The sequence below is a fragment of the Scleropages formosus genome, chromosome 23 (genome assembly GCF_900964775.1).
Source record: "Scleropages formosus chromosome 23, fSclFor1.1, whole genome shotgun sequence".
Classification (NCBI taxonomy): Eukaryota; Metazoa; Chordata; class Actinopteri; order Osteoglossiformes; family Osteoglossidae; genus Scleropages; species Scleropages formosus.
The window spans coordinates 3588850-3659802 of NC_041828.1; the positions used below are offsets into that span (position 1 = coordinate 3588850).

The 70953-nt window shown below is 47.3% G+C and overlaps 2 protein-coding genes and 1 long non-coding RNA gene across 8 annotated transcripts; 2 read left to right on the forward strand and 1 right to left on the reverse strand.

The window, feature by feature from the left end:
* Window positions 1–2487: 2487 nt before the first annotated feature.
* fam49al (family with sequence similarity 49 member A, like) lies at window positions 2488–32556 on the forward strand. 4 transcript variants are annotated; one of them, XM_018759918.2, is made up of 12 exons: window positions 2488–2695; window positions 14907–14997; window positions 20428–20508; window positions 24799–24920; window positions 25332–25437; window positions 27125–27261; window positions 28116–28193; window positions 28398–28514; window positions 29256–29335; window positions 29602–29728; window positions 30233–30303; window positions 30494–32556. In XM_018759918.2, exons 3-12 carry the CDS (start codon window positions 20439–20441, stop codon window positions 30555–30557), a joined length of 972 nt encoding a protein of 323 aa, XP_018615434.1. In that variant the 5' UTR covers window positions 2488–2695; window positions 14907–14997; window positions 20428–20438; the 3' UTR covers window positions 30558–32556. The 4 variants fall into 4 exon arrangements, with proteins under 4 accessions (XP_018615434.1, XP_029104154.1, XP_018615433.1 ...); XM_029248321.1 differs by lacking the exons at window positions 2488–2695; window positions 20428–20508 and adding an exon at window positions 21008–21087 and having other exon boundaries at window positions 14945–14997; XM_018759917.2 differs by lacking the exons at window positions 2488–2695; window positions 14907–14997 and adding an exon at window positions 21008–21087 and having other exon boundaries at window positions 20457–20508.
* A 10740-nt stretch (window positions 32557–43296) lies between these two features.
* Window positions 43297–67879, reverse strand: trit1 (tRNA isopentenyltransferase 1). Of its 3 annotated transcripts, none has more exons than XM_018759904.2 (11): window positions 67007–67089; window positions 57879–58016; window positions 55984–56082; window positions 55054–55196; window positions 53416–53558; window positions 52835–52946; window positions 50944–51056; window positions 50047–50124; window positions 45106–45215; window positions 44313–44430; window positions 43297–44176 (listed from the first exon to the last, which is right to left on the reverse strand). In XM_018759904.2, exons 1-11 carry the CDS (start codon window positions 67016–67018, stop codon window positions 43947–43949), a joined length of 1296 nt encoding a protein of 431 aa, XP_018615420.1. In that variant the 5' UTR covers window positions 67019–67089; the 3' UTR covers window positions 43297–43946. The 3 variants fall into 3 exon arrangements, with proteins under 3 accessions (XP_018615420.1, XP_018615419.2, XP_018615418.2); XM_018759902.2 differs by lacking the exon at window positions 67007–67089 and adding an exon at window positions 67630–67872 and having other exon boundaries at window positions 43298–44176; XM_018759903.2 differs by lacking the exons at window positions 50047–50124; window positions 67007–67089 and adding an exon at window positions 67630–67879.
* LOC114909386 (uncharacterized) lies at window positions 67524–68441 on the forward strand. The gene is made up of 2 exons (XR_003797273.1): window positions 67524–67886; window positions 68204–68441. It is a non-coding gene; the product is annotated as an uncharacterized LOC114909386 (long non-coding RNA).
* Window positions 68442–70953: the final 2512 nt, after the last annotated feature.

Below are 70953 nucleotides of genomic sequence, written 5' to 3' on the forward strand. Positions count from 1 at the left end.
GCAGTGCAACAGGGGCATGTCTTGGCGACACCGCTAGTGTTCTGTATCAGAAACACTGATGACCGCTTCTGATGACTGAGTCTTCTTGAAGGGCAAAAGACTGCAGAAGACCTTCACATCTTCACATCTTGAGAGATACCCTTCATTGAGAAAAACACTTGCCGTGGCTTTTAAGCCAACGTATAGGCGGCAGCGCGATCCAGCTGGGAGGACAGTAGTGATTTGATGTATCTGGATGACTCTGCTCTGTTTTTTCTATCCGTCCGCGATGTCAAGGATTCCCGAGAGGGTATCCAGGAGCCGAGAGTTGGCTTGTTTTTCACAGAGTGTTTCCCTGTGGTTGGCGCTGTTTACCAGGGTGTATCCATTCTGCTGATCACCCCCCACAAACACGAGACTCTATTGGATGTGAAAAACCCCCTGCGCTCTGAAGCTTCCATAGGCAATTTTACCCTGGAGGTTTTGAGGTCATGTTTTTTACCAGTTCTGTTGCCGTGCATCGAACAACAGAAATGCTTTTTTTTTAAAACTGCACCACCACTCTCTCAATGGGAGAACCATGTCCAATGGCTTGAGTTGCTAGGATTCACAAATGAAGGGAAGATTCTCTCGGCCTTTGCTGACCAAAGGCAATTTACTAGGGTTTCAGTAAAACTGCCTGCCCAGCAAGATCCCATGACGGCAGAGCGGTTACTGCGATTAGCATCTGCGGTGCTCCCAAATTCACCTTGAAAAGGAGCTTGCTGGGAGTAAACATGGATATCATCATATTTTCCCAATTACACAAAGTGCAGATAACTCCACAACATGATTTAGCAGTGGAGAGGTGCGCCATCCTTCTCGCTGTTCCCTGCCACCTGGTAACTAGCCACTCCACTGAGAACATTAGCAAAAGGCCACGCCATCCTCTTATCCCAAGCGACTGCTTCAGTCTGTCGCACTGAATGTTCCCGGTGCATCCTGGGATACGTAGTCCTTTGAGTCCCCAACAGCCTTCTTGCAACAATAAGATCTCAACAGCTCAAATTCACAGTTCAAAATGTTGATGAGAGATGCAATTCAGTTTCATTTCACTTGGTTTCTCTCAGCATCCCTGCTTTTGTCCAGTGTCAGCTGCACAAATATAAGACCGTGGCAGGGGAAAAACTGTGTTTTATTATGACCGAGAAAAACAGGCCACAACCCGGCTTACTGCGGTGCGCTCCAAGGCCAGGTTTTCGAACAGCATGCGAGTAGAGCCGCAAATAACTTCTAAAAACGAGCAAATTTAAAAAATATATATACGTGTGCAACTGATACAGAGCCCGCCGTTTTGGTGTGGCGTTGTGCGCATTGAAAGGAAGTGAAACTACTGGCAAACAGACACTTAACAAGAGGCATTTGTCTTGCAGCAGACAGGAAAGCTTTTATTAGAATGATACTCTTTTGCTCTCGAAACTGGTTCTGCTACAGCCGCCAGCGTCGCTCAGGAAGTCCATCTAGTCTAAAAAAGGTGTTGGTGGAAAGTGTAAAGGGCCCCGTGTTTATAAACGGATGGCTGCTGGTTTTGTTATCGCGCCGCGCGTCCGAGAGCAAAACCCTTCCCTCGAACCTGCCGGCTTCACAGAGCGGTGTTCTTCACCGGTCTCCTTTTTACTGCAAATGAAATCGTTTTGCCGCTGCGTGCGAGGTATTACGTGCACGGCTTCGAATGTTGGCGGAAATCCCACAGGCGTTTCCATTTAATACGACACAAAGCTGTGACATGAGCCTGTACAATTAGTGTAACCCGCGTGTACACATCCCAAACACAAGGGTCTTTCACAGCTTCCAGCACCTCGCACCCCTCCCAACACACACACACACACACAAGACAAAGATGCAGAGGGGCCCTCATCAGGATTATAGCCAAGCTTCGCTCCGGGAACAGCCCACATGGAGACGAAGGAGACCAGCCGCCTGGCAGCAGCTACATCGAACCCCAGCACCAACAGGGTCCGTGGGCAAACGTGGTACTTTTAACGGTACGTTAGGGAAGCATCATGAAACACCCACCCCAGCGTTCATCAGAGACACTGTCCATGACACAAGAAAGGCTAGTAGAAGCCCCCAACTTTTGCAGGCCCCCCCCAGCCCACCAGCACCCCCAGATCACTGAGCTCACTGGAGAAGTCAGATGTTAGTTCGGGGGAGGGGTGGCAAACGGGGGAGCTGGCGGGGGTCTTTATGGGGGCGAGAGAGAAGACGGCAGAAAGGAGAGAGAGTGAGACAGAGAGTGACTGAGAACGGGCGGGTGAGTGAGCAAGAGAAAGAGAGAGAGAGAGAGAGAGAGTCGGGGTTGTGTTTCACACAGAAGGACAGATGCTAGGCAGGCTCTGTCCCCAGCATACAGACACACACACGCACACACACGCAGTGGGAGAGAGGGCGCGCGAGCGAGGTGGCGAGCGTGCGGACGACGGCCACAGAAGGATCCGCGGGGCGGGACCGCAGCGTGCGGCAGTAGCAGGTGCCGGTGTGGGAGCAGTCCGCCGCCATCGGGGGTCACTTGGACAGACTGCTGCAGAAGCTCCTCCAGCAAGATCTCCTTCTGGGAAAGGAGGGAGGGGGTCTGCTTCTTCTCGTCTGCCAGCGCACTTCTCCTTGGGTTCCTCCCACTTCGCAGCGGCCGCAGGAGGAGCGGGACCCTGTCTCCTCGCCGTTGCTCGTTCACCCGGTAAGCGCACCGCCGGTGCCTCCTGCCTCCGCCTCGCTGCGAGATCTCCTTCCCGCATCCGCCTCCATCGCGTTCATTCCTCCGGCGCGGGCAGGCAGAGCGAGCGCTTGCACGCGGCGAGGTGACGGCTGACCCGCGCGGGCTGCCCGGGGCGGCGGTTGGCCGAGGGCTCAGGGAGACGGCGGTGCCGAGGGAGGGAGGGAGGAAGGGAGGGAGGGCAGAGGGCAGCCGGCAGCCCGGACAGCTGAGGCTCGTCGCTCCCTCTGCAGCGCATTCCAGCAGCACGCACGCAGAGGCGCGCGCTCACACACGTGCACACAGAGGCGCGTTACGGCGCTGTCCGCAGTGTGCTCGTGCTGTAGAGAGAATCTGCATGCCGCACATCCCTCGCAGCCCATAGACGGTCAGGGCTGGTGCAGGTACTGCCGCATGGATGCAAACTGTGCCATCGCCAGAGCAGAAACATGAATGGAGGAGGGTGAATTCATCCATGAACATGTGTCTTTTCCTATCTATATACACACACACGCGGGCAAAAATACACACCTTTTTATACAGCTTGTTCAATACCGAAACGCTCAGTCTGACACACAGTTTGGACGTTTTTTTCCACCCCTTATTTCTCGGGTTGTGTGCGCACACCTCTCCGACTTGTGAACGTCACGCACCCATCCGTGTCCCGAGGAATCGCTTGTTCCCTACCCCGCAGCCCCGGGTGTGATCCGACGGCCAGCGAGCATCTGCTGCGGAAATGTCATTTACCCCCCATTTGGTTACCTGGATCCTGTGTCCTGGGAGCTGATGCGCGTGTGTGTGTGTGTCACTCTGTGCGTGTGTGTCCGCTGGCAACCAGATGAAAAACAATAGCTTTAATATGCACGCGTAACCAGTAGGGAGGCTGGATGCAGGTCAAAGAGAAAGGGGGGGGGGGGGGGGGGGGGAATGCCATGGGGGCAGTGAAAGAATGAATGGAGGAATACAGCACTTTGGTGGCACCCCAAGCCTTTTATTCTCGTCCCACATGGAAGGGAAATGAGCGGCACATCCTCAAAGAGAGAGCTGGATTTCCCGTGTGTGTCTCATCATCTCATCGAGACGGACGGGATGCGTCCGCAGACAGCGAGCGCCGAACGTCGAACCCGCTTCGTTTCGACCGTCAGGTTTCCGCGCGGCCGTGCCATTCACGGGGTTTCGGAAAACGGGACGTTCACGTGTGGGCTGCCGTGACCCCCCAGTCCGGTTTCTGATCCTCAAGTCCTTCATCGCCGGATCGTTTCATCCCTGCTCATTAAACGTCTTCATTGCACAACTCTCTGAACGAAAGGCTGGGGTTGCATTCGTGGGCAGCGTTTTATGAATGTGTCATTTTACAAATGTTTGATGAATGCATTCGACCCGTGCTGGAAGAAAGGAGGACGTGTTATATTTTGACACCCATTTCCTACAGGAAAAGACTGGAACATGAAAACGGGCTTTGATGTCTTGCGATTTGCTTAAATTTGTGCTGGGAAAATTGACGGCGGGGGTGAAAATGTATGCGCCGCTCTGTTGCTAGGACACGCCCTTTGAACATTTTGAAGGAAGCCTCCCATTGGTCGTTCCGGATGATGCGGGTTTCTCACCCCAAATCTTTCCGTTGGCCCATGGAAACATCCCCCACCGCCAACCCCGGTCTGTCCGTCCCTCCGACGCTCGTTTTCCCATTGTCATCACCACCACCCCCCCAACCACGAAGGGCATCTTGTCACAACCCTGTCCTATTAAGGTGATCGTGCACTGAAGGGATCATCGCTCGCGCAAACAGGCTACCTGCTCTTTTTACAACAGTAGAGACAAGAGGTTCCTTTAAGTCCCACCATTTTTCTTTCTTTTTTTTTAAATTTCTCCTTTGCACTGATTTCTCCTTTAATCCAAGTCCAGAACAGCACATCCAAAGGGATTCATCAGTGCTGGGATACCCTGCAGGGGGTAATCAGGACACAGGTTCAAACACACACACACTCCGCAAAGACATTGCCATGGTGTGTGTACCATCACATCTACGGTTCTTTTCTCACTGAGGGTGTGTGTGTGTGTGTGTGTATGTTTGGGGTGGGTCTGGGTTCTGGAGCTTATAGACGTGTGTGTTTTTCTGTGTTGGGGTAGAAGATGTCTGACGATTTTCTGTGCTTCACCCCTTTTCAACCACCCCCCCCCCATCCCCGTGCCCCTCTTTCTGTTTTCATTGTGTGTGGAGCCCACCTCCGACGCTCTGCTCTCAATCCCCTCGACTCCTTCTGCTTTGACAGCCATCCGTAAAGATTTTTCACTAATTCGACTGTCGAGGGACTGGGGGGGGTCTTTACGCTCTATACGAAGGGTAGTTCTGCTCCCTCCCATTACGATCGGGGGTGGTGGGAAATGGTTGTGGTAACCTTGAGACAAGCCCAGGGGGTCCAGCCTGAAGGTGGGGGATGGGCTGGGTGGGCAGAGGGGGGCGGTCTCCCCTCTCCTTTCAGTAAACCCCCCCTCCCGAAAGCTGCAGGGAGTAGGTCAGGGGGGCGATGCAGATCACGAGCGACCCCAGAATTCCCTTAAAGGAGGAAAACAACAGAAGGGTGTGAGAGGTCTCTGCATCTTCGTGGAGATCCACCAGAGAACGGAGCCTCCAGCGCTTGAGGTCTTTCTTGTGCCCTTTTCTACATCCATACATTAAGACTCGACTTGATCCATGAGTTACTGAGCAAAGATGATTTTTTTTTTTCCTTTATCTGCCAGATGCCAGTGCACGGCAATAACTGGACCGGTTTTTTTATGCGTCCATTCAGGTTTTGTGCTGCACAAGCGACGCAACTCCGAGCACCGATCTCGGCGCGAAGCTGCGCATCGCTCATCTCGCGTTGAGACGACGCCTGCGTCTGCTCGACGCTCCTGCTCCTCGATGTGCTGCTCCGTGTGGTGTCACGACGGCCACAGCAGCCTCTTCTCATTACATTATTTATTATATTATACAGTATACCTTTCTCAGAGTGGCTTACATGGCTCACCATTTTTACAGCTCAGCTATTTGCGAAACTATCCGCGCTAAGAACCCTCCTCAAGGGTCCAGCGGTGGTTCCATCCGTATTACTGCTTTGCTTAACAGCAGATGCTTTTCATCTTTTTATCCAGAGGGCCTTACGTAGCTTACAACTGCACACACCCTATTTCCGGCTCAACTGAGGCTGGTTACTCTTCTCAAGTCATTCCAGTTGTCGACTGCCATTCAGAGCTGTACGGTTCCCCTCTTGCTACAGGTACCTGCGGATACTTTTACTGATACAGTTCAAATTATGCATCTTTCCAGAGCATTATGCAGCGCTGTTTATTCATTTTCACGTTGAGCGGCTTCTTCACGGCATTGAAAACCGTTCATCGGCGAATCCACATCCACGAGCATCAGCCCGACCCCTCCTTTGCTCATATGCCCCGCAGAGCGAGTGCTGTGTACCCCACCGGCAGGGCGAGTTGGGTTCGTCTGCCGAGGTTCTCCCCGCCCCACATCGTCACCACCCCCTGGTTTGTCTTGTTAGACTTTCCAACCCCCAGTCTGCTCACGAACACCTGTCCTACCCCGGGCCCTCGGCCACGGTGCACCTAGGGAATAAGAGCCCACGCAGCCTGGACCATGCTGTCAGCGCTGATGGCTTCATTCGCTGCGATCGGGGGGGTGGGGGGGTGCCGTGTGCAGTGGGCCAAATGTAAAAAAGCCAGGCATCACACTCATGCACTCAGGCTGCCTCAGGTGTGCCTCCTCTGTGCGGTTGGAGCTTAAAGAAGGGGGTAGAATAAAGAGGGCTATGAAAATGAATGTAGAATGTGAAGGATAAACGAAATCCAATGCCTGGCTGCCCAACGCCACCGGAGACTGAGGAGTCGTTTTTCACCTGAGCAGCACACACGATACACACGCTCAAATAGCACGTGTTCGGCTTTATCCGGCCCTTGTGTCTGCTGGTCCTCCGTGGGACCTTACTTACCGCACTCAAGGAGGGCAGGAGTCCTGGACCTCGGGGCTGAGCGGTCCGAAGTCACCGATCGTAGAGTCGCACCACACTCCCTCCTGGTTCGTGGAGCCGCTTGTGTCCTACATAGCACTGTCCATCTTGGAGGTTTGGCCTGGGAACCAGAGGAGGACAGCGTCCACTGCACCTGAGTTACCGCAATTACATCAGTAAACAATGAGACGCACAAATGAATCATAGTGGGAACTGTAAGGTATGAAGGGTGTATGAATTTTTTGGATTAACAAAAGACCTTAAAAATGTATTGATTATTCAAGTGTTTCAGAAAATAAGTCAGTTTAATAGTCCTTAAGGCACTCTAACACCTATCTGGGGTCCATTACCCCATGACTTAATTCCCCCTCTCTCAAATCCATACCAAACAGCTCATTAACCCCCTTAAAACGTATATTATTTTTATATTATTATTTGAAAATAATAATGATGCAAACGAATTAATCGATTTCCTTCGGGTTTAATAAAATTCTTCATGTATGTATCTATCTACATGCATCATTATTCTCAAACATATGAAATATCTATTTGAAACATTCATATTTATCTCCCGGTCTTTTAAATTTCTCAGGCCTCGTATTTTTCTCTGGATGCAGCTAGAACAGAGACGAGCGCTTCAATCGTCACTATTTAACTGCTCTGCCTTTTGAAATTAAAGAGCCATCGGTGATTCCAGGATTCGCAATGACTGGAAACTTGAAAGAGTTATTGATCCTTCCAACCTGCTTGCCATAACTGCAATGAGTGACTTTTACCACCAAGTGCTGATTCAAATTTTAATACTGTTGAGAGTCAAAACAGAGTATATATTAATATTAAACTGAGCAATATTTTAATATTATATTGAATTTTATACTGCAGTGTAAGAAGATAGAGGGACTTTAGATTTGAGGATTTTTGCAGACCATGACAAATTTTTTTTCATAATCACATTATACAGTAAAGCGGGCGCGGTAGCACAATGGGTTGGACCGGGTCCTGCTCTCCAGTGGGTCTGGGGTTTGAGTCCTGCTTGGGGTGCCTTGCGATGGACTGGCGTCCCGTCCTGGGTGTGTCCCCTCCCCCTCCTGCCCTTCGCTCTGTGTTGTCGAGTTAGGCTCCGGCTCCCCGCGACCCCGAATGGGACAAGCGGTTTCAGATGATGAGTGTGTGATAATACAGTAAAGTTCTTAAAAATTATCACATTTGGATTCTTATACAAGGTGTGGCAGGAAATGTTTGCCATTGAGAAGTGCTGATCAGTTTTTCGATCGCGTTTTTGGTCATCGGAGAGGATCACGTAGGATGGGATGCATGTTGCCCGGGAATTTGTCACGGGCATCTCCAGACGGGCTTACGGATTTACAGAATTCACTGAGCGGCTTTTCAGATTCTTGGATTTGTGCGATGTGTTTGCAGAACAGTCCTAATTTTGCTGTTTGGGCGCGGGACGTATTTGTGACTTTGTAAGATGGGCTTGTGATTTTGTAAGGTGGGCTTTGCAAAATCGCCAGATGGATTTGTGATTTTGAAAGAGGAGCTTGCGATTTCATGATTTTGGATTTGGAGAGAGGCGCCGGACAGCTCGACACCTGCAAAGTGACTGCTGATGGGGGTCCGGCCTCATGAAGCCACCACACGACAGCTACTTTTTTCCACCCACAAGAACTGTTCCATAGAGTCGCAGATTGGGCCTTTATTTCAAGGGGACCCGCTAACACTCATTTTGAGAGGAAGGTGTCGTTGCTACAGCAATAAGACAACTGTTATTAATATGTAAAACTTCATTTACTGAGGTTTGCTGGGGGCGTAACAATTTATTAACTTCCTTTCAACTCCACTGTGACCACCTCAAATCATCATTTTTACCTGCCGTTTTTTTTTTTGCCTAAACATTTTGAAATATTACAGCAGAAATTCCAGTCTTGCATCTCAAAGAATTTGGACGACTCTTTTTGACGTGTGCGGTGACAGGTACGATTCTGATGCAGGTAATGGATTTTGAGCTTCGTCAACGTTCAGCAGTAACCAGTAATGACTGTTGTCCTATTGTGCAAAGAAAGAGCCATAAGTGACATCTTCAGACAGATCCCGGGAGTTCTGTTCCATCCGCCTCTCACCTGATCTAGAGTGCAAGTCCCTCTTTGGATGTCCGTCCGACTAGTAGTCTCTGTCCATCCGGTCCCTGTCAGTCGACATGTTTCTCAGTTCATTCACATTCATTTAATCTGTTTGCTACCGTTCTCCGTCTGTCACTCGTCATCCCATCCATTCCGAGCCCCTGCATATCGGCGCATCCATTGCATGTCTATTACACCATCAAGGGTTCCTACAACCCAACGAGAGTCTCTCTCCGGCGATCCGTTGGTAGTCTTGTCTGTTATTCTCTCCGGAGTTTCTATCATTCCACCCACAGTCTCTATCAATCCCTCCACAGTTTCTGTCAGTCTGTTTTACCGTTTAGAGACTCTGTCAATCAGTCCTTCCACAGTCTCTATCAGTCCTTTGACAGTCGCTCTATCAATCCACCCACAAACTGTGTGTCAATCCTTCCATAGTCTCTCGCTGTTTTTTACAGCATCGCGAGTCTGTCCATCACTCCATCAAGGCTCTGTCTATTAATCCATCCACAAACTGTTCATCAATCCTTCAGCAGTCTACGTCTATCAACGTCTCCATAGCCACAGCCTCGGACTTCTCTACCGCACTGCTGTCTTTGCGTTTTCTGCCATCCGGTGCATAATCATATACAAGTAGTTAGTGGTTGCCTAGCAAAGAAAGTGGCTCGTACCGAGCAGAGGCTGCACACAGACACAGAGCAGGAGAGACGAGAGCAAGTGAGATAGAGACAGGGAGCGAGAGCCCATTTAAATTCCCCGTAATTGACAAAATTCGAGCCAAGGAGTTGGCTAATGCTAACACAGAGCATCAGTAGGTGGTGTAGGGGTTTGAGTGAACTCAAGAGACCATTTGCGAGAGGTTCGGTCCTCACAGAGGTCCATGTGAAACATGCATGGAGGGCAATAAAACAAATCATCAGCACAGGGCACGATTTTATGGTTTAGTGCCATCGGGCCAAAGACTGCAAGTGGCACCTCCTGCCCTTCTGCAGTTACTTCACAGCAAAACGGTGATGAATTTGATCAGTACAGAGCAGTTTTGTTGTGGTCACTGTGATATTTAGGCTAGTGATGATAACTTGTTTTGTCATACTTTGTGGTTACTGTAGCACGTAGGCATGCAGTCGTAGCCTAAATTAGTAACCCTGAGTAGGTACAGAGGATTATGGGTAGTTTCATCTCTTTCAAAGAGATGTACATTTAGATTACCAGAATCAGTAGAGAGGACCTCAATCAACTGACACAAGATCATTTTATATTGCACATTTTAAACTGACACCCAGATTTGTCTCTCTGTGTGTGAAATTTCTACATAAAACACCTCTAAGCTTCTTTGCCACGTCAGGTACAGGTGCACAGCTGGCGGTGTTTAGCAGGGGGCGTACAGCCAGGACTTGCAACCCATTAAGTCCACAGACCAGGCTAAGGGAAGGTGGGCTTCCAGCAGTTCTACTTTATCAGGAGTGGTGGTGCATTTGTGACCAATCGGCACCAAACACATTCCTGCCCTCTCAGGCCCATGTTCTACCAAAAAACTCAAGGGGCATCATCCTTCCAACCCCATGGCCCATACCGCTGCACTTCAGAGCTTCACATTCCACTTTATGTTGGCTATTTTGGCCCTCTGTGCCAGACTCCTAAATTAATCAAGGATGACACTGAATGATCTGCCAATGAGCCACTTAATGTCCAGCCCTTGGCAATCTCATATAAACATCTACAGCGAAGGGTCTAGCGGCCAGGGCTGCTCACTGGAGGTTTGTGGCGAGGAAGAGGAACTTTAATTATTTAGCTATTTATTCATTTATCTGATGCTTTGCTCCAAAACCACTACAGTATTACGCTACTTGCAGTGATTTACCCATTTGTAGAGCTGGGTACTTTTTACTATATCTCTTCCGGGTAGATACGTTGATTGGGGCTCTTTAAGACCAAAGCGTTTGTGTAACATCAATTTCCTTCGTCATATATAAAACTTGCTACCAACACCAAATAGAAATGGGGAAAAAAAAACTGTTTTTAACAAAGTAGTAATGTGTGAAGATTTATTCAAGTCCAATAAAATTAAATCCGTCTATCAGGGTACTTCAGAACGGCACATTTTCCTGGGTTAACTTTCCCTTTTATATGCAGAAAAAACATATTCACCGATAAATAAATACTGAATCAAAATAAAGCCTGGTGAGATCCTCAGTTCAAAGCCCTTGAAGTTTTAGTTTTTTTTTCTTCATTCAATGAGTTAAAGTGAGACATCCAATTCAAAGCACAAAGGATGCTGAGAATAAGGAGCATGTGGAAAACGTGAGCTAGTGTCTTTAACCGTCGAGGCTTACACAATGCAACTGACGGCGAGCTCCTGTCCTTCTACGCAAGGAGGCAGCAGTGGTGGGGGAGGGTGTTCTTCCTTGATTATGCCCCCCTCACATGGCTTTTCGTTCTAGCTCAGCTCTTTCCATGCCTGAGGGTGGGGGGGGGGTCATGGTGCACCTTTGTATTTGCCACAGATCTGCAATCCGACAGCAACCGTCACACCCTCAGTTTGTGTGAGCAGCGAGGTCTTCAGTGAGGTCTTTGTCAGGGGCGGATGGTGCCGTCTCTGTGGGAACCACGGAAAACCTCGCTGCGGGAGGCTATGATGCGCTGCGTTCGCCACAGTCGGCAAAAGGATCGGGGGGTTTGGTAAACATTATTTCACATCGTTTGCATCATTTAACTCGTCGGCAGACGCTTTTGTCCACAGTAGCTTGTCTTTTATGAAAACATCTGGAATTCAAGTATGAAATAATTTATATGCTTTGGTTACTACTTATCTAAAGGAATTCCATGGATATTTCTTAATATTTTTCCCCGAAGCAATTCAATTTAAGCCCATTTAAGGCGTCCAACAAAATCGTCGCACCTCGCGCACAGGGTCAGCTGCGTTAACTGCACCACGTGCCTTACAGCAAACGATGTAGGGAAAGAGAGAGACATGTCTCTGTCGCCTTTCCTCAGCAAGTCCTATTCACTGACCAGGAGTAATGAGAGGAGAGTGCGATCATCGTCCAAGAAAGAGTGACCTCTCCTGCAGTCATCGTGAATTGCCTTCCTGCTCTGAGGGGCCGCACATCTCCCTCTGCGTTTTCCGTTTTTAGTGGAAAAAAGATAATCGTTTTTAGGGCGTTCTGTTTCATTTTTAAGACTAGCCTCTTCAACACCCAGGAGTCTGCATTTATTCACGCTCTCTTTTAAACCTCAAAGTAGGACTGGTGCGCAAACAAAACCACCACCACAAGCCAGTTTTGGCCTGTTGACATGGGAACCGTGTCCAGAGTTGGGTTTGAAGGGGATGTTTGTGACACAGCAGTGCGCGGCATAAAAGGACCGAGCATATTGAGGTATGGGGCCACATAATTTACACACTCCCAACATTTTTAAATGCATGCCATTGTGACAGAAAATTACCTGAGGCCCGAGAACTGAACTCTGAGGTACACCCGCCTATATGAAAATGTAACAGCGTTAGAGGGCGCAACGGCTACACATACATGTACGGCAGGCTACAGATTACAGTCGAACCTGGAACTGTGATCATTCTGGGACTGTTCTCTTAGGGGAACTGATAGAGTAGTGGTTAGAGCCCCTGGATCTGAATGTTGTCAGTTTAAATCTCACCTGCTGCTACAGTAGCCTTGAGCAAGGTAATTATCCTAAATCACTCCAGTAAGATTACCTTGTATGTGCATATTACCTTGTGGTGTATAAATAGGTAAATAGATGTAGGCATCTTAACACTGTAAATTGCTCTGGAGAGAAGCATCCGCTAAATGAATAAATGTAAATGTACTGGATCCGTACTGAGACGGTGTGTCTTTCGGTACTTCTGCTAAATTTCTTACAATTTGATCCCAACCTGAGATGAAGGAGGAATCTGTGCAGGTGCTGGGGAGAAAGCGAGCTTTGCCGACTCACCCCTATGTCCCCACCGTGCCTGTGGTGTCCTGACCGCCACAGTGGTCCAATGCGCTGGGTCAGCGTCCTGAAAGCACTGCAAAGGGATCAATGCAGTGATGGGAAATCATTGTTCATCTAGATCCCTTGGCCAGAAAATACTGCAGGTTTTAGGATTGCCACCCACAGAAGGTTGGCACAGCGCTTTGTGGACATCTGTCAAAACTGACTGAAGGCCTGAAGTGACCTTTATCAATCACGTATTGATAGAATATGTGAAATATTTTAACACCAATGGTATCTAAAGCAATACTGAAAGTGCTCACAAGAACCTTGCTAAAGGATACGAGGGGCTTCCTCTGGTCTTGAACTAGCAGCATCCTGATCCCATGACACAAATGTAGCGAGGTCATGGCGTCAACCCTGCTCTGCTGCTACTGATGCAAGCTGGACGATATCAGAACAGGGGAGCAGATTTGATGTTCATCAGTACAGCTATACAGAGCACCTCCTCATGTTCTTCTCCGTTTGCAATCAGCACCTTCTCACGTTGTTCTCTTTTCACGCACAGCCCTTCCTTACGTTCCTCTGCACTAGCATATGACACCTCTCTGTGTTCCTTTCATTTTGCATACTGCTCCTCCGTTTGTCTCTGCTTAGCACATGAAACGCTGACATCCAGTCGAAACCGTCACACGCAAATCGGATTTCTCCCAAACAAAAGGAGCAGGCGGCAGTATTTCTGAATGATTGTCTCCCAGGAGCAGACCATGGTTTCCACTGCAGCAAGAACATCTTATGCACATAGGGCATCTTGTTGCCATGGCAACAGGAGGACCTACTGATCTCCGTTCTGTAGTACAAGAGATGTTTGTAGGCAAGAACTGCTCCTCGTTTCTATGGTTGGACAAAGTGAAAGAAATAATTGTGTTTAAACATTAATATTTCATGACACATCAAGAATTATGATCCAACATACAAGCACTTATTTGACCGTCAGTACAATATACTGCTTATAGTGAATGCTATGGCCTTGGGCTTTCCCAAAACTTAATCCACATCTCAACAATTTCACTGGGGGTTGGAATTATTATGAAGGCTTTCTGATTTAAGAAAGCAGAATAAATTAGCAGTGTATAAATGAAATGATGGAAAATGAGGTTTAACAATGAAGAGTTCTGACCTAAATGTTTCTGCTTTGAATCCCAACGGCAAAAAACAAAACTATTTTGTAAAAGACACTTTTATCCGAATGGGTAAAGGTGCGTTGGTGGCTATTTGAGACACTTAAGGTTAAAGAGGGTTCTTTTCCTTCTGTGTTTTTAGCAGAAATGAGGGAAGTTGGTTTTGTTTAGTCTCCTGTTTAGCCTGGTCTTCTCTTCTCTTCTCTTCTCCCCTGGCCATCGGGACTCCAACCAAGCCATGCAGGAACACACCTAGGTCACTATTCATCAGTACTAAAGGCTTGGAAAAGACTAGTTGTCAATGATGCAACATTCATGTGAAAAATCCAATCCAGGCAGCAACAAACGGGCGGGAATTTCACGAATGCCGAGGCTGTTTCCCACCCGGTCGACTCTTCAGCAGGGGCTTGCTTCCGCTCGCCGCAGTAAGTCCCCTTTGTGGTTCAGAGCAGTAAATCAGCTGTCTGGTCAGCAGGAGGAAGCAGTGATGCGAAGTTCATGCAGCCCTGCACCAAGCCTCGCCAAGCACTCATCTCATCCCCCGCCCCCTATAAGGAGCCATTATGTTTAAAAACACATTTGCGTGGCGCTGGGCTGTGATCAAGCATGGACAGGGGGTCACTGGAAAGGACTTCCACAGAGAGGGCAGTCAGCACTGCCAGCCATCCTACTGCAGTTCCAGGATCCCACCCAGAGCACAACATACACCAGGGGTCACAGACCTTGCAGGTGCTGCAGCTTGGGGGCATGAGCTCCGTACGGGGGCTTGAGCCGGATGTGCGGCAGGGCACAGGTCTTGCAGTGGCACTGGAGCCACAGGAAGTGCACGGGCTTTTTTCTCAATCACTAAGGAGGGATCAGGAATCCTGTCAGTCGGGGAGGAATTTGGCCAGGCTATCTGCAGCAAGGACCGCTAATTTTAGACTCACCCCTCTACTGTCTCTTTCTCTCTCCCGCCCAGGTTGTCCGGAGCTCATGCTGTGACTGTGTGAGCAAACAAACAGCCCCAGTTGATGCAGTGAAGTGCTCCTGTCAGGAATATCGCAAGCAAGGTAACTAAGCCCACCGTCTTCTGCAACTTCCGCAGCTTCGTGAAGCAGCTCCATGGTAACAGGTACAGCATGCACAGTTGAGGAGCACCACAATGCAAACAAGACCCGTAGGCACATGCCACTCGTTTTAAAGTCATACATATTTTAGGGCGGAGTTGGAAAGCAAGGACTGGAGGTATTACACTCACTGGAAAGTTCACGATGTCTGAATCGCTCTCCGAGTTGGCGCTGCCTCAGCCCTCATCTTGCCAGAGAACCGAGAGGGCCGTGAGCATCAGCTAGGCCAGTGCTCGGTCGTGGCTCTTCCTCGGCCTGGAGGAGAAGAGGGATAGGTGGTTGGGAAATGAGTCAGGGGGCAGGGGTATGGCCTCCAGCACCACCACCAGTGGATCCTTCTATGTCCCGAGGAGACTCATCAACTAACAGTGAAACTGCAACCGTGAGCTTCGCTTCCTTATTCATGCCACTTTCATGCGCTGTTCATTTCATGTCGGGGAACTTCTGGAAAGTGGTGAAGGTCTCTGGCGAACAGGACGGTCGGACAAACGGAGCCCCCCCCCAGGTCCGCCCCACGGACTTAACGTGCATTCTACCATTTATGAGAAATGAAAGTGAGAAGTGGGAGCTGACATTACTCTTTTTTTTTTTTCTGGTGTTGTTCTCTTTTTGCGGAACTCGCAAGGGTGAGAGGGCCCTTTCACCATAAGAAGGCACCGAGGAGGAAAGAGAGCTAGCGTAGGCAACGTGAACCCGGGCCCTCGTGCTCTCCCCTCTCAAAACACAGCGCCTAAAAAATCCCCAGCGAAGGCAACGGTAAGAAAAAAGAAGCTTCTTCAGAAATAGAACACTGAAAAGGAGAAGTGCGGAGAGTTTAGAGTCGAGAGCTTCGGCACGGGGGACTCGCAGGAGCTCTGTGGTCCCCGTGGGGAAGACGGGAACGGAGGGTACGGCGACGAACAAGGGCAGGGGTGTGGAGTCCAGCACCGCCGCCAGCACCCGAGCCACTCCACGACAAGCGGCTGCCGCCAATAACGGCACTGGGCAAGAGAGAAGAGAGCCAAGAGAAAGGAGGAGGGAGCGCACTGGACAACGCCTCGTTGTCGTTACACAGCGGTAAAGGGAGCGGAGGTCGGGGGGGCTACCATCGCTTTGAATTTGTCCGTAGCGCTGTCGTGCCGCCGTGTTGTTGTTACCAATAGCCGAGTCACACGTGCGCACGTCTTAGGCTGCTCGTGCCTCACGCTGGCAGTGAGATCAATACAAGGGCGGTAAGAGTTCTCAGAGGCTTGGAAAGAAGGTATGGCAGATGGCGAAGAGTGGGGCTGGAGCTACCGTAGCGGTGCTCTGATGGAAGCCTGGGCGCACGAGCCTTCACGCTGAACAAAGCAACACGAGGGAAGGGCTGTAGGCATTTTGATACCGTAAACCCAGTTCCATCCGAACACGTATCTGTTACACATTTAGACCCACTGGGATGCCACCCGTTCGGTGTGGCTCTGCTAGAGTTTCAATTGCGCTGTGGGGACCGGCGTGCTCTCTGCCGCCGGCACCAGCCGGAGCCCCATGTGGTCCAACCAGACGCGGCTCCTCAGCTGGTTGCCAGGCGACCGACACACTGTCCGTGACATCTCCCTCAGAAGATGTGAAAAATGCAGCGAGCGGAGAGCCTGTTCGCTACGGTGCATCTTCAGCTTTTTCAAGTTTTCAATTCGCAACGGTATCGATAATTTATCTTTGGAGATACCTGTGCATTAGCCGGCATTTTACCTCCACTTAACTCGGCTCTTGTGATTTTAGGAAATGTCACTGGGGCTTGATGCTGATAAGTTGAGCCTGTGAAGGCAAGTGCAGAGTGCTGGCACTGCGCTCTTTGACACTTCTCTTTTGCGAGTAACTTCCTTTCGGTGATCGCTGAGCTTCCTCTTCTCCTTCTGAGAGCGCAATTCAAAATGACTCCCCTTCATTCGCCACGCTCCGCCGGTACCACAACTTCTGCCTTTGGAGAGCGAGTCCAGAGACAGAAACGGTGAAGCGGGAAAATAAAGAGAGGGAGAGAGAGAGAGAGAGAGAGAGAGAGAGAGAGAGAGAGAGAGAGAGAGAGAGAGAGAGAGAAGGGATGCAGAGTCACAGAGAAACGGCACAGCTGAGTCTGCACATATGTCACTCGAAAGAATTCCAGCATTCGGTTTTACCCGAGTTTCAGCACGTTTAAAACTGTAATCATTCCCAGGTTCTCCTGTTTGGAGTAATTTGGTTTTATACCCTGCGGTACGTAGCTAAACGAACACTGGAGAGTGATTGTCTTTCTTCCTGCTCTATATGAGCAACTTTCTCAATGTACCTAACAGCGGAGACCATCCGGAGAGCTTGAGAAAACTCCTAAATTATTACGTCACCTTCAGCCCCATCGCAGCTCATGCCTTCGTCACACGTACGCTTTATTTAATGTATTTCTTCTTCTGCAATGTGCACTCAGTCTCTGCCCCATATTATTACTCATCACTATTACTATTATTACCTAGATGTTATTATTGTATTATTTATAACATCAAATTCCATCTCTTTACAAAGCAGGTTATTTTTCATAAGCTGTTATAATTTTTCCATCGTATTTCCGTTAAAGGTACAAAAAAGGCTCACCTTGTGACAGATTCTATGATCACATGTTCTCAGATCCTACAACATGGCTCAGTTACACTAGTTTCTGGAACAGTAACACACTCGTTTCCTCAAAACTGGCTCTTGCTCTGCCTTTTCCCGCGTGCTGCCACGACACCCTGTGCCTTACCGTCCTCTGATGTCGTGCCAAAAGTCCTACACCGAGGGGTACCATTACCCAGAATTCCATCTTTTTAATCGCTCCCAAGAGGTGCTTTGTCCCATTCTGTGTGTTGCAGTAAGCAAAACCTGCTCATATCGTCACGGTGAAAGACTTGTAAAAGGAGCTCTTTGTAGGCATTCAGACAAATTGATTGACTCTTTACACCAAAGCAGGACGTCTAAAATATAGTCATACTAAAGTATCATCGCCAACACTTAGACACATTTGAAGCTGTTACAGTAATGGAGGCACTGGCACTTGTTAGAGGAGATGCGTCGAGCAGGCGAGTCTCAGGGGTAGAACACAGTTCTTGCCCAAAATGCTCCACAAGCGATGGGAACCTGAACTGGGCAGGTTTTACTGAAGGAAGGATCAGCATTTTAAAGACATACAACAGGACACTAAGAGCCTGTGCATCACCACCGCTCACCCGTCCAGTACCTGCAACGGGCTCCACTGCATTATTCATCTCTTTAACGTACACTTCCGATCCAAGGCTTGCAGCTGAACATTTGACACGTTTCCCTAAAGTTACAGCGGGATTTTTCTTCCGATGGAAATCGCTTTCTTGGCCAGAAAGTAGTGGAACAGTTAAGGAATTCTAGTTTGAAGGCTGCCCATTTAAGTCCCAAGAGAACCCATGCTGTAGTATCTTCATGCCAAGTATTTCATCCCGTTTCTCCAGTGAATGCAGCTGTTTGATTGGAGGAAAGCGGAAGTCACCGTGTATAAATGCTCAATAATAAACTGGCTCTGCAATAGAATAACAACTACAAGACCAGTTTTTTTAACTGCTGCACCACTGCACAATACAATGGCCTTCAGAAAGCAGTGAGTAGAGTCACTGTACTGTTGACATCTACAGTTTCGTGTCAAAAGGGCCCTTTTTTACCGCCAGCTGCCCCCTCAGAGACTAAAAAGAGGGTAAAAGATCTGCCCCCTCCCATGGGTCCCTAACAAATGTGCACCCCGGCATCTGGCGTTACTGAGGTGGCTTGTCTCAGCAGGCTTGTCCTTGTCCTGCACAGGGTCCCTTTTCATGGTCTCATTTGTAGCATTCCAAACAGAAACGGGTTTTCACAAGACTGCCTCGACAGCCCACGGTGCCCTCCAACCCACTGGAGTTCGTTCTGTTCTGCGACTAGGCCATTTTTTCCTTGTCTCTCACTGGGAGTATGCCAGCAACCATTCCCAAGATATACTGGGTTAATTGTTTTATGAGTGAGGGCAGTCTAATGTTTGACCCGTAATGAGACAGGAGTGTATTTAATAACTTGTTTACAGAACACTGATATGCCTTTGCCCTCACCAATAGACGATGCTGGTATCCCAATGCAGGTGTGGGCCATCTAGCTCCATCTGGCTCAAGGATCATGTTGGATTTCCTAGCACAGTGGTTGAACATCAACTTTGGAAGGCCGCCATGCTCAGACTGACCACTCTGACAAGAGACATCCATCAAAACCTCAGGCCTGGAGAAGCTAGACAAGACAGGTGTTCTGAAGTGGTGGGGTCAACTTTAGGAACTTACCAGTGCATGTGGGATTCGGTACTAATAAACATATTCATTCACTGCTTAAGCATGACTAATGCAAAATGTCATCTCAGTTATTGCTGAACTCTAAGAACAAACAGAAGACACACTAATGTGTCAGGTTGATCATACTAAAATCGACGATGACGCATTTTAATAACTCGACAAACTATGATCTTGGAGTTCCATGCTGAAGGAACATCTAAAATTCTAGCCTTGACTCCAGAGGATGATGTCATTTCTGTAGTGGGCTGAAATCTGTTTCACTCTTCGCCACTAAATTCCCAAAGAAACCTGAATAAAACCATAGGCATCAGCTTGAGTATCCAGGTCGCGGCACCAGATTTACCGATTCAGCCCAGTCGGGGCTTGCATCTGTGTCGTCAACAGCCGCAACCCACACGATCTTACAGCAAGTGATGTGATTGACTCACAGAGCTCAGGGCTACAGTCCACAGACAAAGGAATTGGCCAAAGTCTTGCCTTGCTCTTGAAAGATGATGCCAGTGCCACAGCAAAATTAGACAGGCTCAATGACCACCACTGAACAACACACTCTTCAGCTAATTGAGAGGTTATTGGAGAGCTAAAGAAGACCAGCAGCAGATCACCAGATCCAGGAGTGAGGACATACTGGACCCGCAGGAATGAAGACCCATCAAATGCTGCTTAGAGACCCAGGATGGCTGCCTGACAGCGGTCACAACAGGAGAGAGAGGCTCAGTGAGCGACATTACATCACAGTTAGCATACAGGAAACTCTGGAATCATGAACAACATCAGAATGTCAAGCAAAATAGCGCACACACGTGTCTTCAAACAGAAATAAATCAAGGTACTGAAGAAGAAGAAGAAGAAGAAGAAGAAGAAGAAGATTCCAAACTCTCTGCTACTGTCCACTTTCATTTTAAAATCAGCTTTGGGATAACTTATCTAACACGGTGTAAAATGTCCCCATGATGGTAAAGGTACAAAACCCAGGTGAAGAGAACGGTGGGGTGGGTGGGTGGTGGGGGAAAGGGAGGTTCCTTGCTCCTCCGTACTGTATGTGTCTGTTGTTGTCTCCCCTGCTCAGGTTTGCCGGTCATGGGGAATCTGATTAAGGTCCTTGGCAAGGATTTAGAGAACTGTCCACATTTTTTCCTGGACTTTGAAAGTAAGTGCACAATACTGTGTGTGTCTGCGTGAGCCAGAGACTGGGTGTATGGGGGGTGGCATGGGTAGGTGTACGTTGGGGGTGTTTCGGCAGACGCTCTCCTATCTCACGCCGGATCATTCCACCTTTTTCCCCATTTCAATGTGCAGAGAGCAGTTTGTAAAGAACTCGTTCCAAGCTCCTCCCTATTTTGCTGCTGGCCCAGTAGCTCCTCCCATTTCCATCAGGCTGCCATTTTTAATCCAGCGTTCTAGGACCGCGTCCGCTCTCCCTGTCTTGACGCGGTGCGAGAATAAGCGAGACAAAGCAAGACGGGAGGGTGTCTCTGTGTCCACATCGGCATGATGGCAGATGCCGAGAACAAGCCTTGCCCCGACCGTACGCCCTGCCCCCACGCCTTCCCATGTACGCTAGAACCACCCCCGAACTCGTTCCTTGGCCCCGCACACACACATTCGCCCCCCCGTCACCCACATACTTCTCCCTCTCTCTGTTCCAGGGGACTCATGGGGAATCTCCTGAAAGTGCTGGCTTGCACCGACCTTGAGCATGGCACAATAGTTTTCCTTGACTTTGAACGTGAGACCATTGGCTTCTTATTTTTGCATTCTTTTTGTTTTTACCTTGCTCATCCCTCCCACCCCAGTTTGATTACTTGAGTTTTCCTCTGTGCACCAGGGGCTGACTTCTCACACGCATCCATTTGCCATTATACCCAGAGAGTGAAAATCGACCCTCTTCAACACCATTGCAAACTGAAAGGAAAATTATTCAAAACAGGGCAACACTCAGAGAAACAATCATAAAAAGGAAATTTTTAACAATTATATGAAGCATTATTTGGAAGCCATCAAAATGGTTTCTGTCATTATGCCATTGACTCAGTCCGACAGCCCGAATCTTGGAAAGAAAATACTACACTATACACTGAAATGTGTACCTTACTTTACCATACAAACCCCAAATGTAGGGCACTGATGAAAAGGTTCAAGTATCATCTTTTCACCCCACATTCTTCCTTCTGACTTATGAAAATATCCTGTCCTATGTGTCAATAGTGTCGATGGGAGTTATAACAGTAGTTATAATAATTTCCATTGCACGGCTTCTACTCTTTCCAAACCTGCCACCTGTTTGTTGTCTTTCTCTTTTACCATGTCCATGTCAAGGGAAGCTTCCATTTAGCAAGAATGTAGACACCTCTGTTTTCCAAATAACGTTTTGATCTCAGACTACAGCAGGTTGCCTTTAACCCTTAACTAACCTTTCTCTCCTCCTGTGTGCTCCTCCTCCAGTGTCTACTATTTAACAATGACCTTCTCTTCTCGTTGGTTAAGAACAGCTCAGGGGTGGGTGACCACAGTCCATAAAGGCTACAGACCTGCAGGGCTTTCTTTCCATTAGTGAATGATTTAATTAAGACACATAACGTGACATGAGTGGAACAAACTGTAATGAAAGCAGTGAAAGTAATGAAAGAGAAAGAAAACCAGCATACCCTGCAGCCTTGGAGGTCTGCAGTTGCCCACCTTTTGACAAGCTCCTTCATGGCAGGGATGTCCAGACCTGTTCTGGAAGGCGTACAGTTGGCTAACTGCTGTATCGGCTGCCCTGGCAGACCAGTGGGGAACCTGCAGGAAGCTGATCGTGAGCTGTGCAGCATGGCAACCTGTAACACGCAGTGTGAACAAGAAGGCGAGACAGGCAGGGGTGTGAATCAGAAGGGCACACGCCAACTGCCGTCTGTTACTGTCGACAATCGAGCGTGATATAGACTAGAGACAACTATATCTGGGGAGAAAATTGGGACAAACCAAAAATAACGGATGCTGTCAAAAACAGACAGGTGGAACGAAATGGATCTGCATTGACTTTCCAAGGCCAGGTCTTGGCACCCCTGCCAACCCAAGCGCGTTGCCCCAGCCACCATCTCCAAGGCTGAAATGAGTGAACTCGTTTGTGAAAACGAGGTTAATCTGCCGTGGGGCTTCCTAGCATGAATGAACGGAATGAGGCGTGCTTTGGCCACCTCAGCCTTCAGTGGCGAAATCGAAGTGCCCTATTTGCCAGATCTGCTCCACGTATGATTGACTCGCTCTCACACCACTTATTTACATAGGATCCCTGTGGCGCTCGAGCCACATAAAGTAAGGGTGTTCCTCTTTTAGACTATAGACCACAGAAGAAGCAGATCATCACTATTCTGCCCACCTAAGGCTGATTCCATGTGCAAGACTTCTAAAATTGAAACAGTGTACAGTCACGGTAAAACATGATGCAAAATCACATCCACTATGGTGCAAGCAATCAGTTATTTGTCTAAAAGTGGGAAGCATACCATACCCCTATACAGTAATTACTAGAAAATTTTATATGAGCATGAAACATTGAGAGAATTGCCCACAATCGCCAGTCTCTCTCTCTCTCACACAGGCACACACGCACACACGCACACACGCGGACCTCAGCTTCACAATATCAGGACAGATGAGCCAACCTGTTCAAAACAACAGAAGGAGAGAGAGAGAAAGAGCGAGAGGAATAGTGAGCTGGTGTTTTCTGCAGACAGCAGCCTGGTTATGGGCTACCAGAGCTATGGTATTACTTACTCCTAAAGGCATGAAGCAAGGTAAAGAAATCCAGGCATGAGCCGTCCCTCTAGAGAATCCTCTGCCTGTCACACTTAGACAGTTACATAATTCTACTCTTTTTCACATGAAGCAAAATTTTCCCCCTGGAGATGAACCTCCTCTTGGGAACTAGTCGCATCATCTTCTGGGTTTTGGTCTCTAACACCAGTCATATGTCCTGATTATCCTTGAGGTCCACATTAATGTACACTGGCTCCTCAGGTTACAGACATCTGAGTTACATATGGAGTGTTTGAACCATATTATTATTTTTCAGTGTCTTTTCTTCAACGTTATACATTCTAAAATTTCTTTCTGTTGTGGAGCAAATATGATGAGAACTTCCGCAACCAGTCATTATTTGGCAAGTAAGGGTACTCAAGCGGAAGTACGGGACTGCCATAATTCAGCTCATTTCCATAGCGTTTACGTTTGGAATCTGGATGTCAATCAATAACAATATTACAGATGTTCTACATGTTTACGTAATGAATGAATAGGGGCAGTAGGTGGCATAGTGGTTAGAGTCCCTGCCTTTGGCTGTGCAGGTTGCCTCACAACCGATGTTTACGAGATAAGCCTTAGAGCAGCACGACCCTGCAGCTACCAACAGTAGATAGATGGAAACGGTATACGCTATTTTTATTTATTATAGCTGCACCTGAGGCTTTTATATGACCTAATCTGTAAGTAAATGGGGGGATGTCTGTATTACAGAGTTCTTACTAATTACGATTTAGTGGTGAAAGTGACCATCTTTGACAAAGCAATTGAGTTGTGAACTGACTTTCGGTGCCAAATGCGTTCATAAGTTGAGGAGCCAGTGTACCGAATGTGCTCTGCAAAGGAATCCATTAGCATCTTAGGGAAACGACGCATCGAGCGGCCTATTCATGAAAAGCCATCTTCAGCACCCATTTTCAGCATGTATTCACGCCGAGCCTTTTAATAATTTTAACGGATTGTATTGGAGTATTCATAGACTAGTAATATATCTCCACTTTGAGGGAACTACATATCTACCGCTGCTGACAATTATTAACCGCCCACACATCCTCCTCGGAATACCTTTCAGGGAAGTTTTATAACCCCGAGGGTGAGAAATGCACCCAGCGTCCATCAACCTACCACTGAGGCTTCAGCCGCTGCTCCACATATAGCCAGCCGTCCAGGATCGGTTATCCTCAGCTCATTCCTTCCGTAAAAACAGGAAAAGCACTTCGGACGTAAATCACCAGCGGCTCTCGGACTTAATGTGGGTCCAGAGCGCTGTGCAGAAAGACTGCGACAGCAAGTGCACCCAGTAGGCAAAACGCTAACTGAGCACTAAATGCTACGGCCCACATACACAAATTAAATGAGTTGAGTTAGCTGCATAAATTGCACTTCTGGGGACACACGGGATAAATCTGCATGTCGTTGACACTGTGGCAGGACCAACCCGGTGTACCGTGTTTGTACTGTACTGGCCCCCTTTCTGACACCCCGGGACGAGCAGAAACTGCTAACACGGGTCTTTCCTGGAACCCACGTGTGATGTGACTGACAGGGTGGCTTCTGGGAGGAAACGATCACCTGCACTGCCTGCTCCTCACCTCTTGCAATCACACCCCCTCCCTCCCCAATCCCTTGAACCCTAATCTCTCTCTTCTCCAAACAGACGCCCAGCCCACGGAGGCGGAAACAGCTGTGTGGAACCAGGTGAGCGCTGTGCTTGAGGAGGCTCATGGGATTCTGGCAGAACTGCAGTCCTACAATGGAGCAGGCCAGGAGATACGAGAGGTGAGAACATGGCCTGCTTCACAGCCCAAAAAGGGGGAGAGCTAGAAGGCACCACAGTGGTAACAATTGCCAACTTGCACTTGAAGGATCCACGTTCGAATCCCTGCTCCCACTGCAACACCTTCGACCAAGATACTGTACTTACCCTGAAATGACAGGGTAAATGTAACCCTGCTGTACGAACGAGTAAATCGTTGTCAGCTAAAAATGAAAGAATTTTGGTTTCGGTGTCTTCTCCTTTATTTTTCCTAGTAAATGATTAGGGTCCTTCGGGTCTGAATCAGGCCCAGTAACCGAGATCAGAGAGAACGCAAGGATGGTCTTGTAAAAAGCAGCAAATCCTGCACTGTATCACTTTAGTACTGAACTCATTGTGCCCTTTGCGCCTCAAGTGTGCGTCTCCGTTTCTAGGCCATTCAGAACCCAAGCGACCTACAACTGCAGGAGAAAGCCTGGAACGCAGTCTGCCCCCTGGTGGCCAAGCTGAAACGCTTCTACGAGTTCTCCCTCAGGCTCGGTACGTGGAGTTTCATTCCGGCGACGCGGCAACATAGCAGAAAGCACGAACCGAAAGTAGGCTAAAATACAAGCAACACCACAGTCAAAGGCCCACCTGTTCCAGAAGTAAACCGTGTCCTTCAGTTGGTGCGCAAATTCTGCAGGTGGCCGTTTTAAACCTCATCTCCGATTCCTGTGAACTAGTCATAATATTGCCATGGCGACAACCGTGGGATTGCGTTTTTTTCCTAGGGTGGGGAGCAATGGGATAACTCCGAAATATGTCTTTCTTCTTTTTAAGGGGAAGGAGCTGTCAATGTCATTGTCCTCGTGCTGCTCTGGTTTCTCGCTCTCCACATTCATACAGGAATCTCAAAAGTGGCTAGAAACTGCAGCAGTGACTCACTGGAGCCCCCCGTTTCCGTTGACGCGTGTGCCCGCCCGAAACAAAACTTGCTCACTCACAGAAAGCAAAGCCCCTGCACACTCACAGCAAAGATCCAGGTCTCTGAGATGCCTTTTAACCAAATAAATACATAAATACTTTATTTAGAAAATCGATCTTGCATATTTTATGAGGGTTAGGGATGGATTCCCTTGAGATATAACCCATATTAATATCATCACATCCAGCTTCAGCAGTTGAATCCTAGACCTTCATCACTGGAGCAGAGGGCAGTAAACAGAGCTTAAACAGGGATCTCTGAGGTTGTAGGGTCAAATGCCATGGGATTTATACCTTTGGACAAGGTACTTAACCCAAATTTATTCAGGACAGTTCAGCAGCAATACGAGAGGATGCAGGCTACACAACTAACTGTGGACCAACGTGGCACTGAAGTGTGTAACGGAAAAGATGACAGTCAGCAGTGTGAGGGACAACCTTGGCGACCCTTTTGCTTACTCAGCAAGTAGTGACTGAGGAGCCCGTGTGACACACTGCTTCGGACATAATGAGGAACGACCGTGAAGCGTTCCTCATTATGTCCGAAGCAGTGTGTCACACGGGCTCCTCAATCAGTACGGATTTGAATGCGATTGGTTTCGCACAAAATCACAGGCCGGTAGACCTGAATTAAGGGGCAATAATTATCACGTTTGGGGGAGAAATGCCGGAATCACTCAGCCCTTTGAGGACTGAGAATGCTGCAAACTCTTTTAATACAGATGGACAGATGTGAAAACAGTAAGGTCATTTCCCGCTGCGCTGCCAGCTGTGCCTGCCTCGGGCATCATGGTGGTGAATGCTGTACAGCGTTGGGCACCTCCTCTCAAGCAGATTCCCCTCCATCCCCCATGTTCGAACACCAGCAGAGAGGCATTTCTCCTCGGTAACAAACGATTCAAGTCCCCACTCGCTCAGCACTCAGTTATGTAACCATGAGTTGTGCAGGAATGAAATCCCAGTAGGATCATGATGCATTAAATGCGGAATCAGGTACTGGTGTACATTACATAAAGGATGTAACAGAATCAGTGGTATACTAGCATCTTAGTGCAGAACTTGAGGAGTTGGAACGGTCCTGGTTTCATCTCGTGTTTTAATATCCATGTGTCGGTTTTTGATCCGATTATGTGACCCGGGTGGCCCATCCGATATTTATTAAAAAAATCATATTCTCGTAGCCTTGGCAGCTTGTGGAGGATTATGAGGAGATAGTCTAGGTAGTAAAATATATTTTTCATTGCTTGTGTGTGTATTGTAGAGAATGCACTGCGCAGCCTGCTGGAGGCGTTGACGAGCCCACCCTACGCCCCCATGCAGCACCTGGAACGAGAGCAGGCGCTAGCTAAGCAGTTTGCCGAGATACTGCACTTCACACTCAGCTTCGACGAGCTCAAGGTGAGTCCCAGAGAGGCTTCGAAAGAAGCTACCCTGACGTTGCCACGTTCTGCAGTTCAGCCCGACACATATTTTATCATCCGCCCAATGAGACAGAACAAAGGTTCAATATTTTTGTTTGAGTTTCCTGTTATGTTTCTTAGGTTTACACAAGGAATATGGATATGCTTCACTCCGACATCTGTAAACTCTGCGCTCATATACTGGCTATTTTTTAAGAAAAATCCATGTGAATTCTTGCAAATACATTATAGCTCATACTCATCCAGGCTTACTCAGGTAAGAAAGTAAGACACAATAAGATGCTGTAAGAAAGCAGCTGAATGGATGTATGCTAATGCGAATCCAGAGTGTGAGAGAACAACGGTATAAGGGGATTGCTGTATGGCAGCAGCGTAGACCACTTTATTGAAAGCCATTTAAACAGGCTATCCTGAATGTCCCCTTTCTCGCATTCAAGGCCAGATCAGATCAGGCCACTAGGGAATCCGTTCGCCTCGGCTCATCAGACCGATCCAACCTGCCTCCATCTGTTCCCTCCCACGATCTAATTCCATCCGGAACACATGTGCTGGTGAATGGTGGGACAGGATCCGAGGCCTGAATGGCTTTTAATCAGTTACCAATTCACAGATAAGAGTAACAGATGCAAGTTTATCTAGAGAGTGACGTCACTTATAAGTCACCTCCTAGGGTCAGCCATAGTTTTTTTTTTTGAGGAACTATTTCAACTGCTATTCTAAAAACTCTGATATTATGACATGCTAGGGGCCCTGTGCTTGCTGGGGTGCTCACCCACCCTCTGGACTGTGCTCTGTTCTCTTGCCTAAGGCAATCTCATTCCCTCTCCGCAGATGACCAACCCAGCCATTCAGAATGACTTCAGCTATTACAGGAGGACCATCAGCAGGAACCGGTTAAACAATCAGCAGGTAGGAGCGTGCTGTGACCTCACTGTAGATTAAATTAGGTAGACCAGACCCAAAACAGGACGAGCGCAACGTGAACTACGATCTAAAACACTACCAGTTATTCTGGCTATGTATATAGATGGCACAAAATGTAGCTTAAGGGGAGCCCCAGTGACACTCCTGCTGCTTTCCTGAACGCACGTTTTGTTACCCACTTCGTCACAGCTGGATGCCGAGAATGAGGTGAACAACGAGATGGCCAATCGGATGTCTCTGTTCTACGCAGAGGCCACACCCATGCTGAAGACCCTCAGCAACGCCACTACCAAGTTTGTGTCTGAGGCAAGTCCTCGTCAGAATGCGCTGCCCTACATTCAGCCCCCTCACGATGCGGAAACCTCGCAGGGAGGCTAGCCGTCACCATGGCAGCCAAAAAGAGCCCAGTTTCCACCATGGAAACCAAGAGGAGGCATAGATGACAACCAGAATACTTAACATTCTTAACCTGGTGTTGGAGAGAATGTTGTGCGTCAGCTGGTGCGTGCTACCCTTTGTGGCACCATTAAGAAATCAAAAAGCATAGCAATCACCACCTCAGCGTGTGTCAGGCCCCTGTGAGGACATCAACGGGGGCTGTGACACATTGTGATGATGGCCACTGCATCATAATCTTCTATTGGCTGCTATGGTAATCTGAGAACATAATGTTCCCCTGTGAATGTGACTCAGCAAGGTAAAATGGAGTTGCTCTCAAATTGCACTGTAAATGCTTATTAGTGTAAATTTATACCATGATCCAAGTGACAAAGACAAAAACTGTAAGAACGTCTGCATGAACCAAAGGCATCCCTGCATGCTTTCTCTGAAACCAACAAGTCCCTGCAACGAAGCAAACAACTTCCAACAGCTTCTCAGCCATTCACCAAAGCTTCAAGCATTACGCAAGGTGGTGTTACGTGGAATTTGCGTTAAGTGGCTACAGTGGGTGTTAGTGGATAAGACTTAATTTGCCTGTCGAAAGATATAAAGTAAAATGCGTTTTGTCTCCCCCTGGTCGTGATATCTGAAATTGACTTGTTTCAGAACAAAACGTTGCCAATCGAGGACACGACAGACTGCCTGAGCACCATGGCCTGCGTGTGCCGAGTCATGCTGGAGACCCCGTGAGTGCCCCATGCTGACCTTACACACCTATTTTTACTTTCAGTCAAGCTCAGAAACACATGCCCGGTTTAATAAATCAACAAACAAGTTCTCACTACCTCCACAGATGCCTTTTACACTGTTCATGCTACCATCCAGGAAAAAAGTATTTTCATTTTTCATATCCTGCTCAAATTATTACCACAATGGACATCCAGGTCATCGTGAATTTACCTCCACTGACGCCTTTATCTCTCTTTCTATCTGGATATCTGTCCGGTTGCAGGGAGTACCGATGCCGCTTCACGAACACGGACACCATGCTCTTTTGCATGCGGGTTATGGTTGGTGTCATCATCCTCTACGATCACGTCCACCCTGTAGGTGCTTTTGCCAAGACCTCCAAGATTGACGTAAGAACCACACACCTGTCCAGCTGTAATGAAAATGTGTGTGCCTCTGCACTTCCACTCTTCCAAATGAAAGAAGGTTAAAGGCAATGAGTAAACCAGCACTTCCATACCTCCACCACCAACTATACTGTCCCAGAGCAATACGCGGAAACACTTTGTACTAATCTGATGACTGCATAGTTGACTAACTGACCACGCGCTAGGCCTAAAAATCTAATTCAAAGGCTTTTGGATGTGGGGTCTCTGATTGACTGTGGTATATCCATGTTTGCACATAATGGAGTGAAGAAGCAACGTCATGAAACCTGAACAATTTAGGATGTAAAAAGAGTTAGTCTACTGTCTTTTCAGTCTGGGATGGGGGTGAAAGAGCAAAGTTTGTGCGTGGGTGTATGTGTGCATGTCAGGCAAGGGCGGGGGGGGGGGGGGGGGGGGGGTTTGCACATCTATAGGAGAATGACCTTTCCTCTTCAGCTCTCTGCATCTTCTCTTTGTTGCCTGCAGATGAAAGGCTGCATCAAGGTGCTAAAAGAGCAGGACTCCAACAGTGTGGAGGGGCTGCTGAACGCACTGAGGTGAGTGTCTGTGGGAGTTTGGTTCAAAGTGAAAGCATTGAGATGGTGATGGTGCTGGTTATGATGGAGGAGGAAGCAGAAGAAGGTGGAGAGAATGAATGGAAGCAGAGAGTTGCCCACAAAAAGCAACATCTCCATATGACATCTTGTTCAGCTGGCTTGAGTTGTAAGTGCTTACCCCTTTCTGCAGGTACACGACGCGGCATCTAAATGACGACAGCACCTCCAAACAAATTCGAGCTATGCTCCAATGAGAGAAGAGTGAAGTGGGGATGAGGGGAGAGAGAAGTTGAAAGAAGAGACTGTAAAAGAAACAAAACAAGGGTGGTAGGAAGTCTTGGGGGACCCAAACTTGATAGTTTACATGAACGAAATGCAAAATCATTTCACTGTCAATAACTTGGAAGGAAGAAAATGAAAAAATATATATATATATTATTGTCAATTGCTCATCTTCATGTCTCTCATTTTGTAAAAAAAAAAGAAGAGGAGAAAATAGAGATATATATTAAACTAAAAAAGTGAACGCATAAAAATACAATGTATGAAATTAATAGGACAAAAGAAGAGAAAATATATAAAATTTTAAGGCTAAAAAGGGAAAGAAAAAGGTCCATATTCCAATGAAAGCTTGAAGAGTATTTTTTCAGTCATTAATAGGACAATGCCAGCACTCTGGTTTCACTGTAGAGGAAAAGGCTGGAAATTAAGTGTACAGTAAACTCTATGTATACTTGGATTTTGACTCCATTTGATTTTACATCATTGCCTCATATTACCCATAATCCTATCCAACTCATGGTAGATCTTCTAGCCACCAAGGTTTTATATTTCGCTGACTTGGCACAAATGACAAACTCACACAATGCTTCTTCCTTTTCAACTGAGTTTTGACATTGAAGCTAAGTAGATAGTCCACTGTACCAGATGGGATATTTTACAAAACAGAGCCAACAAGAGAAAAGTATTCAGGAGACTAGAGTATCACAACTGATCCAGTGGACTCCTATACTCTGCAGTTTCAAAGCACACTCTAAACTAGCGAAACAATGCTGTGTAAAAATTGAATACCACTGAATGTTTGGGTTTATCCCCCATTCTGATGTGCTAAACATGTTTACTGCTGTAATGCTATCTTGTTCGCCTTCACCAAGAAACAAACTTGACCTAAAACTTAAATATGTCAATGGCATCCACATATCACCCTGCACCTTATATGTTCAAACTGGTGCTACTGTATTTGAGGGGAAACATATCAACTTGAGATTCCCTGAGCAGGGTGAGGCTTTTGCTAAAAGTTGGACATCCATACCAGTCACCAATCATTTCACCAAAACATCAATCCTGACTGGAGTGCATTACCATTAAATGAACGTATTACATAACTGACAACTGCAAACAAAGCTATTACATCTCATTAAGTTTGTCTGCAGACATGCTGAGCGGACGTGTGTTGTGTAGCTCACACTCTGTTACTGTCATGGCTCTTGGCATGTATGTGGAAACAATTCATGCAAAACACCCTTCTCAAAAGTACGACAGCAACCTTGAACCCAGCTACATTTTGTTTGCAAATTGAATTAGCAACTATGCGACCTGCTAGAATCCATTTCCAGCAATGCAAGACCCACTTGTCACAGCACAGTGTTCAGTCATTATATCACAATTTTTTTAAAAATTACAAATCATTAAGTCCATTCATTCACAACTCATTGACGCATTTAAAATCAACTGTATTTGAAAAGCAACACTACGAGGAGAAGTAGCTTAGCCATCATCCAGTCCGAAGATGTAGACTTGGAGTGGGACCCAGGTGAATCGTGGTCCGCCAGAGACCCCACCCCCTTTCCCAGGCATGAACGAATGCTGGATTGGCTACAAAAGTTGTGTGCTCATGATCCACTAGAGAATCCTTCTTTTAGTATGAGGCAAACAAAAAAGAAATTAAATAAATGGGAATTTTAAAAACAAACAAATAATGAAGTCAAAGGAGATAGAAGCATTGCTGTACTGTGGATGTCCATAGCCCTTAGAAAGTCTAACTTAATTTGATCTTATATATTTTCAATACAGGTATATGTGTACATGCATATGCTGTATAAATATATAGATGGCATGTTGTAAAAGTTCTGATGTGTAAATAGTGTTTTTATTCACTTTTATTGTTCAGTGAATCTGGATTGGGTATGTGTTGTCTCTCCCATTCGTTTTGGCTTGGACCTTTGGACTTGCCGTAGTCATAGGCTTTTGAATTTCTAACTTCATATTGACAAACGAAACCAAGAAGAGTGTCCATTTGCTTGTTATTTTGTACATTTTGTGCAACAATAAACTTGTCATTTATTACATTCAATCCTGAAGTGTGCAATTTTGATTTTGATTGAATCCCCCGACAAGGGGGTGTGGTGGTGCGGTGGTGCAGGGGGTTTGGCTGGGTCCTGCTCTTCGGCAGATCTGGGGTTCGAGTCCCACGTGGGGTGCCTTGTTACAGACTGGCATCCCTTCCTGGGTGTGTCCCCTCCAGCCTTACGCTCTGTGTTGCCAGGTTAGGCTCCGGCTCACTTCGACCCCACTTGGGACAAGTGGTTTCAGACTGTGTGTGAGTGAATCCCATGATTTTTGTTTTTTTCCCCAATAGCATGCCTACCATGGAACAGAAACACCGATGCCCAGATAAACCTTAGGAGAAGAAAGATCTGCAGAGGAGAAATCACAGCTGAACAATTAAACTGACAGAAAAAGTGATAGTGGGTAGTGTTCTAACTCCTGAGCTATAGGTTGAATGTGGATTTAAATCTGGCTCAGTCGGTTTGCATGTTTGCATGTTCTCCACCTGTTTCTGTGGGTTTCCTCCCACAGTCCAAACATATGTTTCAAGTGGATTAGTGACTCTAAACTGCTTAAAACAGCATATAATGTGTGTGCGCGTTTGGGGATTTGTGATATGATTACAGCTGCTACCTTGCACTACAGGTTTAAATCTGACCTGCTGTAGTACCCTTGATCAAGGTTCTTAAGTAAATTACAAATAGTAAATGTACCCATCTGTATAAATAAGTAAAACATCTCAAGTTTCTATGGGGAAAAGCATCAACTAATTGAGCAAGTGTACATAAATATGGGGAATTTACATTTACATTTATTCATTTAGCAGACGCTTTTGTCCAAAGCAATGTACATCTCAGCAAAAGTACAATTTATGCATTACATTGAGAGAAGGAGACATAGCTGCAGACATGAAAGCCTCAAGCAAACCTAGTTTGTTCGAATTTAGTATAGTACATTGGGTAGTTGCATAAAAGCATCAGCTTACCACTAGTAAATAATCACAAATGTATGTGGCTTTGCAGGAAAGCATCTGCTAAATGAATAGATAAAAGTACAAAGTACTCCATACCTTATACTTTGCCCTGGAGGTATTTCTTTTCCCTAAGTGGCAGCTATAACTGCTTAAAATACCTGGCTCTATGTTATTACTACCAATCGGTTGTTTCTGAGGTGTGCACCAGGTGAGGGCAGCTGGTAGTGCATCGGTCAGAAGTTCTACCTCAAAACTCAAAGGGAAGGGTACAGGTATGAATCCCACCTCCTCCTGCAGTACCCTTGAGCAAGGCACTCTGAGGAGCTACAGTAAAAGTTACCCTGCTCTATAACTGGGTAAATCACTGTAAGTAGCTTAACACTGCTTTGGTGCAAGTTGCTTAGGAGAAAAGTGTCAGATAGATCTAAGTGTGTAAAGTGTATTGTCGCTAGGCTCGCAAACAGGTGAACACTCTTCAGCTCTCTCACCTTTCTCCATAATGACCATCTAGGCCACAGCTGCTCTGGTCCACTTTGACTGACACTTTCCACATTTTGCTGGACATCTGGAAGCACTGCATGGTCACATGTCCAAGCTGTTAACTGGAAATTCACTGTGCACCACAGAAACATGGTAATGGAGTGCGTGAGGTACCCATTTGGACTGACCACATATTCGTAAGGAACTCGGGATCCAGCGCGCAATGCTGTCCATGGTGCTGATGGAAAGCATATACTGGACCGAAAACGACGACGCAGCTCCAGTATTTGTGAAATCACCTCATCTGTAGCCGCAGGCCAGAACATCTGGGTTTTTGTAAGGAGCTCTAAGCCAATGCTGCTTTTACATGAGATTTACACTGAAAATCTCAACGACAACTCTACCTTGCCTTTCCACCAGTCCTCTCGACAGCTTCCCTTTAGACCAAAATCAAACATTTACGTACTTTACGTACAATTTTTTTTCCCCACGTATTATACGTATGATGCGCTACAACAGGTACCCACACTGTCTGAGGTAAAAATTTTGATTCAACGACGGAAACACGTCAGAGACGTGTCGAGGCATTGAGGGAAAAGTCGCTCTAATATAAAATTTCTGATCATTCTCACGAAAAATCCGCAATTTTGAGTTTTAAAAAAAACGTGCGCAGTACCGCACTCGCGAAACACTAGCGACCGCTGCTGACGCGTTTGCGCCCTCGTGCCGCCTCCCGCGCTCCCTCAGCCGTTACTCAAGCGCACGCGCTTCTGCGCGAGTTGACAAGGGACGCGGAACGACCGTCGGGAGTGGGTGTGTTTCGAAAGCTCGTCAGGTTTGACTAACTTTTCTTAAGTCATTAAATTGTTCTAAAAAAAAAAAAAAAAACAGCCGTTGAGAAGAAGAAAATACACAAAAACACAAAACAAACGTGTTCCTCTCGTGTCCCGAGGAACATCTGATGATTAAGTAAAATCAGTCAATACAGTTTATTTTTCTTATTTTTTGTAACTCGATCAGTAAGGTAAAAAATGACAGCAGTGTTTGATAATTAAAATTAAGCCCGAGCCGGTGAACTTTCCTACTGTGAGACAAAGTGTACGAAAAACGTAAAGAAACTGCTCTTATTTGAATGAAAATATAATTTGTTTAAACAAAAATGACATGATAAACTAAACAACAGAAAAATGTATTTTTATTTTGCAGTTAAATATAGTTAAACGTTCGCACGTACGTACCACATACGGTAGTTCACCTTCAATTAACCTAGTTTTGCCAGAAGGGGGCGACAAACCCTTAAAAATCTTACCCCCTATTGTCCTAGAATCCCACGCATATCTTATACGCACTCTCACACACACATTGCCTGAAGCCACCTGTCCCAAGCGAGGTCGCGGTGAACCGGAGCCTAACCCGGCAACGCAAGGCTGGAGGGGGAGGGGACACACCGAGGACGGGATGCCAGTCCATCGGAATCCACCCCAAGCAGGACCCAGCCAAACCCAGAGTAAACATTCATCAAAGATGCTGCTCATTCTTCACAGGTCTATGTAAGCGACGAAAACCAACGTAAAAGATGGGTTTTAACACATACTAGGCCATTTTTTTACTGGGGGGGGGAGGAGAAAAGTCAATCAGTTCAATATTTATTCCAGCTACTCAAAACCAAAGAATTTGCGTTACAAATTTCCTATGCAGATCCAAGGAAAAAAAAATATTTTCCTAAAAAGTGCCTGTTTAAGTACAAAAAAACAACTAGGCAACAGGTTATGCAAAAATAATCATGTCAGTTATATAATGAATGCTCCAAGAGAAAGAGAGACAGGCAAGTTAAGACTTTTGTATTTTAAAATGCAGAACATCAGCATAAGTAGTGTTAAGATCAATTCTAGCTCCAGCAGACATTTGGGAACCGTATGCTAAGAAATTGTTTGTGACAGTGTGAAGGAGGGGTTGTGAGGATTCTGAATTGGGGCAGACATACCCAGAAGATGAGCTGGGTTTGGGCTCTTATCTCAGCTCCAGCCACCAACAGCTGGAGGAAGTTGGGTGCTGAAGCATCTCTCACACACTTTTTCTGGCAGGGAAAAGGGGGAAGGCATGGAACTGTCACACCTTTCCTTTACCCCTCTACCCCATTACTGGGGTATAGTAGGCTGCCTGTTATTGGCCAAAACACCTACAACCAAACTGCTGTCAGTCCCTGATCTTTCCAATTGCCATGTTCAATGGAGATTTTTCTTCCCTGCTTTTCTTGTTTGCTTTTAAAAGAACCTTGGCCAGCTGACAGACGGGAAAAAAAAGAAGGCGGGGGGGGGGGGGGGGGGAGGCGTGGCGCAACCCTTCCAACAAATTCCCCAAAAACCACAAACAGCAAACAATCCAAAGTGTGTCGGTCGGCAGTTAGAACATTATTGGGGAGGGGCAGGCTTTTATCCGGGCTGGAAAGCCTCAAACACCAGATCGAAATTCGACGGTTGGGGATCATTTGCCTTGTAATCTCGCCTTTATTCACGCTGCCGGCAGTGTGCCAGTGATGCCTGGGGGGTACCTGGAGCGGGGACTCGCAGGAGACTCATTTGGGTGCTGTCTTCTGTGAGCCACCTTCCATCCGTCCTCAGGGTTTCTCTCTCTCTCTCTCTTCGCATCTCTATTTGAATTGAACAAGCATTGTTCATTTGGAAGGTAAATTACCTGTCCCTAGAGCTTCCACCTGTTCACACAGGGTGCCACCCCCCCTCCCCTTCCACCCATCTAAAATACACATACTCCATCGCGTGCCTGACTTTGGCACAGCACAGCGCAGCTTCCCACCTGGCAAAAACTCTGCAGATCCCAACCGCCACGTCCCTCTCGGACTGCTCTCGGCAAGTCGGGTCAACGCAACAACAATGCCCCGACACCATTCATTGCTCCTCAGTGCTCCGTTCCAGATGAACAGGTGTCTTTTCATAAGGGAAGCCCCTGCTCAGTCTAGGTGGACTTTGTGCATCTCCCCGTGTTTGTGTGGGTTTCCATCCGCAGTCCAGCGATGTGTTCTCAGTGAAACTTGCAATTCTAAACTGCCCATAGTGTGAACCCTAGTGAGTGTGTTGCATCACTCTGTTGTGTGGATTGGCTGACAATTGACACGTACATTAGTGTAGTGTGGCTCTAACAAGGGAAGTCACCTCGAATAAAAGCATCAGCTGAATACAAATGAATAAAAATAATGGTAATGTTTTACTAACTGTAGGACTTTGAAGCAGGACGCGCTCTCATAGCAGAGAGTATCACCTCTGTGGTTGGACTGGTATGCCAACAGCAGTGTGTGTACGTGTGTGTCTTTGGAAGCTAACTCACGGCAGGTGTCCGACACACCCATCTGCAAAGCTGTAACTGTAACTATAACCGTGGTAAAGAGGGGGCCAGTAAGGCAGGTGAGCAAGCAGCAGCTGGCACCAAAGCACATCTCCCAGGGCCACAGCGACAGCAGGAGCCTAGAGGTGTGAAAGAAAGCGAGGCTGAGCCACATCGCCAGAAGCACCTGAGTCTCGGCCGCCTTCCTTGGCTCTTCCCGATCTCGCAGCATGGAGTACACAAGAAACCACTCAATCGTCACACAGTAACTTAATTGAAACGAGCCACCAGATGCCTGTCAGGGATGCCACAAAAATATCATGTTAACGGCATAAATCTGGAAGAGCGATGTATAATGAAAAGCAGTACCGGTTGAAATAAAACCGATAACCATCGTGAGAAGTGACAGATGTCCATGCGTCATTTATGTGAAAATAATTACTGGACTATAAATAGCAAAATTTATTACATCAATACAAAATTATTGTGAGAGAAATATGAAATGGTTCTGTAAGCGACCCTGAAACTTCTCCATGAAACAAATCAAGGCAGAAATTTGATTTGTAAAATGTAATATTTTGACAATTCTGCTGTGTCTCTCTTTCTCTGTAAACATTCTCATGGAACTTCTGTCTTAATTTTCCTTCCTTCCATCATCAGTTTAGTGATTACATTAGTGAGACTGGAGTTTTGTTGTATAAAGAAGTTGATCTTTCAGAGTAGGAAGTCTGCTACGCAAAGTTCCAGCATGCAAGGAGTTAAGTCTGCCGAAGGAGGCAGAAGGCCCCACCCACCATACTGATTTGCATACTTGCCGTTTGGCGGGAAGCCTCCCTCCTTTCTTTGTGCAGGCTCCCCGCCAAGGCCCCTCCCCCACGCCGCTCTCAGATGGCGGGAAATGAGAGCCTCTGGAGAGCGATCCACTGCAGCGTTATCAGGCTCCGCCCCCTGCTCCGCGGCAAGCAGCCAGCCTCATCCATTGCCGGGAAAACGCCCGGGAACACTCCCTGCACAGAGCAGAACAGCGCCGTGCGGAGCCAGGATGAGGGTGCGACGGCTCGATGCTTCTTCTATTGCGGCACGTGGACGGAAGCGATAAACGGCAGCATTTGCAGCAAAGCAGGAGGGGAGGGCGGGTGCAACAGAGGGGACGCAGCGAATGCTCTCCCCGCCCATGCAGGCAAACCCGTGCTCGCTGCTGCCGTTTGAGCACACAGACTAGTCCCAGATACTACACAGGTACTAGAGTGGTGTTCCTCTGCTTTACTGCATTTATCAACAAACGTGTTGGTACACGGGATCCGTCCCGTGCCTCCAGCGCAGACCTGCAACCCTGGAGCCCCTTGGGGCTAGACGGAGGGTCGGCCGCACTCACAAAGCCTCTGGAGCAATGGCATGTGTGGTATGAAGTGAATGCGGATAAGCAGCTCCCATCGAACGTGAGAACAAGCGGAACGAGGGGAAGTTTTCCCGCCTCCAACGGCCAAGGAGCAGCCAGTGTTGCCGGCGGTCCTGCCTGCCGAACCCCAGTGACCCCGGGGCTTCCCTGTACCCTCTGGAGTCACCTTGAACATGGCAGGATGCAGCACCTCCAGTGTTGCAATCGGCTGCAGGCGGCTCTCCGCAGACACACACAAATTTCATTTACACATCTATTTATCAATCATTCTTGTGATACAACTTAATTTTGTATCCTGTAATCTTAAATCTAAGTTAAACACACACACACAATTTTCTGAACTGCTTGTCCCATACGGGGTTGCGGGGAACCGGAGCCTACCCGGCAACTCAGGGCGTAAGGCCGGAGAGGGAGGGGACACACCCAGGACGGGACGCCAGTCCGCCGCAAGGCACCCCAAGCGGGACTCGAACCCCAGACCCACCAGAGAGCAGGCACAGGCCAAACCCGCTGCGCCACCGTGCCCGCCTTGGGAATGATGCGAGAGAGCCTTAATGTACACCATGAAAAGTATAGCATGTGGTACATATTTATAATGTGTAATTCACTGGTCACTGCAGCTGTTTGGTCTGAAACGTTAAGACAGAAAAGAAAGGAGACAGACAGACACACAATCGATTCTGGAAGAAACTAGCCAAGGCTACATCAGCATTTGTATAACAGTCGGTGACAAAAACACACAACTAGTGACAGAAAAGGCAGTAAATTCCAAACTCAGGTCTCTCGGTACCGCATCCTTCACCAGGATTCAGACAGTGGATGAACGATCCTCGGATCTGAGATGCCTACAAAACTGTTGGATACAAGTGGTTACAAGATCATGTCCAAGGCTATACACACATCATGTGACCCACAAGTTGGGTGACACAATGACGGAGGGACCGTGCAAAAAGCAAGTCATGTGTGAGCACATCCAAAAGTGCTTAGGTATCGAGCCCAAAGTCTCAATGTGACGGTGACCACCTAGAGGGTCACACACACTGCTGCAGCGAATCTCTACGATGGGACTCCCCCCGACTTACCAAATCTGGCCGTGGCGGCACCCCAGCTTTAAAACAAAAGAAACGAGAGAAGGACCAGGGGTGTGTTTGGGTTGTGGGAACGAGAGGCTCCGTGAAACGCCTACACAGAAGTACGGCTTTGTGCGGAGATGTGCTTTTCATTAGGCAGCTGAGCTGTTCCAGGGCTATGATGGGCAACGTGCAAATACAAAGCAGCGGTGCAGCCTGGGGGGTTAGACGCGGGTGCACACAAGAGCCGTTGTGTAAGGAATGTGTGACACACGGGGGGCGGCGCCCTTGATCTGTCACCGTTACACGTGAAATAGAACAAACTCTTGGTCCGCATCATGTCCACCCCAAGGGCACCTGGGAGATACCTGCCCCGGAGAAATGAAGCAGCAGAGGATCTGTGCTGCCGTGTTGTCCCACCAACAAAACCATACAGGTACCAGGGCTGCTGGGATATCGTTGTCACATTAGTATAATGTAGTATGCCATAGACAACTGACATGTTGGGAAACCATAGGATTCTGGAGATTCCAGGAATTTTTGGACTGGACTGGATTAGATTAGACAGTCAGCATGGTAGCTCAGCAGGTAGGACTGGTGCCTCCCAGCTTCTACACTGAGTTTGAACATGGTTCTGCAGTTTGGATGGTACTTCTCCCACTAGCCATTGAAGAGAGCTTGAAGAAGGTCCACCTGGTAGAAGCAATCAAACACAATCCCTGCAGATAAAATCTACGGCTTGGGATCCAAAACAACAGAAACATGGAACTGTGCTCCAATGAGAAGGAAACACATTTATATCCTTCTGCTAAGGTGTAATGTTTATTGCTTAACCAAAAAAGACTTGTTACACAGCTGAAAGCAAGTCTGAAAGATAAGTGATGAGAAAGGACACAATGAAAGGGAACCGGTTCTGTCAACAAAGGTCAGTGGTGCCCATGACAAAGGCTTTCATGAACCCAACAGCAGCTTGTTGGGACAAGCAGCCCTGATGAGAATCAAGAACACCTCAATTGACAAAGGTGCTTTATATATTTAAATAAATACATTCATCCAAAGACGGAGCTGCCCGGCAGCAGAGCAACAGACAGCTCAGACTCCAAATTACCTTCCCGTAAATGTGTCAACTTTCCTCGGACCTTAAGACTGACCTTACCGTGCTGAGCTTTGACACGGCCAAAGACGCGAGGAGGAGGAGGATGACTGACACCATACTGCCACCTGTTTCTGGGTCAGTGGGGAGCACTTCCTTTAATCTGCCCTGCTGTTCCTCATTTAGAACGCACGCACACACACATAGGCACACATAAAAACATGCTGCACCACTGTCACTGCACTCTCCATTCCTGTTTCAGAAGCCAGACTCCCCACCAAGAAACTGCAGCACTTTTCAATCGCTGACACCTCAATCACAGCAGGGGTGGTGTGCGGTTCTGTCCCGCGTTCCATAGTCAGTCACCGCCATGGGCAGGCAGGGGGCAGATGTACCAGTGCCGTCTGCAGCTCTCCCCGCTCTAACGGTTGGCCGTTTGGTCTAATAGGATCAGTCAATGTGAATGTCTGACATAGGCTGAGCAGTCTCGACCCCCGTCTCCTACAGCGGGTGGGGCATCTCAGGTAATTTGTGGTGTGGGATAGAGGATCCCCGACTAAAGCCATAAAACAATTCAGCTCCCCGTCTTCAGAAAGCTGAGTGGGGGGTGGTGTACCAGTCAGTGGCTGGTTCAAACCCCCAAGAGACCCACATGAAGCAGTCATTCTCACTGTTCACAATACAGAAATGGGAAAATTGCCAGTTGGTAAAGAGTATAACTTACCTTAACCACACTTATAGCAATCCAGTAAGAAATAAGCAAAGTGACACCTGATTGTGTGGTATGTATGGGGTGGGGCTAGTTGGAGGGCTAATAACCACAAACTACATACCCCAAAAGTCACCTTGTACAGTGGACAGGAGTACGTGGTTGAATGGGGGTTACCATATTTCTCCAATGTGAGTCATTCCTCGTGTGACCAAAGCCTGGACAGCGATTGCTGGAGAGGGTGCATGAGCGAGGGTGCGGTCTGACCTACTTTTCAATGAATGCCCCGAAAGCACCTGAAGGAGGGGCAAAGCGCGTGGGGCGGTGGAGGGGGGCTGGCATGCTGCTGCAGTCGGGGACAGCGAACTGTGCGTAGGGCTGCAGGAGACACTAGGGTTCACATGCTCCCTGAGTCTTTCCAGGAAACTGGCATCCCAATCTAATCTCACATTCATACTGCTACAAACCAGAGCAGCATTGTGGAAACAAAGGAAAGGGAGGCGTGTTTCTGCTGCCTGCGTCGCGAGAGGGATGTAGGTTCGATTCCTAAAGCAGCTGGTGCGGCAGGCTACCCAGCACACCCGTTGATAGACGGGTTTATAGGTTAAGTCAGGGGATATATAGAGTAAAACAGGATTTTGAAGGCCACTGATCCACGTAAATCCCTTTGTCACATTTGGGCCCTGAGGTTTATCTTTGTTTTCACAGACAGTCGTGAACCGCAAGCCGTTAAGCATCGCAAACCGCAGCTACCGGGTCTGGCGTCGCAACCGCCTTTTCCGCTTGCGCCACAAAGGGCAACAACTTGGTCAGTCTGCCAGCAATGCAGTCACTAGGTAAGGGAAAGGATGGAGCTGTGATACAGCAGGATAGCCCAAATGGTCCAGTGACATGGTAAACAGGACAGGAAACCCACACACTGATACACAAGCGCCAGAATCCCAAGAGCCAAGCAGTTCAGGGGTGAATTCGGTGTCAGCGAAATGAAGGAGAGAAAAGAAAGAGGCGAAGGAAGAATGAGAAAGAAGCAGGGGGACAAGAGAAGCGGTACCGAGCTTCTGGTTACACTGCCGAAACAATGAACGAAATCAGGAGCATTATGGTGTCAACAAACACTGCTCACAGATATGGCTAGAGCAACACGGAAAAAAGAAGTTTGTCAAAGAAAAAGTGAAGTGAGTTGAGTTCAGTCTTTTCATGCGTGTTTAACGGTTTCCAGCAAAGGGGATTTCAAAAGAACGGCGCCATGGAAGGGATAGACGTGACCCGCAGAACCCAAACTTAACTCGAGTGCTCTACACGCGACATGTACACTTCCTTCCTCACACTGTCCCACTCTGTGTAAATACAGCTATAATTAAAAGCAAAGGAAATGTGAGTTAACTTCTTTCTCACACACACACACACACACACACACACACACACACACAATCAATCTGACAGAGTTTTCACACTAAAGCCAGTTTGTTGTACGCAGGGTTAGCAGGTGTCGTGGGGGAGGTATTAAAGGGCTTGTCCCTGCAGCAATGCTCAACACAACAAACCTGCCCCTGCAGGTTGACTGTGAAAAAGCAACCCCCTTGAGACATGAAGACTATTACAACAAATTCTTTAATTAAGAGCATCTGCAAACATCAGTCACGAAATTATTCTCGAGCGAGAGAATGCATCAGTCACAGCATAAAACAGTATCTTATACGTCAGTACAGAGCAGCGTATTGCAAGGAAAGCCATCTGTGTCTTTGCAAATACCAGCAACACACTGACATCTGCTCCAGAGCTGAAGGCCTGTAAGAAAAGTTACTTCTGTGCAAACGCAGCTGTCAAACAACGTCAGACGTGCATCTCAAGCCAAACCGAGATCAGGCCCAGGCTTAGTTTGTGTGGCACTGAGGCACTCACACTCCAACACGCTGTCCTAAGGCACAAAAATGTACAAGGGTCAAACAGGAGTTCTCTGGGAAAAAGGGGTAGGAGGCACCCCCGAGCCTCAACGCAGGAAGACAGTCTTAAAAAATACAAACAATGCTAAGAAATGCTGACAGCACAAAAAAGGAATTCAGGAAACAGAGGTTTTATGGTTTTAAAAAACAATCCCTGGCAAACTGTAGCAGCGCCAAGGACTTTTTGTTTAGCTACCCGGTCCCAAAACAAACTGAATGAAAGTCCGTGAGCTCATTTGAATGATATGTCCCTCACATGACGAAATGCGGTATTCCCTGGCTCAGGAGCTGGGCAGTGGAAACAATGCTTCAAGATGCAGTGACAAGACTATCTTCCGGAGCTTGGCATCCCAGCATGTTGGCACCACAGTCAGCTGCCAGGGTGCAGTCAGTAGAACCAACAGTGCTCTCAGTCCCCTGCATGTCAGCACTGGATCCGGCAGCCAGAGTGACGCCCAACACCTGATCGCATTCTGCACGCATTTCAGACTTCCTCTTCTTTCGCAGGTGGAACTGGTGGTTTTTGGACTTCAGGTGTGCTTGAAACAGAAAACCGAGAAATAGGCATTGCCTTACTTGAATGTAGTAAATTTTTTGCCTTAAATCTGAAAAGAAGTGGGAAGCTAAACATGTGAAAGTAGTCACCACTGAGTCCTGCGGGCAAACCTGCCTCACCTTTCCACTCCAGGTCGCCGATGATGATCTTGTCACAGAGTTCGCAAGTGTGTCTGCTGCGCTTGTTTCGCGGCTTTATTCCCTCCACCCTGATAGGCTCCAGTGATGGCTTCTCACCCTAAATGGAAATGAGGAGGAAGCGAACAAGTTTAAGACAATGCTACTTTATAATATATAAAGGGTGACCCTTTCACCTCTATGAGAACTGTAAAAATGACATGGTGTTTCATGAAGCGCATTAAAACTATAAAAAATTTGGTGTTTAGGTAGAGTCAAGGCACGCAATGAGGGTAAAACTATACAGGAAAAATACACATTTTATTTTGATGTCTCAATTTAAGTGTTTGTTTAGGAGAATTTAAGAGAAAAACAGTGCAAAGATGACCGTCTGACTCAGAGCACTGTGCTGACTCAGGGTTGACTGATTTGCATGTCCTCCTGTCAACTTTCGCCCCAGGTCAAGGACCACATCGATCCCATCAGATTCAATCTGGCACAGCCCATACCCAGGCTCCATATCCAATGTGCTGAGTTTCGGAACTCCTGTATTTGCAAATGTGCTGTTTGGGTTGATATGTGCAGAGGTCTCAAACTGACACTGTGACAAGGCTCTGCAAGGAGGACACATGACCAGAAAGGCACCCTTGGAAGAGCTTTGTTCCTGGACATTGCATCAAGATTAACATGGGTTGGTGCCTCCTTTGGAAAATGCTGTTGGATAACCTTAGAAGCAGGTATGGATCTTCCTAGATACGGTGAGAATTCTAGGCTAATGAAGGAACAATCGGCATACCTTCTTCAAGCTTTCCAGGACCTGCAAGGCAGGGGTCAGAACTGTCTTCTCCCAACACGATACATCTGTCACATCCAATCCAAACACTGGCGGGACACTGGACCCTGGTCCTTTTGTCAACACAAAGCAGGATGTAATAAGACATGGTGTGGGAAAGCATTGTCACCAAAGAGTAGGGCAGCAAGACAGCAACAATCATGACAGCTATAGCACACCACTCTGCAGGGAGTTAGGAGTTAAGTCTGCATGGTACAGGGACCCTGGAGCGAAGCGAAGCTGCTGACTCATAGCCGCTCAATAATCTCCTGGATCCGACGGCATCAGCACTCCCACCCTGGCCTGGCGGCCCCTCAGCCACTATTGATCCACTTACAATAGGGCAGACAGTCAGAGCTGAGCATATATACGCACATGAAGCACAGGCACGTTCATGTATAAAAATACAGACATACACAGACTTAAACATTCAATACATATAGTGAGTACATCATGTTGCAGTTTGATGTTGGAAAAAATTCAACTAAATAAATTGGAGACACATCCCGGCAGTCTTATTTATTTCTCTCGGGTTTTGTCCAGAGTCAGCCTTTCTACTCCAGGATCAAGGAGCCACAGTGATCGACAGATGTCCACAAGTGCTGGGATGACGGGTTCTGAGATGCCATCGATCCTGAAGTTTCACCCGAAGACATGACCAGACCCCACAGAGTCAGGGAGGAACTTCGGAGGCCTCGTCTGCTCACAGCCCCACCTCCAAAGTCCCCACTCTCAAGCCCTGACCACAACACAATGGAGACTGTTCACGGACAGCATACATAAATCAGGAGTGGACACTGCCAGCCGTCTCTACAACTGTTCATCAACTTCCTGGTTTTCCTCAATATCTTAGGCAGAGGGTAGGGGAAAAATAAATAAAATGACAGTCCAATCTAGAGTTTTCACTTTCATGGAGATGCAAGCAAACATCAAATAAATGAAAGAAGGGAAATTAAAACTGAGCAAGAAAGAACGAACCCAGTAATGCTGTGGGGTTTGTGCGGTCTGGTTGTTCTCTACTGCCCAGCTGTTTGGGGCCTTCATGTGGGGGGGGGTAATTAGATTTGCAGGAAGGGGGAGGGCAGGAGGCAAAGCACAGACACTCAGGTCACACAGTAAGTCCTGCAAACGTCAGCAGGCTGCTTCACACACAACTCTGTCTCAGTGTATATCTGTTGTACCTTCCATTGAGTCATGGGAGTGTGTGGTCATGTGGAAGACCACCGCCCCCGAAGGCTTCTCTTTGTTGGAGGCCAATGCGGACAGTGGGAGCTCGAGCGACATGTGGCTGGACTTAGGCCACCTGAGCTCCAGGCACCTGGTGGCTGAATGGAGTTGAAGACACAACCCCTGCCAGGGCAGCAGGTGCGAAACAGGGATGTATGTACAGGCTCCGCTGCAAATAGGGAACCTACCTATCAGATCCTTTGGGGCCACCACAAAGTGCCACAGCTGGCCTTGCGCCAGGCAAGACAGACTGGTCTGGGCCTCTCGTTTAACTGCTGCTCAGGGCGGGGCTTTTCCAAATGCATGACACCATCTAGGGTCTAACACACACTATGCCAGTTGTGTTCCTGCTATGTCCTGGTGGCACCTCCCACCCCCCATCAGAGCAGCTGTCCTCCTGTCGTTCCAGCAAAACACTTCATTGTAAGTGAGGCCCTGTCGGGGCCATTCAAGGCGGAACATCCATGCCCGCTGGCTTCCACCAAAAACTCTTTGAAATGGATCTCTATATGGCAGCAGGCCAGCGACTCCCCAACTCCCTCCGGCACTCGAGGGCAACGCGGGAGTAAGGCGATCCATCCCGATGCATGGTTCACTGGGTTCGCACCTGTCAGGCTCCTGCTCGCATTTCTCTGCTTGCACAACTTCCTCCTGTGCATCTACATTTCAGGGGGTTGAAGGGGACAAAGGCTAAATGACCAGAACACCAAAGAAGAGCTCTTACCCGCATGTGCGCAATCAGAACAAAAGGAGCCACTGGATGACAAGCAGACTGATTTATTATTATCATTTAGTGATAATTGAGACCACTACTTGTCTGTCCACGATGCTGAGTGCAAAGAGGCAAGGGAGGGTTGATCCTTGTGTTTCCTTCACAGTAGCCAGAGCCAACAATGGACCTAACTAGCACCTCCTGGGTCGCAAACCTTTTTTTTGTGTTATGCCAGCTGGGACTCCCCCCATGCCCCCCCAACCCCAGCTAAAGCAAGTCGGACGACTCAACAAATGAGCTGCTGTTCGGGCACAAGCACAGCTGGCAGATACACACTGGGGGGTGGGTTTTTCGGGAGTCTCCCTGTAGCACAAGCCGAGTGATTGGTGACAGGCTTCTCGTGTGCAGAGCTTGCTGTACAATGCCACGCTCAATACGAGTTGCTGGTCATGGCGACACCATTGACCGCCACGCTCAATAGACTAGCCACAGTGGGGCTTCAGAGAATTGAAAGGATACATGTCTGCCACCCCCAACCCCCATGTGAAACCCACTACTGCAAATGGGCGCCTTTGTGTGGCAGATACTGCCGGTGCTCCTGTTCCACAGCGAACCTCGCTATCTCTGTTGATGGACTAGAGGAAAAGGTGGGGATCCCTCGTTTTTTCCGGTTCTGCTGGGGTGGTCCCATCCACACGGGTCACATATCTTCTAAACTGCACACACAGAATGACTTCATGCAGGTCACTCAACAGGAGGATCAGAAAGACTCGAGGACTTAGAACTTCCATCGCACCTGTTGTGAGGACTTTCACAGAGTTCAGCTGCAAGGGTGAAATAAGGTCGGGGATCCGAAATGGTCGACAGTCAAGCTGGTGTACCACACAGCGTTGGAGCCTGGCAATATTAATTCAAAGGTAACAGGAAGAGTAGAACAGGACAGCTAATTCATGATATGAAAGAGCATTTAGAGCTCCCAAACAACATAAGGATGATGGGCTCTGCTGGAGTATTCCCAGAGTGGCATAAAAGGAGAAGAAATGTTTTGAAATTAGACAGCAAAATAATATAACGATAATGTGAAGACACTCGGCGCTGGAACATCGCAAAGCCTCGTAGAGTGATGGCTTCTATTTCCTTGGCAGGGAAGAGACTTGGCCCCACAAGAACTGATGCCCAGGAGTCAAACGGTCTTTACAGCCCGTGCTTTTTATCTGCTCACCTCCTGAATTAGCAGAGAAGACTGATGAGGAATCTCCCCCAGGCACGCAGGCCACAGGCAGCAGAGTCCAGGGTATGTGCGGCAACCATGCAGGCAGACAGACTCAAGGAGGAGCAGCACTCCATATGGCCCATCAGACACGCACTTAACAAGGTTTAGGGACTTTTGAGCCTAATCTGTTTTGCTGTAAGTGGATTTGAAGACTGGGGGGGGGGGGGGGTGTCGGTCAGTCAATCCTCGAAGGGCGGCACAGGGCCTGAGGCGACACGCGACAACGCCTCAAGTGCTGGCAGCCAACTAACAGCAGAATGCGGGGGGGGGGCAGTGCATTGGGCCTCCAAGTGCAAGAAGGGAGAAGGGAGAAGGGTCAGGAGTCAGAGGGGAAGCAATGAAGAGGGAATGGAGATCAGAAAGCAACGGCCGTCTCTGCAGGAGAGGAAGGACAGCCACACACCACTGAGCACGGCAGCTCTGAACCACGACCTGGAACAGGACTGACGACTGTTGTACCTTTGAGCAAGGTGCATAACCTGAACTTCCAGTGTAAATAAGCATCATCCTTGGGCAGAACAGTCAAGCCTCTCAGTCACTGTGGATGAAGTTTCAGAAAGGCAAAAATTGGGCCCCTGCTCATGCATGCACACACACAATCATTCACATGTTTTCTTTGGATTGCAGTTCATCAATCATTCAGTCTCTACACTAAGCACCCATTTATACAGCTGGCATGTTTACTTTATCAATGCCAGATAAGTACCTTGATCAAGGGTACTAGTGTGAGTGGGGATTAAAACCCAAGAGTTTCCAATTACAAGGTGATGGCTCTAGCCACTATGTCACCTACTGAGCCAGACACCCACATGTACTCAACAAGACTAAGGCTTTATATTCCCAATCAGACATATCAAGGCAAACATCCTGACCCACAGGGACTCCATACAGAATGTTTCCTATTCGGATGTGGTGTCTCCTCCCTCTGGTTAGGGAGTTTAACACGTCTCAGTGTGGCTGAGAATCAGAAAGGAACACTGTGTGAGGAAGTCAACAAAGAAATGTTTACGAGCGTGTCTCAGGTGTCCCTGGGTTTTGGAGGGACTGTTCTGTGGCTCCGGTTCCTTTAAACAAGGACATTAGAGTCATCTGGCGGCTGAATGCGAGTCGGTTCAAACATCAGGGTCCGCATGCACCACAAAGCCAAGTGCTTCAGCCATCTTGTTTGTATGTTTAATTGCCTGTGTAAATCTCCTCTCTGGTCCTGGAGCTGCCCATCTCATTAAATTCAGTGGCAGTTATAGGAGCACCAGACCATGCAGAACGTGGGAGAGAGAAAACCTGAACAAACGATACCGCTACAAGTCTTCTCGCAGTATGGAAGATCTCAGGTTTTGCACAGAAGTTAAAGTAAATCAATCACATGTCAGTTCTGAGCTTCACTGCCCACAGTACAACATAGTGACCCCAACCAGGTTACCGCAGAGCCACAGTACCAGCACTAAATTGAATCTGCCAACGCCCTCTACCTGACAAGAACAGCAGAATCAAGATGAGACCAACCATCTCAACTGATGGCAAAGGTGAAGACAAAACCAGAGCACATTCTTATTCTGCTTCTAATAGAGCTAGCCTCACCCCCTAGTCCTCACTGCACAACCTCAACCACAGCATGGTCCAATTCCCAACTGCGCAGACAAGAATGACAAAAGGACAACAATCTGTGTGTTGGGGCTGTGGGATGGAAACTCACTGCTGAGGAATCGCCTGCGGACCCACTTGTTCTGCGTTCGGGCATAACGTTTGGTGGCCTGTTTCAGAGCCTCCACACCTATGGAAAAGGGAAAAAAAGAAAAAGAAAAACGTTGGGTTGGGATGAATGGCCCGTACCATTCATCAAATTTTTCCCCCGAAATGAGAGATACCCTCTTCTTCTAGCTAGGCTCCAGTGGGAAAGTCGGCAAGAGCACCCTTCTCCACTGCTGAGTGATGTGGAGGGAATTATAGAACATCCAACTATAAATGGGAGGGGCTCCTTGACCGCTATGGGGAGACTGGACCACGGAGCCAACAAAACAAAAATGGCTGAAATGGGGTGGAGAAACGGTGGGGTGGTTTCTGCAGCAGCATCTCCACAGGGGTTACACTAAGCTACTTAAAATGATTTACCCACTTAGACAGCTGGGTAGTTCTTACTGCATCAATTCAGGGTAAGCGCCTTGATCAACGTACAAAAGAAGGAGCAGAGATCTGAACCCAGGGCACTGAACTTGTAGGCTGTGGTTCCAAACACTACCGCACCTACTGCCTCCACCATGTAGTGTATAGATGTGTGGCCCTGTGTGTGTCTGTCTGCTGAGCACAGGAGGAGGAACAGCAGACGTTCACAAGGACTGCAGAACACCGGTGTAAAATGTCACTGTAATAAAGGCACCCGCGAAAGGTCAGCACTTCGGCAGGTTGTACCAGGGAAGCAGTCACTCGTAATAAACGACCGGCGAGGAGGGTTGCGCCTTGGTCACGGGTTCGCTAATTAGTCCCGACTTTGGCCCACCAGGGAGGGCGAGGCAGCCGGGGGGGGCCTTCTGTATTGTCTGGGTGCTGCAGGGGGTTCGATGGATGAACGTGCTGCCGGCAGATGTGAGCTCACCTTGTCTCAGTAGTGCCTCGCGCTGCTCCTCACCGACATCTGGCCCCGCTGTCAGGTACTGGTGGAACTCCTTGAAGCCAATGGACTGAAAGATGCCTTTCTGGTAGTCCTGACTGAAGAACCCCAACAACAACCATTAGGAGAGCTGGATGTATGCAGTGCACGCGCACACACACACACACACACACACACACAGGCCTGAACCTACTTCCTTCCAGTGAGCTCCCACAGAGACAACCAAGCCTTTTCCCTCCTTTTTTTTGTTCAATCCGAGCCACCTTACACAGCAGTTTAACAAACTCATCACAAATGTGGTTCCTTAGTTACCAGGTCACCTGCAGGCCATCTCAGTGGTCACACCGAGCATTTGCTTCCGCCTGTATGAAACAAAGAAACTGCGCCGGTACAAGTTTTGTTTCACAAACTAACACTCACTGTCCACAGCACCCGTGAAGCAGCTCCGTTGCCCGTTGCAACACGTGATGCAGCCCGCAGACCGTTAAACTTGTGACTTAACGAATGTCTTGTCTCCTTTACTCATTACCATCGCTGTGATTTACATTTTAAGTGAAGCAGGACAAGTGCCTCAGCTGGTAGAAGGGAATCATTAACAGGTCACAGGGTATTTTCATCCCCGAGGACTTCCTGATGTCCTCGTCATGCATGGAAACACCGTACCTTCTCCCCTTGTCTAGACCATGTTACCATCACCAAAACACAAGACACGGAAAGATACACTGTGATCCTGAGTGCATCATGGGAAAGGTTTAAGGTTTAGGTTCGCTGAGAAGCGCCGAGTCCCTTTCAGCGTTCAAGAAGGGTATCAAAACATCGCTTTTGGACCACTTCCCTGCTGAGCTCCTAACACCTTTGTAAGTCACTCCTTCACCACCCGTTACATTTTATCTACCTATTTTCCTCTATGTACTGTATGTCACTTCGACAGGTAGACCCACCAGAACATATGCATTATGTCAACGGTCGTATCGAACAAACAAGCTGTGCCTGTTGTGAAATACACGTCTGTTTACTCTGAGCTGTACCGTCGCTTTGGAGGAAGCCATCTGCTGAATGAATAAATAGTAAATGTAAATAAATGTCAGCTCTTTCTGCTCCAGTACCCAAAGGTGGGCCAAAGGTGATGAGGTCCAAGATGAGATGGACCAGAAGTCTACAGAATATAGAAAAATTTTGCAAGTCTGATTTGACTGGAAACCCAGTCCCATGTGGTGCTGCGTCCCTCATCAAACCACGGGTTACGGTTCGGGGCAAATTTCATTCTCATATACAATGTGACAGGTGCCTGTAACGTGCAGGTTGCTGCCTGGGTGAGGTAAGTTAGTCTCCAGCGAAAAATCAGGTTACACAAGGAAGTGTTAGAGGATAAGGATACAACTGCTTCATCTCGTCAAACCGGCAACCGGCTCTGGCGGAGCTGCATGTTGCAGCGTGAATATCCTGCGTGGTCCCTGTCAGAACATGTTGGTGACATCAGCGGCACAACACCAGCACCAATACCAGTTTTTCCATTTCCTTCCAGCTGCTGTATTACCACACACCTACAGCTCCGATCCTGCCTGATTCTTTGAGCTCCTAAGTAGGGCAGCGCGGGGAAAATTCCATTTCAGTTCATGTTCTCCATCGATCCCAGCATCACCGGATGTCCTGAAAATCATTGCTGGTAAGCAGATGCTGTTTTCCAAAGTGGCTGACATCATTCATAACTTACCTGTTTTTCTTTTTTTTTTTTTTTTATTAATTTAAAGTTGTCAAAAGCAAACTATTTTATTGGAGCAATTCAAGTTCAGTACCACGGCGGGATCATCAAGATCCAGAACATCAACATGAACACGGGGTGCGGGGTGTCAGAGGTCAGGGCAACGGGACATACCTGCTCTCTTCAACCTTGTGCTCATTGTAGCGCCTGTGGAATTCCTTCAGCTCATCAAGCACTCCGGCCGCCATCATTTCATCCACGCGCTTGTCCAGCCTTTGGTCTAGAACTAATATTCGGCGAGTGACAGAGAGAAAGGAACAGGTATTCAATCTACACAGGGTAATATTTCACTTCAGGGTCTAAATTAGTCAAGGATTAGGCCAAGTGGCGATTTGACAGGAGTTTATTACTTGTACAGACATGAATATTTAAACTACTGGTGATTAAAAGCTGCACCCGGCCTCAGCAAAGGGCACAACGGCTGACAAACCACAGTAATTATTGTCATTATTAATAAGTATATAATGCATTGAAGCACATATTATCTGACTTGCACACTATATGGAAAAACAGAAAATACATCATCTAGAAGGATGTACATCATTGCTAGTAGCTACTCGAAATTCATGCCCTTGTGTGTCACTGTGGAAAACATTCCTGTTGCCCCAGTGTGGAAATTTTCACACGCCTGAAAGCACGACTCATGGGGGGCAGCCAGGGGCTATTTGGGGAAGGGGGGGTCAAATGTGCCTCACCTTCCATATTTGAGTGCAACCAGAAGATACAGGGATCACGGAAACGTAAAGGGCCCCCGATCTCGTCGGCCCCATCCTGCCCTCGTTGCTCTGCTAAAAGTCGGCTGTGGGGGACACCAGTCATCTGGTGGATCTGCAGGCTCCTGGAAGCGACCGACGAAACTATCGGTGACTGATCACCACTCCACTGCCAGTCAGCGAAGTGCCCATCTATTACCAGTGACCACCAATCAGCTGTGAATTATTTATCATCTGCTGAACAATGGACTATCAACCACCACTAGTCAGTCAATTCTATTATCAATACATGCACTCTCAGTTGTTTATTAATTCATTATCAATAAACGTTATTATCAGCAGACTGTTAGCTATTTGCAAATAACCTATAGTTTTAGCAGAACACTACAGCTTTATCCAAGTCTGTTATCAATAATTAGTAATGCCAAGAAACAAAAAGCATGGCAGAAACAGAAGATCTGCCCCTCTGGCCCTACCTTTAACAGGAGAACCACCCCTTTTCCCCACTCATAACAAAAGAAAGTCTCTCTAGTCCTGCCTATAAAAGAAAACCACATTGTAACTGCACCTGTAATATAAGGACCACCCCAGCCTGGGTTGTAACAGAATAACTCCCCCATATCGGTGCTAACAACATAAGATCCGCCAACTAGCCCTGCCTGTAACAGAAGGGCTGCTCGAACCCTGCTTGCAGAACGGGCCACTCAAAATGCGTCAGCACATCAACCGTCCATAAAGATCTTCAATGACATTGCCTCGTCATGGCAGCTGAACTTCGAGGGCAAACGATGGACCCTTCCCTTCCTCGCACCTCGCCAGGCATGAGTCACGTCTCACTCTGACGTGATCGTCGGCCGCCTGCCAAACCAGAACCAGCTGCAGCGGGCAACCCAGACCCCCGCTTGACACCGAATGCGACACTGCAGCATCCGAGGGATGAAATCGGCTTCGCTGACAGCGGCAAGAAAGGCGTCCGCTACACTTGTGAATAGAGCCCATCCAACGAGAACAATAAAGGACGCTTCGAATGCGAGGGCCTTGAAGACTAAAGAGCCGCCGCTGCTACAGTGTCGCCACACCAACCGCCAGGAGCTGCTGAAGCAGATAGGTGCTAATTGGCCTGTTGGCGAGGCGAGAACACCAATCAAAGGGCGTGAAGAGATTGGAGAAGCATAGAAACGCCATGGATGAAGAAGTGACGCGACCAACGAGCTAACAAGCCCCAGCGAGCAGATGAAAGGCTGTCGGCCAAACGAGCTGTTAACACGACTTAGCGCCAACATCGAACAGTCTGGAGAACATGATCCTTAAAGAGCACGACCAAGAGTACGAGAGATGGATAGCTCCTTATGCATCCTAGCATATACTCACAGTGTTTTACTCGCATTTTATGCAAATCTGTCCAACAGCTACGTGTTGGTTTATATTCACCTTCAAACACACGGTACCATTTGGAGCGCTTTCACGCCCATCGGAGGAAATCGTTCTCATCTGGAAAAAAGTGAGAACGGCTTTCAACCCAACCCTATAACAGATCTTTTGCCTTTGTCAGGCCATGCGTCACTGACGCATGTACCCAGGGACTGTCTTCAGGTCTTCCAGCCTGAGCGAGAGGCCTACCTGGCTATCTTGCGCACATCGTGAGGGTGCAACATGGCTGCCATGTCAGGGTCCACTTCTGTGAGGCGCCGGTGCAGCTCAGCCCTTCCCAGTTTCTCCAGCTCTGTCTTGTCTTGTAGAGCAATAGAGGTCTGTTCTCCGTTCTGCTTTCAGATAGGAATTTAAAAATCACGTATGCTGACACGGATGGACCCAGTCAGAGACAAGGACGACAATACCGCCTTTCGCACCAGACTCCTTGACTTTCACTATCCATCCTACATTTAACATCACCTACCCTCAGATGAATATGTTATATTTTTGCACAAACCTAGAACAGACCTTGTCAGATTGTGGGCCTTCCTGTGTTTTATAGGTGTTCAGTTAAAACTTCCCCATTCTCACCGTACTGGGAAACTGGTTTTTCCCCCTTTTGTGCAGTGTAAGTCCCTCACCGATTCTGCCTGCTCCCTTACCCTGCATCAAGTTCATTCTTCTCCCTTCACCTCTCACCTCCACCTTGCCTTCTACTCATTGATGGAGGTTCAATGCCCTAGACAACCGCAAACCCAAAACTCATAGCTGTTCTTCCCCATTTAATGAGTCCCCGTGAGTCAAACCCACAAGAAAGTGACCCCCCAGTTCCATAATCTGTTTAGATGGCTCCTCTGCTTGAATCCATGTTCCATTCCACGCTCGCTCATTTCTTCGGTATCGTCCGATGCCATATACAAAACGATCCCCTTTTCACTTGAAAAGGGACTACGCTCAGACTTCCATTCAAGCATGAAGAAGTTGTGCAAGAATGGCGGTGACAAAATAAATCAAAGTTGATCGAGCTGAACGGCAGGTCAATAAGAGAACTTCCAATTCATATTCCATTTTCGATCCCACAGAGCTTGTGGTCCCACCCCTTCCATCTCTCCTTTGACCAATCAAGGCTAAACTTACACCGGTGTCTACGAGCACCTTCCACAGCAGGGACTCGATGTAGTAGTTGGTTCCTCCAACGACGATGGGCAGCTGGTTCCGCTGATGCATGTCATCAATGTGCAACATTAAGGAGCACAGGGGGTTTGACGTGTTGATCCGATCCCAGCCGCGTTTCCTGACCTGTGCAGAGGCAACCGTGACAACACAGTGGGCCTCTCCCACACTGCACAAATTGTTTTTCCGACGACTTGCTAGCCAGGCAACGTGGAGTCGGCCTGTCGGATAGGGAGAACAATGGTTCTCTTTCCTGGTGAGCAGAACCCATGAATTGGCTGAAAGCACTGCCCGAACACTTACGCGCTGTCTGCAGAGCAACAGGCACGCCAGGCCCAGATTGCAATCTTTTCTAGAGTTTTCCATGAGGCAACGGGAGGCATGTGGAGCAGTCAGTTCAACCGGCGCTAATTCTGCTCATAATCTCATTCAAAGCCCTTCTGCCACTCGTCCAACGCGACACCACAGCAGTCTCCACTGCAGGGCCCTCGCCACCCACCTTGGGGGGGATAACTGGATAAATGTTCTAGTGAGATGAGGACCATAAGAGCTCATTAACTCTAGCAAAAGCCCTTCCTCCGGCATGAAACCCACCTTCTGCAGGTAGAGACAGAGCGGGAGACCAAGGAACATGGAGGGGTAGAGTGGAGAAGGAGGAGCGAGGGAAGGTGAGGGAGCGGATGGCAGCAGACAGCGTAAGAGGTGGTAGCCTGTGATCCCGCCAGCGTCCTGTCCATTGACTACCTTTCACATGGCTCCGTGTCCCGGCACCTCCGCATGGGGGAGCTGAGCCAGCTCTCTGAGCTCTTCTGCTCCAGTTCCTTCTCCGTAGTGTGCATGTATGTGTGTGTGTGTGTGTGTGTGTCCGTGTCCCTGCCTAGCTCCTGCCTTCATGCAGGCTGTCTCCACCTTCTATTAATAACCTCTCCAGCGATCGGCTCACATTGACTCCGAAACATCTGCAGGAAGCTGTGGGGGAAATGAGGACATGCAGGTGCCGCGCTTCTCGCCTGGTGTATACACACACACACACACGAACATACGTGTTCACATTCATACAGGCACCTGCACACTATTATTCACAAAAACAGAAGTGCAAAAGCTGTGTGTGTGCAGGGGTCAGACAAGCTCCTGGCAGAGACACGCTTGGACTGCTGCAGTGGCACGAAAAGCACTTCCTCTAAGTCTTCTGTGGACCAAGGGGTGTTTTGCAACAGACGAGATGGGTTCCATCGCCTCCATCCTGGAGATTCATCGCCTGTCTTACCGTCCTCCCAAGAATTTTAATAATTCATCTCACTCCCCCCAACCCCAATTCCCCTCAGCCTGCTCCCAGTGAAGAGGAGCTCGGTTCTAACTGGTGCCAGCTCACCTCTCGGCTGGGTTGAACTGACCTGCGAACCCCAGCAAGGCGAGTCGCCTCCCTCCACTCCACCTTCACGGCCAGAAGCACCAAGTCCCGAAATATAAACCGACCAACCCCGTGACTCCTTTACTTCCTCTCACTTTAACGCGGCGGATTTTAATAACGCAACTGCAGCGCAGCGCTTCCTGTACCGTGCTGCGAAAACAGCAGGGAGAATGACTGCACTCCGACACACAATGACAACAAACACGCGCTCAGCTCCGCGATCTAATTACAAGCCTCAAGCTTCAATATTATACACACAATTATCTACAGCGGAGAAACACCTGGGCATACAGGACGCAGACAAATTCTGGGGATTGTGCTGTGCAGAAACTAACAGTTATATTGCCCTTCTGGAATGTACATGTGCGGAGAAGAGTCCGGGTTTGCGACGCTTCGGTGAGGTAGCTGCATAACCATCGAGGTCACATCAACGTGCCACAAAGGATATGAGGGATAAGGCCTTGTTCCGGTAGTCCAGCACCGTGTAGTTCTCCAGAGGGTCCACAAAGCTGATCATGTGATGGGGGCACTGGGCCTGTTCCTCTACGGTCACCTTGTTGGTGATGATGTCCAGCCCTCGGTAGACCTGGGAAGCCAAAAAGAGCGTGAAGGGCAGACGAACCATGAAGTGACTTCAAGAACCACAGCCAAATATCTACCAGCCGTTGAGTGGAATGGAATGGTACTGAACACACTGGTCCACAGCACTGAATTCAACACTTTGTTAAGGCTCACGGTCACACTGATCATCTCCAGAATTCTAGTAATCACAAACAGGAAGGGGGAGGGATGATGTGTCATCAAATGTCATCCACACATAGACATCAACAATCAGAACAGGACCATCAGACCACTGGCACTAAGCACCACACACACACACACACACACACACACTTCCGAAATCCCTCAGCTTTCCGGAAGAGTTTGGTCCCTTCGCATTTGCGTGCCAATCCTGAGAGCAAAACACGCCTCTGAATTATTAAGGAACCCCCACCCCCTCGGCAGACAAAGCTGGAAGGATGCAAGATGAGCAAAGCACTATTTTGAGATGGGAGAAACAGGGATTAAGTGACTTCACTCCCTCATTTAAAGCAAAGTAGATATATGCCGTGTATACGTATTTTATCCAGTTCAATACATCACGGGACGCTGCGCGCTATTTCAGATTCTGTTTTATTACTTTAATAAAGACTTGGAAAGTATTTGCTTTACGGGGGAAGAAACAATGGCATTTTACTACTCCCTGCACCGTAACTTGGATTACAGCATCAGCTTTTACAGCACTATCAAAACAGGGATTTTTGGCCCCTTGAAACCAAGCTCATCTCGTGAAGAACCTTGGAACCATAAACTCACTGTTGTTTTGCTTCCTTTCCTTTCACAACAAAAACAAAGAGGATCTGAGTTTTGACACAATCGTCTCGCAGACTGCACAGTTAAATATTAAGCGTTTACCAAAACACATTCTTATTTATTCAAGTGACACTGTTCTAAGGGACAATACAATGTAAGGTTAGGTGCTCTCTATTAACCTTTATTTATTAACTGACATTTTTGTTTGAAATGACTTGCAGTGTTAAGCTCCTTACAGTGACTGACACGTTTGAACAGCTAGTAGTGTAACTTCTACTGTATCAAGTACCACAATCCACGGCAACTGCACAAGCAGATCAAACTGAGGACTGACGGCTCGAACCACCACACCACCTGCTGCATCACTAGTCACATACAGTACATGGTTATACAGCAAAATTTGTGTCATTCGAGAGCAGTACTCCACTTCTCTGTCACAGTGTAGACACCCAGACCCCACAGCACTCAACCCCACTGCAAAGCGGTAAAAACCAGTGTATTCTCCTTCCAATTTGTTTTCAAACTTCTAAGAGCCCTGTAACGACACACAGAGCTGTTACACCTTCAACACCGCTGTCCGATAGCATGCCCCCCCCCCCCCAGCTCTGCATTCATTTCTCCAAGCCCTCGGACCTTACTCAATCCCATCAGAACTGGAGATCTTTTTATAGCCGGTTTTTGTCTTCTTCAGCAAGAAGATGCAGCACTTACAGCCCTCTTGCGCATTAATGAATCAATAGTTTAAAGCGGTTCGAAGTGTGGCTCTGGGCTCGAACGCGTCGTTCTGCTGTTGGAAGAGACGCGCCGCTTGGCCCGCGGCCCGGAAAGAACGAGGCGTTTGGCTCAGGGAGGGAGAGCGCCGCTCTTCACTGGGGTCACAGTGTGCTGGGTTGGCTCCAGGCATACCCTGCGCCGGTACAAACCAACTGGTCCAACGGTTTGAACAGACCAAAGTGACCGATGCTATAAAAATGGATGGAACAGCAGGAGCTCCCCGTCTACCCAGAATCCGCCCCCCATCTTCCACATTGTGGCCCTTCACCTTGGTTGGTTTCTTCTTCACATCTTAAAGGCGGTCACATAATCCCAGGCGGCTGCTTCTCGGCGCACTGTACTTGAGAGCATGTGTGCGCATGCGCACGTGTGTGTGTCTCTGATTGAACCGCTTCATCAGCAAAGACGGTCAGTCTGGAGACACACAGAAGAACAGGGGCTGAGAGATGCCACTGGATAACAAAGAGGAAGGAGGCAAAGCGTGTGAGCTCCAGTCGCGGGACAGGTGACTAAAGGACACGTCAAGCACTGGCAGAGGTGCGAAGCTGCCTGAACCCCGAGGTCCGTGGCAAAGACCATCCCAGAAAGGCAGCGGGGCAAACACATCACACTATGAAGAGCATGAGCCGGGGTGTGTGACTCTACGAGACGGATTGACAGCACCAGAGTGTGTGTCTGTGCGTGTGTGCGTGCACGCAACGCCATTCTGACGCTCCAGCCAGGAACACGGAGCCCATTGTCTGATGGACGCTGCACCTCAGGCCACGAGCAAGACAGCTGCTCCCCACACAGAGTGAGGCAGCGAGAAGAGGAGGGGGTAACAGGGGGTGTCCTCAGTTTGACCCTCCTCTCCATTCAGGATTCAGCACCCCGAGCTACTGAACAGTGCTGCTCCGTTATCGAATTACACACAGCGGCAGCAAACCACCCGCACACCTCCTATACTCCCCCTACCCCCCACTACTCAGGGCTAATAAATCATTCATGGAGTTGTTCTATCCCCCTTCCTCCACCGTACCCCCAGTGGCTGCCGATGTGAACCTTTTTGGAGCGCTAACCACAAAACAGCACTCAGAACCCCCCCCCACCAGAAAACCCTTTTTTAAAAAAAATAAATAAATAAATAAATAAAATAAATAAATAATCACTGGTCTTTGACTTGAGGGATCCTCTGGCATTTAACACCCAGCCAGGGTAACAAGACTGACTGCCGGTCACAGTGTCCAACCATTCAGTCCCAGAACGGAGGCTCAGCCTTTGAACCCGGCAACTACCTGGAACTAAGTAAAGTTCAACACTGCCAACTATCTAAGCCGATCAGGACATAATTTATTTCCGAAGTACCCACTTATTTAAATATTTATCCTTTTCGGCATCAGACTTTACACAGATTCAGTCTAGCTTGTATTGATAATGACGAATTGGACTGTCGACAATGATGAATTAGAATCGTCGACACTAAAATCATGCCCAGCTCTAACCATCTCAATGCCAACAGACACGTTAGTTTTTCAATCCAAGCACTGCAGCCAATCAACACCACTTACACACAAATGCACCTCAAGTGTTGTGACCCAGGAGTGCCATCCAAGTGAAATCTGTTATAATAACCAGGAGGAAAGTCATTGCTAATGTGGCCAACAATGAAAATTCAGGTAAAAAAAAAAAAAAAAAAAAAATACATTTTACTCAACAAGAAAGGATCTGCTTTTTTTGCGCTCTGATTTTAAACCAGCTCGCACTAAACACTGAGATCCACTGCCTTGAATGAAAGTTGTGGTCACGTTTAAATGTCTTATTTGCACATATTCATGGTTATTTTTTAAATTTCCCTGCTCAGCTTCCCAGACAAATGAACAGTTCTTTAAATCAGTTCTTTGAGAGGGTAAGAAGGCCGTTACGGTAAGTATGATAAATATTTTTTAAGCTTAGTCATTGAGTGGTCAAGTTGTAATTCTTTGAAAAGAAAACCTTTCTCTTATTCAGAAGTGGAACAACACACACACACACACACACTTTTCTCAGTACAACAGAGGTCCAATCTGCACAGAGAAGAGGTTCAGGTTTGATCTGAGCTCTATTGAGAAGGGAAGAGTTGAAGTTCTGAAAGGGACATACCAGTCTATCTTGGGCTTCATTGCAACCATGTCAGACAGCTCCAGAGCAGACGCCGTGGCCACCTAAATTAATACGGTGAATTTGTGAGCAACCGCACTTCACGTTTTATTTGCCCATCCAGAAATCAACTCTCCTCATCTCACAAAATATATTTGAGTGCCGGCCGCAGGGCTTACTTTCCTGGCTTATTTAATCATTAATGAATGTGAAAACTCACATTGAAGGGGGAGGGCTCGAGGAAGCCTCGCGAGGATGCTGCTCCTCGTTTTACGACGAAACAAGCAAGAAGAACTCAGCTGCCAGAAAAATAAAGCAGTCGCACAAACCTCGACCATTACAATTTCAACGATCACAATGCAACTTTGCTCTCAAGTCCTGGTGAATTTTTAACACATACAAACACAAGTCGGTGGGAAGAACTGAGGTTTTATAGAACTTTAATTTTTAGTAATGTGTTTATAGTAATAAAAACCTCCTGACAATTTTAAAAAAAAAAAAACTGCAGAGTGCAACTTGTTGACATTAATATCGACGGTTCATTTCAGTAACTCCCACATCATTGCACTTGCTTTTGCAGGCACCTAAAAAAAGGACTGCTGCCGGGACTCAATCCTTAACACACTGACCCTTTTATTTTGAGAAATCGGAAAGCGTGTTACGACAAGCTTATGAGACAACCCGTCAGCTGTGTTTGCTCAGACTTCTTCGCAGACTCCAGCACAAAGAAACTAACAGGTGGCTCAGAAACTCACGGACAAAAGACATTTGGTGTGTTCAACAAATGCCACTGCCTGCAAACAGTTTACAGTCCTGTTTGGCTGTTTCGCTTTGCAGCGTGGGATGATGGCGATCTTCGTTCTGCCCCTCTGTCCTTCTCTCCCTCAGCGTCCTACAAAGAGTCACCTAACCAACTCATTGGTAACACACACATTTACATTTATTTATTTAGGTGATGCTTCTCTCCAAAGCAACTTAAAACACTGAGCTCCTTACTCCTTCATAGGACCGTGCAATTTTTACTGTATCAAAAGCAAAGGTGGGAGAACACACTCAAGCTTATCGAAATGGCTGTATTTCTTGCAATGTGACACTGTCATGCTGATGAAGGCATCCAGCCGAAACGCATCCGTCAAGTTATAAGAAACATAACCTTTTCGATAAGCTCACGTATCCTATCGCATCTTTGCTTTACATTCATATACACCGGGGATTCTAAGCACCCAATCCCTTAACCGGATTCTTACACTAAGTTGAGCGTGTATTCCGCTTCTTCAATATATCATTTTTACCATATCAATTCTGGGTAAATACCTTGTTGAAGGGGTAGTTGTAATCACTGTGCTACCTGCTGCCCCATAGACTACGCTTTTTATAAAAGAAAGAAACTGCTATGCTGACACTCCCATGGAAAAAAAAAAAACGAGACCTGTAGACCGCCACGGTGAGCAACAGTGAGCTGGGAGAGGACTGCGGATCATGGAGTGAAGCTCTAGTACAGAATCCATCTTCTTCCATTTGACCTTTTCTGGTCAGAGTGTGAATAGCCTCGCCGGAAACTTTTTCAGCTGGTTGGCCATTTTTCCAAGGACCTGACCCGTTAAACTGTCCCCAGGGCAACACCAGGACCTCACATCACACAGAGACACTCAACCTTCACAACCCCACCCCCATTTTTCTTTCTTCTCAAAACTGTCTCACAGCCTCATCATCTTCCTCATGACCCCTTGCAACCCCAACCCTCCACATGCGTGCCATTTCAGCCCCCCCAAAAAACCCATGACAACCTCACACCAACAACATGCCCCCTGAGCATTCTGGGACTAATATTTAGTGCTGCACATCAGTGTTCCTCATAAGAGTTACAATCCTTCTTCACTAGCAACTCCACGTTCTCATGTTTACCCACTTGATCTCACATTTCCAGATTGCACAATAAGTGAAGAGAAGGCAGAAGGAACCTGTCTTGGGCAACACCATGACATCAGGTTTGGGCATGGATCTGCAAATAATCAATACTGGATCTCTCTGTCCAACACACACTCAGGCTCATCGCAGCAGGCTCTAGCACGTTTGTCGTGAGTGTGACACACTCACCCTGCGAGAGAGGAGCCAACAGCTCTGCGGCCCCAGAGACGGTTCCCAAGATACATCGAGGGCTGGAATTTGATTAGCGTAACCTAGTTAGCAACACCAGGTGACTGGCAATCAGGGGAACTGCAGCAGAAAGACCCACGGAAGGGAAAGAAAGCAAAGGAACACATTTGAAAATATAAAAAGTCCAATTCCATCCTACTTCCATGAACAGCAGACATTAAATGGGAAGGATTTAGTTTTTTTATATTGCTGTTGTTTTTAGTATCACACAGAAAAATAAAATATTGCGGGTGCTACAACAGGACATATAGACTACAGGATTTCCAGGGTGTTATCTTAGACCCAGCCAGTCACATTCTGGGTCGCTTACGATGCTCACTTCAAACAGGCCTGCGCTTCCTTTGAGAAAACGCCCCTTCAATAAAACTTTCCCTACGGCCCCTCGTAAAACCTCCCACGCACCAAGCACACCCTTGGGGGTGGGCCACAGAGGCTGACCTCAGCCACCTAGACTGGCCTCCATGCCATCCCAGGACAAAAGCTTGGGTTAAGGGGGCAGGGCTTCGGTGGAGCATGAGCAGGCCAAGCAAAACCAAAGGCAGTAGTCGGGAGATGGAATTCACATGGAGGGGGAGGTGGTGGCGGCAGTAGCGGCAGCACAGGGAAGAGATGGGGTTCTGGGAGCCCCCCATTCTTAGACATTCCCACACTTGCGCACGCCCACGTGCATTGTCAGACGCAGAGACGCACAGGACCCCCATCAATGCAGAAACACACATATAATACTGCAGAGTCCCGAAGAAAACAAATGTATGTCACATGGGGTTTTGTAGCAACAAGAAAGTGAGGATCTCCGCACACCACCAGCAACAGGGGACTGTTTATTTAAATGATTGAATTAATTTAGACCACCTACCAAACAGAATATGTCCTTCCTGCTCCAACTTCGAATTAATGCATGGCTAGCCGGCTAATAGGCAACAACTTTTCAGCATAAGACCAGAAGGGACCGAGCAGAATTTTAATAACAGACCTTCTAAAGAAACAACTTACGAGCCTCAACAGCAACCTTTCAAACTGTTTAAATTCAAGTATCACATGTGTGACGAAACTGGAAAGAGCCAAAATATGTAACATTTTCCCTTAAACACTTTGCAGACTCAGAGCTTAACCGCAGCGGACAAGACGTACGCTCAAAATGTCACTACAGTAGCTACAGAGCCCGATGCAAGAAATAAAAGAAGCCATATTTTAGAAAATAAACTGCTTCTCTGCATGCGATGAAATCAAGAGTTAAGAGTCGGGAAAAGGAACACAATCTCGCAGCACTCTCTTACGCAGCTCTGAAGTATAACGAACAGGAGCACTCAATTCTCGTTTTGTCCTTTCCGCGGAGAACCAGGACGGTGGCGACGAGGCAAGGAAGCAGAATTCCCGAGGGCCCTGGAGCCCGCGATAACATAGCGGTTGGAGCGTGGCCTATATACAGGAGCTGTCCCTGCCACTTATCATCAGGGTACATGGCACACGTCTCTCTCTCCACGGGGGCCCGGGCGACAAAAACGCACTCAACAGCCTTGGCATCGCTCCTCCCTGATGTTACAGCATTTTCGGGAGGCAAATCCTGCACCGCACAGATGCGGTAAGTAAATAAATAGATAAAAATCACTGCAGAATGCACATCACACCTGATTTCTAAAAACCTTACAAAACAGGCCTTTATCTTTTACTTTGTTTATACTCCGTAAGATGTCCATTTTGACAAGACAACTGCCTGTAACACTGGTGTGCAAAACTCACAAAATTCAAATTCACTATTTAAAAAGTAGACTAATTCCCACTTTTTCAGTGCTGACTTTAGTGACACATTTACTGTCGTAACTGTTCTCCTAAAACTAGGAATTTTTTTTTTCTCCATTTTCTGCAGACTTAGGGTGGGTCTAAATTACATTATGGATTTGAATAGTTCAATTATTTCAGGGATGCACGCTTTGGATGCACGCTTTCATCTCATAACCAGATGGTGCAAAAAACAAATTACTTGAGAGAAAATTACAGTGGCACCCCACCATGACTTCAATCTGACTGTATGAATTAGGAAGAGATTATTCTAATATCACGACCATAATAAGCATGATTTGAGAAGATAAAAGACCAAAGAAGATAAGAAAAAAAAAATGTATCAGATGCAAGTTTGGATATCAGTTTACACATGCAGGAATCCAGAATAAGGAAAGAGCATGACAGTGACCATCCACAAAAGTACTGAAATGGCTGGGAAGCAAAAACAAGGTATGACCATTCCAACCTTACTCCCCAAGCCTCTTGAATCTCCTTACTGTCTTCAACGCAACCTCCACTTTGCCTTGGTGTTCGTTCCCCAAGAGTACATTGAAGGATCACTCATTAAGACTTCTTGCTTCCATGCAGTAGAATGAGTCTCCCCTCACTGTTTCCTATGAGCCTTCTTACCTTCTGTGGCTTTTAAAGACTCAACTCTCCACTTATTTTGGAACTGTGTAAGCCACTCTCGGCTTGCTCATGATCTCCACCGTAATATTCCACCGCGTTTATGCCAATACTACACCGATGCTGCGTTTACAGCAACACAATTTTTTCTGGACTGTCGTCATTTGATCATCTTGCAGCCATGTAAGCATTTCTTGCCTTGTATCACTCTACAGTGTTGCCACCAAGAGTTGCCATTGACTCCCACCTTGAGGCAATGGTGACTCTTGGTGGCAACATTTAGAGTATCTCCAGAAACACGTGTCCTTAGTGTTGAAAGGAGCATCTCCATTGTTCTGGTCAATGAGTCCATCCATCCGTTAGCTGCTTCTCTTCTTTTTTCCTCAAACTCTTCCAAGAATTATTGTCTTTTAGAGAAAACCCATGATGATGTGAGATGTCTCGGACTTTTCCCATTTCATCTTCATCCTCACGGTTATTATATTATTACCTAACTGACGTGACATGTGAGTGACAGAGAGAGTGTGTTCCACTGATGTATGGAAGAGTGACCCATAAGTACTGTATCTAGCAGTGTAAGTCACCATGGTGAATAAGGTGTGTGAGCTCATAACGCCACACAGAGTTCATTGAAAGTCACTTTGGAGAAAAGCATCTGCTAAACAAATAAAAATGTTTTTAAAAAAATGAGACTGTGCTATCCAGGACACCTATATTATAAGGTGCATCACTTCAACAAATATTCAGACATTAAACTGAGAAACTTACCTCAGAAACCATATACGATTGTACATGGTTCCCCTGATGCCTCTGAAGTTTGAATTTTCAGTCTTTTCATAATATTAGACCAGCTGGCAGCTGCTCAATAACTGTACCGTGTGAAATGCTCAAGTCTGGATGTTGAAAACATTTTTTTTTTCTTAGAATTAAAATTTGCTGCTCTTCTTGGGTTGCACCGCTCGTCTGCTGTGCACATCTTTATTTAAAATTAAATTTAAAGTCAATCTACTGTGCTGAGGTATATAAAGCCGGCACGAGCCCATTTCGCCCGCGCGCACACAGGCGGCAAAAGGAACCGTTCCTTAGGAACGGCGATGTTATTCCACATAGTTGGTACGACTTCCAATTTACATGTTAAAAACATAATCTGACGTGCGCCAGTCATTGACATTGACCAAACCTACGAGTGACTCGAACTGAGCTCCACAAAAGCGTAAAATGAGAAATACGTTTCTCCATCTCGACCCTCAGCGTGCCGTCTCGCCGCCGGTGTCGCACCGCTCTGCTCCCGGCTTCAGGTCCTGCAACCGCGGCAGCTTCTCCCACGTGAGCCCGAGGCTCCACCGGCCTTCGCGGAGAGTCCCGTGCCTCTGGTTGAGTAATCCGCTCACCTGCATGGAATCGGCGCTAATGATCTCGCCTCCGCGGCGCTTCCCGATCTCGATGGCCAGCTTCGACTTGCCCGTGCCGGTGGCACCCAAAATGACCACCAGAGGTGGCACGACACGTCTGCTCACGCTGCTGAGGACGGCGGCCGCCATAACGAGACTGCGTGACTCGAGGGCTGCGTGCGGCGCGAAAGGCGCGCGCTCGGTATCCGGGCAACCGCAAGCCGTCTCCATGGTTGCAGGGATGGGGAGGACGGACGGTAAATCTCCCCCGCGCGAGCAGACAAACACAAATTTCCAAAGCATGCAAAATTACAAATTGTTCTGTTTACGTACGATGTGGCATTCAGAGTTTCTTTCTTATATCAAATATATTGTTTTATTATATTTCACTTCTTTTATGAATATAGTTTTAATTTTTTTTTTTTTTTGAAAATATAATTATATTCGTTCATGTCTTTTATATTCTTTTCTTTTTTTTTTTTTTTTTTTCTTTTACTTGATGGTGTTGGTCATTATGCGATGTGACTCTGCTGTGTAGAATTATCTAGATCCACTATACTATCCCCACTCGTAGGTAATGGCTGTTAACGCCGTTCATGGTAAATGCTGAGATTGCTGCACGCCTCCCGAAAGACCTGAGCACGAACAGCTCGGCTCAGGTTGCCGTAGAAACAGGATTATTCGAATCTTGCAAAAGAGAAGATGCTTGTTGCCATGGTGAAGAGGTCTGCAATGACGTATCTCCGTGGAAACGGCGCTTGTCGCCGGAGTTTGTACACAGGTGCTGATGTAGTAAATCGCCTTTTTTATGTCAGCCCTGCTTGTGCGCGGATTCATTCAGTGGAAGCATCAATCAGGCGGCTGCAAACACACATCCTATTGCAATAATCCAGATTTAATTCATCTCTTCAATGCACGTATATGTTATGAGTGCTGCGAAACCAATTAGTCTAATTAGTACTTATTCGTCTTTTTAACACAATTAACGGCATCACTAATAAAAAGGGCGTGGTGTTACAAGAGGGTAAGACTCCACGATGCGGGTCTCAGCACTGCGCAGAGCCATAAATGCACATGGTGAACTTGGTTAAAGATGAATTTACAAGGAATATTTATTCCAACCTTAAATAAATGGCAGATCTCAAAGCTGCAGTTTTTGTGGACTAACTTTCAGTGTCTGTGCTGAAAAAGGTGATTTATTATATAGAAAAATGTATTCTTCAGATTTATTCTTGACAAAACAAGTGTCGGAATTGTGTAGATGAGGCACGATGCCGCCCTAACCCCGTTTATAGCCCCTTTTTAAATCACTGCACTGGCAGTCATTGATGGCGATCATGTGTAACCAGTGGGGTGATACCCTGTCAGACAGCCTTTGATTTCAAGGTATTTTTTTGAAACACAGCGTGGTCAAGCCAGAGCAGAGGCTTTCCTTCTAAATTACACACTGCTTTGATCCGCTTAATAGAACTTGTACTGCAGTGAAAGATAATGACCTCCAAATTGATCTCTGAACAGATCATCATTGATGCGTTGCTTTATTAACGATGAAGAAGGCTGGGTCTGTCATAGTGCAAGTGGGTCTAAGAAAATTCAGTGTAGTGTGCTCATTAAAGATGTATTTTATTGTAGGAACGGATTTATTATTTACTTCTAGGCCCTTTAGATGTTTGCTAATTCCTCCACAAAAATGCACACAATTTCACTCCAAGGGCTTGAACCCCCAACCTTCCCACCAGTGATTTTGCAAGGTGTGTAAAAATAGGCCATTGAATACGATGCCAAAATTTATTTGTCCATTTTTAATGATATGGTCTTATGAGGTACTGAACACAAAGTGCAAAAATGAGGTTGCAACCATCCTACACTCAAATAAGCATTCCACCAGCAAAAAAGAACCAGCGAGAAACAGAGAGAAGATGATTTTATCTGTGGGCAAACAATCATTCGAAAACAGTGAAATTAACTAAGCAGGTGGCATGTGCTGGAGTGAAAAATTAAATACAAAAACAACAAGCTCTTCATTGCACTGGGCAGAAGGAATTGAAAAGTCCAGAGTGGCAGGTGAGCAGCAACAGCGCAAGTGTTGTTTGTAGAAGACAGATCCAGCTGCTCGCTCTTCTCTGCAGCACTGGTTAGTAGGATCGCTGTTAATAATGAAACGCTATCCATTGGGTATATTTAAAATGACAAGTTTAAAAGCAAAGGGAACCGCAGCCTGGCGTGTGCAAAGTGAGCTCATGTATTGGCGTGGGGTTCAACAGAGCTGAGACCAGCCCAACAGTAGGATTGTGCATTTAAAAATAATCTATCATCACTCTTCAGTCCAGCACGTGCCAGCAGTGAGGGGGGAAAAGCACAAAACAATCGCCCCCAGAATCTACAAACACAAATGCTGTAGGAAAATATAGTATAAAATTGTTTTGTATTATTTAGACACTGTATACAAATCAATAGACAAAAGTAAAATTAAAGTACAGGCAGTGAAAACAGCATCACAAAGTGTCTAGTGTGATCAAAGTAAATAGTGTTATTTTCATGATTTTTAATCATTTCTTAACAAAAATATAAGCTTTAACATATCCTTGGTATGTCCTTTTTGGATGGATCACAACTTTGAAACCACCCAGCGGGAGAACAAAGTATGAGTCCTTCAAAAAAATCCTGATTTTGGTTCTTGAAGACTGAAGATGTACTTATTTACAGAGAATTTATACAGCACAGCCATTCACATTTATGTACAAAGAAAGTTGATCTATAAACAGCAAGGCTGCCCTGGGGTTCTGTCTGGGGGGGGAGGGGGGGTGTATTATATGTACAAATACACACGATTGGTCAATGAGGAATAAAAGAATACTTCACCTATCCGAAATTTCTCAAAAAAAAAAAAAAAGCACAAAATATTACCCCCTCCCCCATCACTGGCACACTGTTGTTCAAACATTATAGCACTTTAAAATGATATAGTCCTTTAGCCAAGCTTCTACCACATCGCATTTGCATCCCCATGTCACCTTTATAACAAAATAAGACAAGAGCTAATCTGCATGTCTTTTCGTATCAGGTCACCATTTTAAAATCGTTTGGTTGTTGAAAAGCTACATCACAAATAAGCTCAACTTCATGAGAAATACTGAGATTAAACATTTTCTTTGTCGGTTACTAAGTTTCACATGTGCATACATTGCCAAAAAGCAAATACTCCTGAACAGGCATGCTAATTTGCTGACAAATACCATCTTCCTTTTCAAATTTGCAAGAAACTTTTCAGTTTTTTTTTTTTTTTTTGGCTTGCAAAATCCATGCAAGAAAGTTTTTCTTAAG

Excerpts from the sequence above, each read along its gene's own strand:
- trit1 (XM_018759902.2), bottom strand. The coding sequence starts at position 67,860 with ATGGAGACGGCTTGCGGTTGCCCGGATACCGAGCGCGCGCCTTTCGCG. Across the intron at positions 51,057-52,834 it reads CACAAGGTTGAAGAGAGCAG|TCAGGACTACCAGAAAGGCA; the intron begins GTATGTCCCGTT and ends GGGGTTCTTCAG. Across the intron at positions 50,125-50,943 it reads CGAGGCACTACTGAGACAAG|GTGTGGAGGCTCTGAAACAG; the intron begins GTGAGCTCACAT and ends CCTTTTCCATAG.
- fam49al (XM_018759914.2), top strand. The coding sequence starts at position 20,850 with ATGATGGCAGATGCCGAGAACAAGCCTTGCCCCGACCGTACGCCCTGC. Across the intron at positions 28,194-28,397 it reads ACCGGTTAAACAATCAGCAG|CTGGATGCCGAGAATGAGGT; the intron begins GTAGGAGCGTGC and ends ACTTCGTCACAG. Across the intron at positions 30,304-30,493 it reads GGGCTGCTGAACGCACTGAG|GTACACGACGCGGCATCTAA; the intron begins GTGAGTGTCTGT and ends CCCTTTCTGCAG.